The sequence below is a fragment of the Argiope bruennichi genome, chromosome 2 (genome assembly GCF_947563725.1).
Source record: "Argiope bruennichi chromosome 2, qqArgBrue1.1, whole genome shotgun sequence".
In the NCBI taxonomy this organism is placed as follows: domain Eukaryota; kingdom Metazoa; phylum Arthropoda; class Arachnida; order Araneae; family Araneidae; genus Argiope; species Argiope bruennichi.
The window spans coordinates 120,545,176-120,606,123 of record NC_079152.1 but is presented as its reverse complement, the minus strand read 5'-3'; the positions used below and the strand labels follow the sequence as shown (position 1 = coordinate 120,606,123).

The following is a 60,948-nucleotide window of genomic DNA, read 5'->3' as shown; positions in this document are numbered from 1 at the left end:
TACGAAAAGGTGAGTGTTGGCTACCTCCCATCGATGATGGGATGTACTTCCCAACGGAAGGGTTGTACCTTGACCGGTGATGGCCCTTACGATTCAACCACAGTTCCCACCAATGTTGCTGTTGCGGCGATCCGGTAATTCAGATTTTCCCGTTGCCAGTTTAAGGTTTGCTTTCTTTCTTTGGTACATTTAGTACACAAAATTAAATTTTGCCACATAAAGCTGTTGGAATTAATTATTTACTAACTGTTCTAATTAGGGTAGAAAGTTTTAAAATATCTAAAAAATAGATATTAAATAAAATAAATGACTTATAAAATAAATAACTTTTAAAATACTTAAAGTATCTGAGTTGAAGATAAAAATTCAAGAAATGTGCGACATAAAATTATATGCATTTTGTTTTTTGCAGTAAAGTTATATATGCAGAACATATACGTATATATACGTTATATGTACGTATGCATACAGAAAAAATAAAGGCAGGCAAAGCCACCAGTCTGTACTCGTGGCTCTATCCGTTTGTACTCGTTGACATGAACTAGTTTTTACAAAATATCGTTTTCAGTTCCTAGCAATTGGTGAACTGCATTGATCTAGTTCTGACTCCCATATTTTCAATAAAAAATTATTTTTACTATTAATACATTAAAAAAAATAGTGCTAAAAAGGACTTTAGTAATTTCCATTTTTTAGTCTTTAATTCCTTTTATTTTTTATTATAAACACAATAGAACCTTTTAATGACGGTTTTCTTTTAAGTTTATCGTTTTATTGATACTTTTTTATCGTTTTATTGATATTTTTTAATCGTTTTATTGATAGTAAATTCTGGAAATTTTAAAATATTTTACTATTATCGGCCGCATATAAATTTAGAAGATATTCAGAAACTGTAGTACATCTTATCGGCTGGTGAGAAACAACTTGGGAGATTTGAGATAAATTCTCTTGTGGAACTGCAACAAATATCTCCATTTCTCATCATCAACTACATATTTAACATTTAAAAATTTAGATATAATTAGCATTTATTTAAAATTTGCAATTACATAAGTCATTTTTTTTATCCTACCCTTTTTATGCGGTTATAATCTGTGACGTTCACTCTCCAATTCCAGTTCACATGCACTGATGCGATGGCTAACCTGTTGTGTTCTCTGTCCCTCGTTGGCATGAATTCTATGGCTCTCATAATGCCGTTCTTGTCTTTTTCATCTCATATTCCTATTTCATCATATTCTTCTATTTCTTCGCATTTTCTGGCATTCAGTAAGCGAAGACTGATGACGATCAACAGAACATCACATGTTTTACTCGTCATGGTGTCTGAATCATTTAAAATATTTCTGTTAGAGAGGAAAGGTAATTATTATTCATAACTAATTTAAATAATAACACTTGAAAACTTCATGTGATATATATATATATATATATATATATATATATATATATATATATATATATATATATCATTAAATAGACTGGCAATTTCCAAACAGGCATAATAGTAAAACGTTTAAGGTTAAAAAGCATTTCTTGCAGTAAATTCATGTGACAGGGAATAAAATTTCCTCCTACAGCTTTTGATTTTAGTTTTAAAAGATGGCGCGATAGATGGCGCTGCAAGTCCATTTCAATGCATGCGAATTATCAAAATGCACAGGACTCACGTGTGAATATGCCAAAATTTAATTAAAAATAAAACAGTTTAATGTAGCAATGAAGTAGAAACATACATTTTGCAGCTTTAACATTTGTAATCATTAAGGATACAGAAGTAAGTAACGCAAAATTTGACAATATCTTTTTTATTATTATACTTTGTAATTAATAATTTTTCCAATTGTAATGCTTATATATGTATTTAAAATCATCCTTTGTAATATTATATAGATTGAAACAGAAAGATTATCAAGCAATATAAGGGAAAATGACAGTAACGTAATTTTGGAAACTTCTGGAATTCCATTCCAGACACATTAAACTGTTTGAAGAAGCTGGCTCGTGCTATTTTAGCCATATTTTCATCTACTTATGCCTGAGATTCATTGTTTTCAGAGATGAATAACATTAAAGACTCGCTTAGAAACCGTTTGGCAGATGACTCCCGATTCAGCATGCATTCTGCTAAAAATAACTGTAGAAAACTGACTGGTTACGAGATTATTTCTAAAAAGTTTATTGTATCATTCTTGTATCTGGCAACTTCTGTTAGGCGGGCTTCTGTTCTAATGTTTATGTTTTGATGTAACGTTTTGTGTGTGTCGTAGTTTTAGATGTCCGTAAATGTAATTAGATGTAGTTAAAGTAGATTAAATGCTTTAGTAAGTGTTTGAAGAGTTATTGAGTTTTATATACTACATCACATGAGTATTGAGAACTAGGAATATTGATCCATAATAGAGTTTTTGGAGATCGATATCCGACATCTGGCGTCCGCGACAGGACGTCTGCTACGATTCGTGTAAGTCATAACTTTTGAGCTTGTTATATTTTCGTAATGGAGAAACTAAAAAATTCTCGAAAACAGTATCGGAGACTCTTTACGATTGCTCATAGTGATTTTTTGAACTGTGAAAATGATTTGACTATCGAAGATAAAATTTTGAAATTAAAAATTGTAGAAGAGAAAGCGAAACTAATGGTAGCGAGTGAGTACGAATTTCGAGAACTATTGTTTGCTTCTGAAGAGACTGAAGAAAATATCAATAATGAAATCGACATTTCAGAGAGCTATATTGATAAGTGGCGAATTTTAGAAAATAAATTACATGATCTTTTGGATGAGAAAAAAGAACATTCTTCGGTTTCTACTGTTTCCGGAGCGGTGAGTACTACACCGAGCAATTTATTGCATTATCCTAAAATCAATTTACCCACTTTTGATGGAAATATAAGGAACTGGTTGTGGTTTTGGGGACAATTTCAAAAAATTGATAACGATTCCAATCTCGATAACCATGATAAATATGCTTATTTAGCACACGCTATGGAGAAAGGTTCACCCGCTGACGAGTTGATTAAAAGTTTTTCCCCTGGTGGTGAAAATTATGAAAAAGCGGTTAAACAGTTGAAGCTACGCTATGGCAGAGAAGAGTTGCTCGTCGAGGTTTACGTGAGAGATCTGTTATCTATTGTACTATTAAAACAAAAGTTGCAAAAAATCCCCATACGTAAACTGTATGATCAATTAGAAACAAAACTAAGAGCTTTAGAGACTTTGGGAGTGACCAAGGATAAATATGCTGCAATGTTGTTCCCTCTAGTTGAATCTTCTCTCCCTGACGAGACTTTAAAGGCCTGGGAGCGATTCCGAACTACACATAGACGAGTGAGTGAGGAGGTGACGTATAGTTTAACAACCGAGGAAAAAGATACCTCTTCATGTGGGAAAATGCCAAGTAATGATCTAGATCGGCTTTTAGACTTTCTTCAGGATGAAGTGGAGGGAGAAGAGAGAATTGTGTTAGCCTCCCAAAGTTTTGATCAACCTAAAAAATCAAGCTTTTCCAACAGTCGTCGAGAATCTAACGAGAAGAAGTTTCAAACAAGAGTATCATCAGCAACTGATCTTTTGGCCTCTAATCTGAATAAGAAGAAGCTTTGCATTTTTTGTACTGAGGAACATAATTCATGGAACTGTAAAAAAGCTTCTAAACTGACTTTGCATGAAAAACAAAGTGCTGTAGAGAAGGCCCGTTGTTGCTTCTTGTGTTTGAGAGAGGGACATGGAGTGAAGACGTGCCGTTCCAAGTTCAACTGTCAATTATGTGGGAAGAAGCATCATTTATTTTTGTGTAGAGCATTGTCACCAGAACCCAATTCTTCCTCTGTCCCTACAGATATTAAAGTTCGAGAATCAATGATACAACACGACGAAGCTCTGGCCAACTTGTCTAAATGTTCCAATGTTTTCCTACAAACTTTAACCATTCTTGTGAGAGGAGAAACCACTAAACGTAAAGCTCGAGCCATCATTGATTCTGGATCTCAGCGGTCGTATATTCTGAAAGCAACAGCTGAAGAAATGAATTACAAGGCCAAAAGGAGAGAGTATTTACAACACTCACTGTTCGGTGGTTCCAATACCTCAACCTGCCAACATGATGTATATATGATATATTTGTCAAGCGTTTCCGAGGAGTATAGCTGCCATTTTGAAGTGCTCGGACAGGAAGTGATTTGTGACTCAATATTGTCTAGAAAACGAGGGTCACATTTTAAAGAACTTAGAGATTACAACATTCATTTGGTAGAAGATTTGGATGGTCCGATTGAAATTCTCATAGGAGCTGATGTTGCAGGAAAGCTGATTACCGGAAACCATCTCCAACTGAAAAATGGAATCACTGCCATTGAAACAAAGCTAGATTGGACGGTTATAGGACGTGCCAATAGTGAGAATACAAGCTTATTAATCACTTCAATGCTCACGACAAGTGCTTGCATAACAGATTTGTGGACTCTTGACTCTCTTGGTATCACAGACCCATCTGAAAAGAAGACGGCGATTGAATTACAAGAAGCAGCGAGGCAGCATTTCTTAGACACAGTTAAAATAGAGAACAATAGGTATATTGTGAGTTTACCTTGGATTGAAGATCATCTTCCACTTCCTGACAATTTTGAACTTTCTGAGAAGAGATTACACAAAGTTGTAAAGAGACTTAAAACCGAAGGACTGTTCGAAGCCTATGGAGCAGTATTTAAAGAGTGGTTGGAAGAAGATATCATAGAAGAAGTGACTAAAGACGAGGTTAATCTCCCTGCACATTATTTACCACACCGTCCTGTTTTGAAGCAGAATAGTACCACCAAAATCAGACCTGTATTCGATGCTTCCGCCAGACAGAAAGGTGCCCCTTGCCTCAATGACTGTTTAGAAACTGGAGTTAATTTGATTGAATTGATACCAAATATCTTATATCGTTTTCGGTTGGAAAAAATTGGAGTTATTGCTGATATTCGCAAGGCCTTTTTGCAAGTTTGTCTGTCACCTTCAGATAAAGATTTTTTGCGTTCTCTGTGGATTGGAGAAGATGGCAAATTGAAGTACTTTAGACATTGTCGTGTAGTTTTTAGTGTGTCATGCAGTCCCTTTTTGCTTGGAATTGTTATTATGCACCACTTGCAAGAGGTTTTAAACCATCAGGATAAGAAATATCCAGAGAGGATGGTAAAATTATTAATGCAGAGTTTTTATGTGGATAATTGTGTGACAAGTGTGCCAAACGAGAAAGAGCTTGAACTCTTCATTGAGGTTGCGACCAATGTCATGGCTGAGAGAAGTTTTCAACTAAGAGGCTGGGAAAGCACATGTTTAAAGGATAGAAGCGCTCCTGTCACGAATGTTTTAGGATTACAGTGGGACAAAGGTCTGGATACTTTGGGTATAAATATGAACAGCCTGAAGGAACTTTGTGTAGAGAATGTGACGAAGAAAACTATTCTATCTGCAGCTCATCGTATCTTCGATCCTATTGGTGCAACTTGTCCTGTTGCATTGTTTCCAAAACTTCTGTACAGAAAACTTGGGAGCGAAAATTGAATTGGGAGGAAGAAGTGGACTCCAATACTAGAGAAGAGTTTCTGAAGTGGATGAGAGACATATTTCATCTCGAAAAGGTGCAAATTCCTCGACATTTAAAAACTGGTGATGCGAATGAGAAATGTTCCTTGCATTTTTTCAGTGATGCGAGCATGTATGCTTATGCAGCAGTAGCTTTTCTTCGAGTTGAGACGAGTGAGTATGTCAAAGTTCAGTTGTTAAGTGCTAAAGCCAGAGTTTCCCCAACGGGAAAGAAGAAGACCACTATTGCAAGACTAGAGTTATTGGCTGCTACAATCACTGCACGCCTTGCCTCATCTATCACAAAAGAGATCCCACATGAAAAAATCTATTTGTGGTCCGATTCAACGACAGTGATAACTTGGATAAAAAGAGAAGATGCTTGGAGTACCTTCGTACAAAACCGTGTTGCTGAAATCAGAACTTTGTCTTCCAAAGAAAATTGGAGACATGTGCCTGGTTGATTTAATCCTGCCGATCTTCCAAGTAGAGGTTGTTCTGCCAAGAAACTAGTGCAGTCCAAATGGTGGGAGGGCCCTGATTGGCTATATTTACCTGCTGATCAATGGCCATTCTCAGATGTAGTTGTCAATGAAGATGAAGTGCTGAAGGAACGAAAGAAAACTCTTGTGTCTACCCCGACTGCCTGTTTGAGTGCTCACGCCATCGAAAACGTGAACACGGAAGAGCCTGATTGGTACTATAGTTACTTTTCCCAATATGAGAAAATTGTGCGTATGATCGGCTGGATATTGAGATTTTTTAGAAACTGCAAAAAACCAAAAGAATTGAGAAAATGTGATATTCTGGATGCAGAGGACTTTGAAGAAGCGGAGAAAATAGTAATAAAGATCATTCAAAGTGAAGCATTCATTAACGAAAAAGACGAGAAATTGAAAACTTTAAGAGTTTACAAAGATGAGGATGGCATCATCAGATTGAGAACAAAAATTGAGTATCGTGAAGACAGCCATTCTTTTCGAAGACCTGTAGTCCTTCCTTCTCAACACCATGTTGTGAAACTTTTAATAGTTTCTTTTCACAATAGACATGGTCATGTGGGGACTCAAATGCTACTTAACCTGCTGAGTGAACATTTTTGGATCTTAAATGGCCGAAAAACTGTGCGATCGATCATCTCAAAATGTGTTATCTGCAAGAGGCATTCTGGAAAAAATTTAGATGCAGAGCCAGCCCCAATTACCAAAGATCGAATCAGAGACACTGCTGTATTCGAAATTGTAGGAGTGGACTTAGCTGGCCCATTGTACTTGAAAGATGAGAAAAAGACTTGGGTTTGTCTTTTCACATGCGCGGTGTACAGAGCTGTACATCTTGAGCTTCTATCAGACATTTCCACTGACACATTTTTGTTGGCCCTGCGCAGATTTGTGGCAAGAAGAGGTAGATGTTCAGTTATCTACTGTGACAATGGAACAAACTTTATTGGTGCTAGTAATTTGCTCCGTTCTTTAGACTGGAACCGGATCGTTGAGAACGGAGCAATACATCGCATTAAATGGAAATTTAACCCCCCTACTGCATCCTGGTGGGGAGGTTGGTGGGAGAGGTTGATTCGAGTTATGAAAAATGTACTAAAGAGGGTGTTAGGTCATGCCTTTTTGTCATATGAGGAGATGATCACGGTTCTCTGCGACTGTGAATCGATAATCAACTCGAGACCTCTCACCTATATTTCAGAAAGAGATACAGATTTTGTTCCACTGTCGCCATCATTATTCCTACAAGACATTAGAGAAGTTGGAGTGCCCGACTGTGATGCAGCAGATCACAAAAGCCTAAATAAAAGGATAAAATATCGTCTTGCTTTGCAAAAGGACCTTAGGAAAAGATTCAGGTCTGAGTATTTAGGCTCGTTAATTCAAAGGTCAAAGCTTCAAAATAAGTCGATTATTTCTGTTGGTGATGTTGTTCTTGTAGGAAACGATAATCAGAAGCGTATCAACTGGCCCTTGGGACGTGTGACAGAAATCATCCCCGGAAAAGAGGGAATTACCAGACTCGTGAGACTTAAAACAGCCCGTGGAGAAATACTAAGACCGATTCAACGACTGTTTCCATTGGAGATAACTTATGATGTGGCTAAGGATGTCAGAGCTAAAGTGCAACAAGAGCAAGTTACTCCTAAAGTGCAACAACAGCAAGTTACTCCTAAAGTGCAACAACAGCAAGTTACTCCTAAAGTGCAACAAGAGCAAGCTGCTCATGAAGTGTCGCAGACACGAGTATTAGATCCTGAAGGTCCCATTTCAGAAACTGTCAAAACTCGATCTGGAAGAATCGTACATGGACCAAAAAGACTCGATTTGTGACTTTGAGATTTGTTGAGTTGCGAACTCTCCCAACTCAAGGTGGGAGGATGTAGAAAACTGACTGGTTACGAGATTATTTTTAAAAACTTTATTGTATCATTCTTGTATCTGGCAACTTCTGTTAGGCAGGCTTCTGTTCTAATGTTTATGTTTTGATGTAACGTTTTGTGTGTGTCGTAGTTTTAGATGTCCGTAAATGTAATTAGATGTAGTTAAAGTAGATTAAATGCTTTAGTAAGTGTTTGAAGAGTTATTGAGTTTTATATACTACATCACATGAGTATTGAGAACTAGGAATATTGATCCATAATAGAGTTTTTGGAGATCGATATCCGACAATAACACTTTACACTCCTATATAAGATATTTGTCATCTAATCTGCAACAACAGAAGTCAGACTAATATTGCTTTAATTTGAATTACACACAGGGCCGCCGTGTGGGGGTGGCAAAATTGTTCACCGTACAAGGGCGCCTGGGCTAAGGGGGCGCCAAAATTTATAGTATAGTTTTTTAATTTAATGTTACTTAAATAAAAGTTGTTAATTATAAGGTTACAATTTTGCATGTTTTATATTTCCTAAGCAATAAAATGAGATTTAATTTTAATTCCGATTATGCGGGTTGTTTTCATTTGTGTAAAACAAAATTTGATTGCCGATACGAACAATAAAAACACATTCCGTGTGGAGTTTGCGCTGCCACACGGAACGTGTAAAAAATCTAAGAATTTGTAACATGTAACTACAGGAATTAGGAATGTTTTGTATCGGCATATATTTATTCTTTATGTGCTATGAAGCTTTGCGGCTCAACGTCGTTGTTTAGTTTTTTTTTTTTTTTTTGGAATGATCTTAGCGGCGCCACCGTGCGTGTGTGCCCTTGAATTAATAGGGAAAACCCTTATTTTTAATCATATACGTAGTCGCTGCTCATAAAGTGCGTACATTCTGTGAATTGCTTCGCAAGCAAAGTACTGTGATTAATAGTTTTTTTTATAATTGCTCCAAAAAGTAGGATTATTATTTGGAAGTAAGTGAACAATCTAAATATATTATTAGTATTATTTTCATAGCAGTAAAGATTCATAAAGAAAACAATTCATTAAGAAAAACTTTTATCTTTCAAATTAACAAAATAATTCAAAAAGCAACTTTTAATTTATCTTTATAAAACACAGATAATTCTTACCCTTAATTGGGCAGAATTTGATTCATCTACTTCTAATATACAATTACAATTTTCAAATAATAGAAAAAAAATTACTAATGATTATAGTTCTTTTTCATTAAAAGTTTATAATTATGTACCTGAGATGTTTTCAATATTCCATTTGCTTATAACAAATGCTTTTTAGTAATTTGTATTAATATTGGTTTAATTTACTTAAATATTTTGAATCAGCAGAAAGAAGAAAAAATCTCACGCTAAATTCTCAGAAATAAATTTTTCGCAAAAAAAAACAAAAAAAAAACGTTTTTAAATTTTTAGTCAAATTAATTTCTTTATCTGAATATTTATTTAGTAGCAAAGGACATAAATGGGCTTTCGACTTTCAAATAGTATATTGAGAGAAAATCATATGATGCATTTTGTATATGAAAGGAAAATTAAATTTTTTTATTTAGTGCAATAAATATTTTTTTAGAAGCATGCTCTCAAAAAAAGACAAAAAGTCTGGAGCACAAAATAGGAAAAGGAAATTGCAACGAGAGGAAGCTAATCAGAAACTGGCGGAATCTCAAAATAAATATCTCAGAAACACATTAGGATTAGACGGACCAGCAATTGAACCAGGATCATCAACATCAACATCTGGTTTGGAATTTTATAATGAAAATTTATATGAAAATGTAAATTCATCAGAATATAAACAAGAAGAAACCACGATTGTACCAATAGAAAACTTAGATGTTGTCGTAGGAAATTCGCCTGGTAAAAACGTAATATCTCAAAACGGAGATTTTGACTTTGAATTAAACGATCCAGCTACCTGGCCTGATACAATTTCTATAAAAATTAGAGATTATTGAATTGAAAATGGCCCTCCTCGCCTGATAACCAAACATTTTCCGAGAGATAATTCTGGCAGAAAGTTTTCAGAATCGTTCAATTGTGACTGAATGGAGAAAAAGAATTTAGAAATTATTTAGTATATTCAAATTCTCGAAACGCAGTTTCTTGTTTCTCATGTAAACTATTCAGTGAGAAGCATTCACAGCTTAATAAGGATGGATGTAATGATTGGGCACATTTAACCGACATTTTGAAAATACATGAAAGCAGTGCATCTCATCTTAAACATAGTTCAAAATGCAGTGAACTCAAAATGTCTTTGCGCAATTTATGTACCCTGTATGCAGCTCAACAAAGACTTTATGATGCAGAAAAGGTTTACTGGCAATCGGTTACTGAACGGCTTATTTATTTAATTCAATATTTAGCCCGGCAATGCCTTGCATTTAGAGGCTCTTCGAAAGAGTTGTATCATAGTGATAATGGAAATATTTTGAAGTTGGTTGAAACCATAGCAAAATTTGATCCAATAATCGCTGAACATCTCCACAAAATTGATCCACCTATTGATGTTTTAAATTATATTTATGAAAACAATCTTACCGATACATTTCCAAATATTGCAATAGCTTTACGGATTTCTTTAACCCTGCCAGTTTCGGTGGCTACTGGAGAACAAAGTTTTTAAAAACTTAAAATTTTAAAAAACTACATGCGATCTACCATGGCGCAGGGGAGATTGTCGGATTTGTCAATTATATCCATAGAGAGCGAAATTTTGGATAAATTAAACATAAAGGAATTGATACGAGCGTTTGTAGCTGCTAAAGCTGGGAGAATCAGTATTTGAATATATTTTCTAATTTTTATATTTTACTTAAAAAGTATTTTATCATTGTTTTGTTTTTAAAATTTATGAAATAATAAAAAACAGTAAGCCAAACGTGTTTTAGTATTATAATTTTAAAGCTTTTCAGTTCTAAAGTCAAATTTTGAATACTTTAAAAGAGTATGTCACATATAATTTGCAGCACTTTATAAGAGTGCATCAGAACCTCATAAATTTCAATTTGAACAAGGGCGCCTAATACCCACGCGACGGCCCTGATTACACATAACTAAAAAATTTATTACTATACAGTGCAAAATGTATTTTTTGTAGTGTAGGAAAGAAAGAATTTTGAGTTGTTAGTATTTAATTTTATTATTTTCCAATAATCACAAGTCAAAATTGTTTGATGGCACGTCTATATCTCATTGAGCATTTCTTTAGAAAAAATGGCACGTTAATCCATAAAGGTTCACCACCCCTGCTCTAATATATACTCTACATAATTTGAGAGTTCTTTTTCATGTAAATTAGAATAACCTTAGTTAATTTAATTTATTACATTTCGTGAACATACACAAAGATAAAGTAATAAAAAAATTGTCAAAAAATGTAAACTCCATTTCGGAGCTTTCTGAGACCCCAAAATTTTGGAATTACGCCAATCTGTCTAGGAGCCAAATAAATCAAAAACGCTTCGAGTTATACAGATGAAATTTTGTGTATAGACTATAATATCATTTTTTCTATTTCTTTCAAATTTTATATATGTGTTCTTTCAAATATGTATTTATTTGTGGAAAAATAAGAACATTTTCTCCTGATTCACATGATTTACTTTCCCATATATAAAATATGAAAAGAGAAAATATTGTAATTACCAAGAAAATCGAATATGAGATTTTGAACAAATCTCTTCTTGCTGAGTCTCAACGAATCTCTTCCTTCCTTTTTTGCAACTACGCTTGTAAATAATAAGTAAAAGCGGTAAATTGTATGTATTCACGAGCGTGTAAACGCGATAGCTCAAACAATTGCAGTATGCTAAATATATGAAATTTGGTATGCAATTTTGTGAACACAATTTCAGTTCTCAGACAAATTTTGGTACCAATCGGTCGGACAAAAACCGTCCAAAAAGCACTGTGTTCTGGTGCTTGTGTATTAAACGCATCCCACCGATTTGCTCCAAACAAAATTGGCAAATTTTGCCCTCTAATATGCTCTTTCGTAGTTATCGCTTGTCAGTGGTATAGGTTAATAATATACAAGTACATTTATTACAGAGGATAAAAGGAAGTTCCGTGTATACCACTGTAACTAGTGTTTGCAAATTCATTTCTTGAGTTAAGAAATGCTTTTAGTAAGCTTTAATTTTAATTTCTTTTGTAGTATGTAGGTTTTTCAATGTAAAAAAAATGTGTTGGATTTTTCCTTCGAGTGAAAATATTCATTGTAGCTTTTTTTCTTGAAAGAAGGGAAAAAAACCCAGACAAATGGATTGTTTTCGACAATTTTTTTTCTTTGCAATTTTATTTTGAACACCATAATTTTATCAAAGGAAACTTTTCTACATCTGAGACCACTTCTCAAAAGAAACTCTCTACATCATAAAGAATCTTTTTTATTATTATTATTATTACTTTGTTTTATTTCATAATTCAATCATGATAATTCATTCATGATAAACATTGTAGAATCATACTTAAAATTTTTTCTCTAATTAGCCATCAGATGGTGTCTGTTTTACGAATAAAATTTTTTGATTAATACTTTACTAAATAATAAATATGGAAAATAGTTAAAATATTGCAAATGGGAATTTAAAACTTAACGAAACTTCAGAACTGCAATAAGGCAGCGAATTAACTAAAATTTAAATTATGTTTTTAAAAATACAACGGAAATCAAATTAGCTAAAACCGAGAAAAAATCGGACATTTTGGTTTATAATAAGAAAACCAGCTGAAATAAGGCAACCAAAAGTTAGCTGGCTTTTTTACTTAGTTATTTTAAACAATTGGGAAAAAAATGAATTAATTCAAATAAAAAATGGATACATGTTTCTAGTAAAAATCATAAATGTTTGATTTTAGATATAGCGATATATTAAAAAGAAATTAAAATGAATAAATAATGATACGAAAGACAACTAAACTACAATAGTTTGAGATCATCTGAATTTATTAAATGAATGGCCAAAAAATATCATTTGTTGATCGATATTTTTGCTTTAAGGTATTATTGATATCAACTAATTAATTTTAGAATATACTGTTTTTTTTATTATTTTATTATTATTATACAAAAGAAATTCGGTAAAATAATAAGTCTTTTCTGAAAATATTATTGCTAATGTAAATAAACATTTGTCATATTTCATTAAGAATTTAATTATTAGAACAAATCAATTGCTAAAATATTTGACATAACTTGGATAAAATTTAAGTACATCGGAATAATTAAATCGTACTTGAAATTTCTAACGCAATTCCATTTTTATTTAGAAACATTAAAAAATTTAAATTTTACTATGGAATAGATTTTACTTCCAGAATTTTTTTCCAAGTCGTACTCTAAAATATTGCACACCATACACTACGTTTCACTTGAGAGATACTTTCGAATCACATGCAAGTTTTAAATAAATCGTTTGCATCTGAATTGTCCTTTTTTTATAATAGTTTCTAACAAAAACGCTTTATACTTTTCACAAGTTTGTTTCCTGATATCCAACCAGAAATATTTCAATACCTTTGTAAAAATCTCAAAAATTTTCAAATATATATATATATATATATATATATATATATAACCAATCTTAAGTAAGAAAAAGTTTGAAAACGAAACTAAAATGAAAACGAAACAAAAACAGTTTCGAAATCGCAACTAAAATTTATAACCTATTTAAACTAAAACCAAAAAATGGCCTTTTCGTTTTTAATTTTTAATTTTAGTGCTATTGTTTGTTTTTATTGTTATTTTTGTTATTGTATTTTTACTTTGTTGTGGTTAATTTCTTCTTATTTGTTGTTTTATATTTCCTTTCTGTTAAAATGGTATATCTCTTGAGCATAATTTCAGGGGATTTTCGGGTCACGAGGAATCATTTTTAGACAATGTCTGTTTTTCCTCACAGAAAAAATCCCTTTCTTTGAATCTCTGCCTGAGGGTGACCCTTGAAAAAGTCTTCAGGCCGGATTCTTTTTTTATAATTTTTTTGGTTTAATTTTTTTTTGATTTTTTGTTTTTTCTATTAACTTAATTCTAATACTTTTGTATATATATATATATATATTAATGCGACTAAAGTGTAGAAATCAATTAATCTGCAAGTTAGCTAACTATTCAGTACATTAACTAGGTGATCTGCTAAAATGCGGAAAAATGTTTCATTTCTTAAATTACCTAGGTAATCTGCGAATTACCTAGATAATCTGAACATTACCTTTTAGACACTCGTTATTATGCACATTATTTACTAGGCACTCGTTAAAGTGAAAGTAAGATCTTTGCTGGAACAACAACAACGCTTTTTTACGTTTAAATTATATGTTGATTATTTATTCCTTCTTATCAAAGAATACAAACAATCAAACGGTTTAAAATATTATTGCAATAAGTAAATTGTCATAATGTTATTTATTTATTTTTCGAAATCTGAAGAATAGCAATACAATCAAGCAAACAGCAAATTAATTGATAGAATCAATCATCAATCAATTAAAAAATTATAATATGAAGAATCAAACGTTTTAACTTATTATTAAAATAAAGGAAATGAATTTGCGAAACGCAGGATAAAATAATTGTTACGAATCTGTGATGCTGCTTCCCAGCATAATTGGTTCCATAGGAGGTCCCGGAGGTCTTGGCGACAAACTTGGCGACCATTTGGCGACTTGGCGATGGATTTGGCGACTTTGACGATAAAATAGATTATACCCGAAACGTCCATTAGGAACCGAGTTACGCCTCGAACGTTCCTTATTGGTTGAGAGGCTTCTAGCCCCGCCTCCTGAGACCTATAAAAGGAGCAGCCTGCAGCTGCCGGGTCGTCGTGAACCAGATCAGAGAGTAGTCGGAAGCGACAGAGAAGAGTAGTCGGGATCGACGGTGAAGAGTGGTCGGAATCGACATTAGAGAACTGGCCTCCCAGAGATAAGCGGATTCAAGGTAGTGCTGAACTGGGCTGTGCGCTACTGTCTGTAGTAGAGTCTTGTTGTATGCCGCACTTCTCGGCTGAAGATAATCGTCTTCTATGCTGTATATAGTTGTCGTCTTTGTGCTGTCCTGTGTGTCTTCGTGTAAATAAACATCACTGTTTTATTTTCTACTGCTGATTGAGCTTTCTATACCATATAACTTCCGCTATCCAAACGAATCCGGAAATTTCGTAACAGTATGCTTACTTATTAGTGCAGTCTAAAGACTGGTGACACTTTGAATTGCATAGCAATTGGTTTTTGAAACAGCCACACCTATTGTGGTTTATACAAGAACGCCTAATCTATAAAGCACATTTAGATTTGCAGTCACATTATTCAATTAGGGAAAGGAAATGAGAGAAACAAACTTTAATGATACGGAAGTTGCATATAACCAAGCTAAATGCGGAAAACTCATTATTTCACTATTTAATGGAGCAAATCAGTTAATCTTAACATTAACGGAAACATATAAACTGCTTAAAGAAAAGTAGGACAGATGCATCTTGTAAATTATGCTTTGTATTTTGATCCTATTGATGTAAATTTCTTTTTACGTTGTTTGCCTGTTTTTTCTTTTATTTCAAAGGAGTAAATTTTATCAACTAAAAAATTAAGAAAAAATAGTACTTAATGATTTTTAGTGCGGGAAAACAGTAGACGGACACATGCTAAAATAATGGTTATGGAATATATAGCGAACCTTAAAAGTGCTTCATTCTTTTTATCTCTTTTTGTTAAGAAAAAAACATTCTATTTTATCGACAGCAGTCATTTTCATCATTTTTAGATTTCCAGAAAGAATTCTTTAAGTGAGTTTCAAAGAGGACAAATTGTTGCCTACAAAATAATGGCAAAAGTGTGAAAGATATTGTAATAGGCTGCACATCAGTGTAAATATTGTTTCCATGAAGTCTGAGTGATTAAGGAACCAAAAAGAAGACTGGCAGAACTCAAAAACTGATACAGCAAGAATTAAAGAAAATATTTTGGGAAGTACAAAAAATTAAACGGATGAAAGTGTTGCAAATCTTTAAATAATAAAGATTAAAAGAAAAAGTCTTAAACTTTAAGTTAAAATTAAAATAATTTAGGAATGGAATTAAAATTTCAATTTACTCAGGATATATTCAGTAGCGAAGCATGATTTTACTATTTTGTTCTAATACCCACTTTTATTTAGAAAATTACTTTTTATTCTTAAGAACGTTAATAAAAATGTTGTTTTAAGTTTTTCATCTGTATAATTATGAATTCATTTGTTCAACAAATTAAATTTAAAAATTTGAATAACATCAGAATGTAACAAAAAAAGAATGATTCAGTTCCAAATTTATATAGAATAAAACCATATTGACTTTAAAAAAAACTAATTCTGAAATTAAAATTTAATGAATTAAAATTTTGTGACAGTTGAAAACGGATTATAAAAAAGCTTTTCGATTTTTTGATTAGATTTTAAAATGATTTTTTTTTGTGTGTGTTTGTATGAACAACGCTATAAAAAACTCAATTAAGATGAAGTGACTGATTAGTCTTGAAAATAATTTGTTCAAACAAGTGCTGTTTTGAAGCTCGAAAGGTCTTTGTTTTGTGTTTCACAAAAAAAGTGTCTGCATTTAACAATTAAATGCGTAACCTTATATCTAGTGTTATGCAGGATTTCTTTTTATTACTTGTTATCAATTAAATAAAGAGAAGAATGTTCAGAATTTTTTTATTTGGTTTCTTCGTGGCGCACGACTTGAAAATATAAAAATAAACAATTATCAAATTTTGAAAGAATTAAGTATAGAATACTCAATAATCTCGAATAAATAAACATTGCCAGGTAAAATTAAAAATAATGCATGTTGCACTGTTTGCCCTTCATGTGTCAGCCAATTATCTTTTGAACAGAATTAAACTGGATATCCTAACACCTATATATCCTATGTAAAACTATTGTTGTGGGTTGTAGTTGTGCCAGTATCTGAGGTATAAATATCTGTTACATCTTTATCTGTTGCCTCAGTTGTAACAGGAACTGTGGTGGCGCTGTCATCATCTGTGGATTCTTCATATCCAGGACACGACATCGGATCATCACTTCTCCATCCAATGTGTTCATTCACATTCTTTTTCTTCAACCATTTTATTAGAGGATCGAAATATTCCAACATTGCAGAAGCATCTATTTTTCTGTATGCTCCTCGTGAGAATGAATGTAACAATATTTTCCAATTTCTTGACCTTCCTTTACTCAGAAAATTCCTGGAAGAGATGAGAGTTAATTCGTAGCAAAGAAAAAATATTGAGAACTTGCATGAAATTTTAAAATACACCGCTAAAATACCATATTATTTAAGTTACAGTACACTCCCTAGTATTCGATTCGTGACTATCCAGTCTGGTTTTCCTTTACATAATTAAGTGAGAAAGGCAAGACGTTGCAAAAATATGATATCATGATAATCGAAATCCTGATAGATATTCTCAATAGCTATCTTGATGTTCAAATAGAAAAATAATTTCTGGTTTTAAATGCACCTTATTGACGGAATCATGATCATCACGTTTTGAATAACCAAAAAAGGAGCCATTGTCGTAACATCCGGAATAACTGAATTATAAATGTTACGACACCAGTGAGGCGCGAATTATGATTGAATTCTCATCATGTTCCATCAACAGCCACATTGCAAACCCTCTCGTAGGAGAGTATGGGAGTGACTTGACTCCACACCTTTCTCTATATACCAGGAAAGCAAAAATTAACTACAGTAGACTCCCGAGTATCTAGTTCACGACTATCAGGCTTACGTACTATCCGGCCTAGTTTTTATTTCATCGTAATTAAGTGAGGAGGGCATCGACAACATTGTCTATGTTTCTCGCATTTAAGTATAGCATTATAGAATTTATGTTAAAATGTGAGCAGTTTATATCCTTTAGCTTACTTTCTTTATAATAACTTCTTGAAACGTGCAGTTCAGTATATAAACTACCAGTACAGAGCTTTCTATTTTAGTTCAACACCGGGAACTGCTTTTGTGATTTATCGACCTTCGTTCACATTATACGTGGCTTGAGATAAAAGGAGGGTTTAGTCCTGAATAAGAAATAAAAAATATGTATTTTAACTGTGGTATCAAAACTTTGTCTTCTGAAAATCGTGGGTGAAGAAATGAACTCATAGAGCTCCGGCCTATCTGGCTATTTTATTATCCGGCCTGCTCTTCCGCCGTATTAGGCCGGATACTTGGGTGTCTACTGTACTATACTGGAAGCTCTTCATTCTCATATTTGATTATGAGAAGTCTCAATCATAGTGATTGGAACTTGGGTGGTTACCTCTGGTGGTTTTAAGCATGGTGGTTGTGGGACAGGTAGAAGATTTCCCTCCGTGGGAGCAAGTTATAATTGAAATAATTTGATCAAATTATATTGATTGATCATTTAATTCGATTTGAAGCATTTAATTGACTTTTTTTTTATTTAAACTAAAATTTTCGGTGAGCAAGTCCATTGTCAAATGCAGTTAGTTACAAATATAAACTTTAACATTTGAGCATTGAACAAAGTATAGAAATTCAGGCACATGCAAAGCAGGAAAGTAAGAAATATTTATATTTACGCTAAAGCTAGTCCAGCTTTTTTACTTCTGTAAAGGTTGCATTGATGCAGAGGTCCCTTGTGACCTGCTTCCACGCAGAGAATTTTGTACATTTGAAATTGGAATATGTTTGCAACGTAGTATCTGAAAAATGAATAATTTGAAAAAGCAAAATAATAAGAAGAAGAGGAGGAAACCGAATTAATAAAGTTATTTTTAAGACGCATCTTTAGAAGTAATAGCGTTTACTCATAAAGGTACAGCAACCTCAATTAACACTTTCATATCCAATCACACCAACCTGATGCCATTGGCAAAGCCATCAATATTTGTTGGTGACATCATCGTATGTAAATTGCAAGGAGATCGTGGTAAGCAGGATATTAATTGCCAGTAACAACAATATCATGTTATTTTTTTTATGCCATCAGCAGATGACACACTTATTATTTGCATTAAACGTAAAAAAATACTCATAAATTTTATTTGTGAGTTGTAAAGTTACTTTGCATGGGGGAGGGGATTGCTTTGTTACCTGTTGTCAAAGAAATTTGGAAAGACGAAATTTGTTAGATTGAAATTATTTTATCTTTATGAGAAATTCAATAAAGAAGTATATTATATTTGCATACATCATTCCATAAAAGCAGTATTATCTTACAGTGAATTTTGTGCTTTATATTTGTACATTGAACTACTTTACCAAAAGTTCCAGCATCAGAGAGGAAAATTTTTGTGAGCAACGTGGAAATTAAGTTATAATAAACATTTAATGTCACATTATTATTATAGATATATGTGTTACCGTTAAAGTGTATAATGCAGTTATTTCATAGAATACCCAGTTATTCCATGAAATAACTGATCGTGTCCGTTAAAGTGTGTAATATGTTATTAATTTGACACTTTAACTAGTTATTCTATGAAATAACTAGGTATTCTATAAATTAACTAATGAGAGACAGTTAAAGTGTAAAATAAACAATTTATCTAAAATGAAATTAAACTAATGATAGACAATTAAAATGAAAAAGAAGCAATTTATCTAATTTATGCAGCGTATAAATGGTATTTATGGAAACGTACCATAAAATCATTTGTTACAACAAGGATTACTAAAATGACACTTGGAATTACAAAGAACATTATTTCTAAAACAAAAACATTTTTTGTTGACACACTGGGTTTTACACAAACATTTTTTAAATCCCTGACCAGTACCTAAATTTTGAGCTGTAGCAACCGACCGGGGCGATATTTCTACATCCGGTACTTCTTCGATTTTAATTAATTTTTGTTCGCAGACACTGAGCTGGGATCGGAAATATAATTGTTTTATGCAGCAGTTTCTTGTGTCCAATTGGAAAAATACTTCTTCAGTTATTTTTATGAGGATAGCTAAAATAGATTTGGCATCACCTTTTCCTCTGTCAACTTCAGGCACTGGGATGCGGACGGTAAATCCCACAGAGGCTTCAGAATGAGATTTATCCGACATTAATTTCATCTTTTTCGGCCTGGAATAGTTCATAAATGCAGTAGGGGTGGAAGGTAAATGTATTTGTGGTGCGAGAAATATGATATAGATTATTTTACACTTTAACGGGCTGCAGATCGTTATTCTATGAAATACCTAGTTAAAGCATGAAATACAAGAGAGTTTTACACTTTAACGGACACGATCAGTTATTTCATGGAATAACTAGGTATTCTATAAAATAACGGATTTCATACTTTAACGGTAACATATGCACTAAAACACTGTTAACAATTCAAACACTTTTCGAAAATCAATTAATTATGCACTTCTGTTTTGCATCACTTACTTCATGTTTGTAAAGATGGAATTTCGAAATCTATTTTCTTGTCGCGTACTGATGTGCTTCGACAGTGTTTTGATGCACACATCAAAATCTGTGATGAAAGTGTTTTGAAATTTTGTAAACTTAATTAAGCTTGGCTATAATGCTCTATTTTAATATTCCCAGAACTTCAGTTCTCAATTAATTAATTGTTTTAATTAAACTCGATTAATTGATATTCGACGAGAGTGGCATCATCTAGAGTTGAATTTGAGAAAATAGCAATTTCAAGAATCTGTATGAAACATTTACTGAGATTAATCGGCTATTATTAATCATAACTGCGGTTACTATTAACCATAATTGCGATTAATATAACCATAATTGATGACCGATAATAATTAATAATAATGATCAATGCGATAATTTGTTTCTCACTTCTACAGATTGTCATTAATAATAATCGATTAATTGCATTAAAAATGACATATATAATAAATAACCTATTAAAAAAAACAAAGCAATATTTTTGAAACCCTACTATAAAATAAATCTTTTTTTTATCATCAAAAGTAACATTGTGTTTAGAGTGAGCTAAAGCTGCTAAATCTAAAACACGAATGAAATTAACCAAATTAGAGAAATATAAATTTTAAATTATAAAAAATAGAAGTAAAAAATGAATCTGGTCTCAAGACTTTATCAAGAGTCAACATCAAGCAGAGATTGAAATCGGGGATTTTTTTCTGTGAGGGCTCTGACTTTCGTCCAAGTATTTATCTCTCGTGACCTAATATAATAATTAATTATAATTTTAAAAAATTAGAAGATATAAATGCATGGAAGATGGAGATCAAAAATGCATAATTGCCTGGCTATATCGAAGAAAACACCAAATAAATAGATTCTAAATAAATGTATTCGTTTTTATGTAATAAAATACTTGCTCGAATGATTTTGAACGATATAGTATTTATTTTTTTCTGCCATTTTAATAATCTATAATCTAGGTTTTATTTCATCAAAATTATTTATCCGTTTTTGTTTTGCTATGTCTTAAATTTTTATATGGTTGTTTCCTTAAAATAAAAATCTTCAGCAATTGTATTCGATGTTTGGTTTGCTTTAACTCTGAACTATACTTTAACTCAACATTAACTGTACTAAATGATCAATTATAAATATGAATGTTTATTATGACTCTATGAATTAATGTACAATACTAATAATGCACATGTAAAATCCTACCTGAAATACTCCACGCCTCCTGCAATATGCCATTTTGCTCCAATATCGAAATTCTTCTCTGTTCTTTTTGAAGGTGGACATACACCCTGAAATCGCAGTCTGAAAGAAATTTATTTCAAATTATCTAAAATAATTTGTGAAGTATTTCATGGTAAAATGAAATTATGAATTTCAGAAATTTGGAAAGTGATGAGCAGCTGTTATAGGTTACCATTTTAATAACTGAAATAATTCAATTTTAGGGAAATTGTTTTTACTTTCAAAAATAATAGGGATGTTTTTTGATGGATGGATATTTTCATGGACAGATTATTCATTCTGTAACATTGTTGAATTCTTAATTAAAAGTTTAATTCCTTGAAATAAAGTCAATATTAATAAAATTACTCTTAAAAAATTTGCAATATTAACAATTATTTCTTGTGGACCGAATTTATTTGTACAATTTAACAGAAAAAATTAATTTAGAATAACAGAAATAATTAATTACAAAAATTAACTTTTTTCTCTTTGACAATTCTTCGAAAACAAATTTTTGGTTGAATATTAATAAAAAATAAATAAAATCTCATCTTAAATGATAAGTTGGTCCTGTAGTATTTGCTTCGCTTGGTAGCCAAGCATTTTTTTTTTAATAATTATTCACAATTCTGTTTATCTTTACAATGATTCATTATTACGATGGTCCATTAGTTTTGTGAGATTCTGCTTTTTATCAAAATGATAGATATGTAAATAATTGAAAAACTTTATGCATTGGTTTTTCTTATGAGTTTCTTCTCTAAGTGATAAACAAAGGAATCAGAAATGCATTCGGTAAATAAAAATAATTCATTAAAAAGAGCAAGATTATGTCTATTTGCATATTTTTTCTCGCATTCAAAACGTATTAAGATTCTATGAGTGCTTTTTCTGATAAAATATTTAAAAGTTTTATCTTGCATCTTGCCAATAATTTCCCACTCATTGCCATAACATATTCGGTTTTGGAATAGTAAGCAAATCCCGGCTATTATATCGAAATGTTCACCAAATTCACAGCAAAATATGAACATTCAAAGTAAAATTTGGAAGCCACTTACTATTATTACTAGTCAAGAATATAAATCTCAGCGATGTGAGTCTCATCGCTGAAAAAAGGGATTTCTATATATTCTTAACGGGTGTTGAGTGGATACTACGTCAATGACTTTCAACCTTGGCGACTATTTGACGGTTTGGTGATTTTGACATAAAATATTCTTAAAAAAGCAGGAATTGTGGTGATTTCTTTATTAAGACTCCAGATTTGTCGATTCTTTAGGAAATTCTTTGCCTTTTTAGAAAACTTATACGACGTGAGATAGGTAATACAAGTCAGCCTAGTGGGTTCTCTCTTCAGAATTTGATCGCAAAGCGAGCTTCTTAGCTTCACTCTCAATGACCTCTTGCCTTGGCCATATATATCGTTGATTTCCGCGAGCGCTGTCTTTGAACACGATTTAGCTGTGTTTTATCACCTATACTTCTTGTTTTCTTCTGTAATAACGGCCGTTATTCGTTATCAAGTTTTTAAAATTTCTCATTCTATATGCACCGGACTAATTTCCATAAAAATATGGTAGTTTGTCACAAATCACAACATCGTCATACTCAACAGGGTGAGAACAGATATGGCTATCAATAAAAAAATTTTGCATCAATGAAATATTTATCAAATGATTTAATTGAGTCAATTGAATCAAATCAATATTTTTAATTTGATAATAATTAACTATAAGATTTTCTGTCTTCTATACTTTCCTTAAAATATTGACATTAGTATCTCTAAAAGAAACAGATCAATAAATGCAAATGCTCCTTTATCAATATATACATAATATTACAACATATACATAATATGCATAAAAATATATATTTATCGGTTTGAAACGAAAGAAATAAATGCACAATCTACATGAATCGTGTACGCAAACCTAGTTCTCTATTTCTCTCTGTAAACCAAAAATAATTTTATTGTGTTCTGCCGAGAAGCTATTTTTTTAAATGTTTGGAATGTTTAAAATGTTTGGCTTTTTTACAAATCAATGAGCAGGCTATTTATCGTATTTCTTTCATTTATCGTTTATTAAGATGCATAATTTGAAAAAGCGCAGAAAACAAGTGCTAGTGAAAAAGAAACATCGTCACTCAAGATAACGCATATAATAATAAGAAACGAATGTAATTAAAAATAAATGAAAAGCCTTTCCGTAAGAAAAAAAAATTAATGCATATCTTCGCAAGAAATATATTTCAGATATGGAAGTGAAAAATATCATGAATACACAAGAAATACAGGTCGCACACTTCTCTCAACTTTAGTTTTTCTTCAAAAACAGGTAAAATTATCATGAGTTGTATGTTACTTGGTTAAATTTTATTCTTTCTGTTCAACAAATCATAAAAGAAAAAGAATTAATTCTCAGTAATTTTCTCAATTGGATTTTAAACTTTTTTTTTCTAAAAATAATTATATTTAAAAAAAATAGGAAATAAATAAATATTTTGTCATTCTCAGTAAAGAGATTAATTTACTTTCAAGGGGAAATAATACACACGACAGTCGAGTTTCAAAGCAAGATTAAAATGTATTTGACTCACCTATAATCCCAATATTTTCCGTTTAATTCAGTATCTTTAATAATCCCTTCGTATACTTTATTTCTCCAGTGATCTATAATGTAGTCATAAGGGACCGATACAGCGTACTTCAAAGCCATATCTAGTAGATAGTTAATTGTAAATGCTGAAAAAGAATTCATTGTTATAGTCAATAAAATAGAGTACTTCAGATTAATTCTATAGCGTTAATCAACGTTTCTTGCAACTTATAATTAATAGTCACTGATTTTAAAATGAAAAGGAAGTAAATGGTTATGAGTAAATTATTATATATTTAAATCCAAGAAAAATTAAACGTAATAAAGAAAAGTTATATAACTCATTTTTGTAATCGAATTTAAATAATTTTGCTAATTTATTATAGTTAAACTTCATTATCTAGTTATATTTGATTTTCCTTTCCAAAAATATTAACTATTCAGATTATTCATAGAATAAAAAATAGGCGGGGTGGGTTTTTTTTATTAGTGTACTAGACAGCAAAATTCTTTATTTTAAAAATTTTCACCTTTCTTCATCAGTATTCATTATAAATAATACAAAATTTAAAAATTTGTTTTTCACAAATTCCTAAGCTGGTGGCACTTTTTTACAGAATAAAAATCTGATAAACTTAATCTATTAACTTATGATTATGTTCTTAAAATATGAAAAGATTCCATTGCTAAACATAAGTGTACAAAATTTAAAAACTCGGCGGCCAGAAGGTCAGTAAAAAATAGATTACAAAATTTTGTCTTTACGAAAATGAAACTACTGAAATATTAGACCAAAAAAAAACCGCCAATAACTACTTACGGGCCTATTTGTTCACTTTGTGACGACAAATTTGGTATCTTTAAATTCTTGAATCTTTCACCATTGTTAGAAAATCAAAAAAAAAAAAAAAAAAAAAAAAAACATTTGCTTGATACATTGTGTTCATTCATGTCAAATTATCTATCATTCCAAAGTGACATTTATTCCAAAAAATACAAATAAATCATAAGTTATTCTTTGACGTATAATTATTTACTTGTTAGATCGCTAGTAGGTTTCTAATTTGCGAATGGCCTAATGAATAATTGCAAGTGAATGTATGCCTGCAATTGATCAACATAGGATATAACCAAATATTTATACAAATTATTTTCCAGCATTGTGAGGTCTTACATTTTGAAGTTGAATGAAGCCTTGACCACAACGAATTTTGCTATCGGAACTTAATATTGAAAACATATCCATTCTAGGCACAGACTAAGAATTAATACCATCGATTCCTATTACGGGAAATGCAATAAAGAGCCACATAAACTAGTACAGGAGTGCATATGCAAATAAAAGAGCTGTGCAACTAATCAGCGTAACATGATGCGGTCGGCATCGCTTATTTACGACAACAGGTGTCTGGCCAAAGTTGTTAGATAAATTCTAATACAATGGCGGGTTATCAATATTTATGTGATTTTCAACATGGCGTTAATGTTGACACACTAGAAATGGGACATAGAATTTTCGAGATAATAAGGAAATTTGGATTCCCAAATGCGTCAATTTCACAAGAATAGCTTGAATATCAAACGCCCAGTAAAACATCATATCACCAACATCAGTGCGGAGTGAAAAAGGTCTTGAAAGAATGGACCATCGACGACTGATGAGAAACTTTAAACGAGATAGATATACAATACTTTCTAAAATAGCCACATATTTCAATTCTGGGGCTTCAACAAGGACAGCGCTGGAAGTTTTCAATGGACCATTATTGATGCGGCTTTTGGAGTCGTAAGCCCACTCGTATTCTATTTTAACTGCACAATACAAAGCCTTACATTTTGCCTGTGACCGCCTACACCGCTATTGGATTGTGCATAATTATAGAGAATTGACGTGTATTAATATGGATAAAACCTCCTGAATCTTTGGACTTTATAAGTCAAGAAGGAACTGCAAGCATTTGTCTTAATATGGAGCCCCTAATATGTCAAGAGATTAACAACTGACAGGCACTTAAGCATCTTTACCCCATCTACATCCATTCATTTTTACTGTGCATTTCAGCGGATTTTGACAATTCCAAAAGGAAAATGTGACATCCCACATGTTGAGATTAGCTTCGGAAATGCTCCAAGAACAAACTTCTAACTTCAGACACTTCCAGTGATAATCTAAAACTCCAGATGTAAACAATATTGAATATATCTGTGATGCCTTAGAATGTGTTATTCAGAAGAGATCTCTACCACATCACACTCCTATAGATTTATGGACTGACCTGGGAAATTTAGCGTGTGAATTGCTTCCATTATCCCTTCAGATGCTATCGAACCCATGCCACTTCATTTTCCAACCCTTCTTGGGGCTAGTTTATGCTCTAAACGATATTAGCCAAGTACACTAGTTTTTCGGTTTCTTCATGCATGTCAGTATACACATCAAAATGTTATAATGGCATTAGCCTCATTTACAATTGCACAATTTTATTTCATTTCAAGTCAAAATATTTTATCGGTCAAAGGCAATTTTACCTGGATCTTCCTTTAATCATCTTAAATAAAATCGCTATTTTGCTTAAATCTATGCCCTGAGAAATAAAAAGAAAAAAAAAACACGAAATAAAATTCTTACTAAAAATTGTGAAGGTCCCCAAACGTTTCAGCCTTTATACTGATCAAATAAGCAATTTTTTTTTAAACTTTTTTTAAGCGAAGAAATGCTAAGCTAAATCAGAATTGTCTTCCTGAATCATTACTGTTATATATCTATCTGTGTTTATATTTATCTGTGTGTGTATTATTAAATTATATATATATATATATATATATATATATATATATATATATATATATATATATATATATATATATATATATATATATATATATATATATATATATATATATATATATATATATATATAAGTGTGAGTAGTAGTGTTGAAAGTATTTTTAGTTTAAATATTTCGTGTATATGAAAAATCATACCATAGTCTTTTCTCAAAGGCTTTCTTTTCAGAAGACCAACTTGCCTCAAGTAACTAGGAGTAAAGAAAGACAGTACTATGGCATCGCCAATAGCTTCATGAAAACCTATGAAAAGAAATAAATATAGAATATATTTTTGTTAAATAAGTAAAGTTCTTACACATCTATACTGTGTATGATTTGTTATTCTTATTTCCGTTGTGGCTGTTTCTCTGTCAATTCTATATTTTTCTGAAGATAAAGAAATATAGCAATCCAAAGACGCTACTTTGAATGATATATACAGGGTGTCACAAAACTGAAGGTACATACATGAGGAGGTAATAGAATATAACTAGAAAAGCACAAATCATTATACAATCCATAGTCGCAGGACGGAAAGCGCTAAAGCACAAAACATGCTGTGTCACGAAATAATGAAAAACAAGACAAAAAGAGATGGAACGAAAAGAAACCGATAAAATAAAGAGAACATTTTATTCAACAAAATGAAATTGAACACTAAATCCCCCATAACAGCAACTGCTCAAAATTGAGGTAGTCACTTTAACAAAAGCATCACACTGACGACGGTGTGATCACCGTATATTGGCAAAAACACCAGGCATTTCTCTTATGGTGCCAGCAGCTACGGATATCCTGGCAACAAGGTCTTCAGTAGAAAGTATGTCACCATCTTCGTAGATGAGTCTCTTCATATGACCACATAAGAAAAAGTCCAGACATGATACATCGAGTGAATGGGCCGACCAGTTGATTAGACCTTCACGACCTATCCATTACCCCGGACAAATAATATCTAAGGAGTTACACATATCCACACTATAATGGGCTGGTTCCCCGGAGTGTTGGAACTACCTGAGTCGTGTCATGTATGGTGGAACACGGCTAAATAGTTCTTGCAAAATCACAAGGTATGCAGCCAAGGTATCCAAGCGTCTTGGCAGTAGGTAAAGCCCATTCTGATGATCGTTCACGATTCGGGCTTAAACATTTAGCGCGAAACGTCGCTAGAACGAGATTGGATGTATTGCGTATGGGTTTTCAGTTGCCAACACATGATAACAATAGATATTCGAAATAACTTAGTGTGTGAATGTGCAATCATTACTGAACAACACATGTGCACAAAAATACGAGGTCGCAGCAATCTTGCAGAAACCACGTGGTAAAATGATACGTGACTGGTAAACTGTTGGCTCCAGGCACTGAATTCTCTGCACGTGGTAGGATGTATTCTTTCATTTCACAGTTCTCGCCACATCGTATTAAGGGAAACGTGTATGGCTTGGAACAGTGCCCGCGTGCTAGATTCAGGACGATGGCTGATACGATGCACAATGTCGTCCGTTACAGAAAGTGCCCTTACATTCCCTCCACGTCCAGTATCCTACATACAACTTGAAAAGGAACCCCTTTTGCAGAGTTGTTGGTGCAGTCGTTAAAATGTCCTCGCATCTGGGACGCGTCTTCTTGGTAGAATCTTTGAACTTCCCCTTGTATTACCATCTGTAATTCCGTTCATGTAATGTATCTCGGTCAGGGCCGCCGTGTGGATATTAGGCGCCCTTGTTCAAATTGAAATTTGGCGTCCCTTTATGAGGTTCTGTTGCACTCTTATAAAGTGCTGCAAATTATATGTGACATACTCTTTTAAAGTATTCAAAATTTGACTTTCGAACTGAAAAGCTTTAAAATTATAATACTAAAACACGTTTGTCTTACTGTTTTTTATTATTTCATAAATTTTAAAAACAAAACAATGATAAAATACTTTTTAAGTAAAATATAAAAATTAGAAAATATATTCAAATACTGATTCTCCTAGCTTTAACAGCTACAAACGCTCGTATCAATTCTTTTATGTTTAATTTATCCAAAATTTCGCTCTCTATGGATATAATTAACAAGTCCGACAATCTCTCCTGCGCCATGGTAGATCGCATGTAGTTTTTTTTAAATTTTAAGTTTTTAAAAACTTCGTTCTCTAGTAGCCACCGAAACTGGCAGGGTTAAAGAAATCCGTAAAGCTATTGCAATATTCGGAAATGTATCTATAAGATTTTTTTCCTAAATATAATTTAAAACATCAATAGGTGACATGTCCTCTTTGGTAAAACATCGCAAAGATTTTATTTCTTCGAACAAATTTAATCCATCAATGTCCTTTTCATTAACATTTTTAATATCCGTTAATTCTTGTTCTAATTCTTTACAATGTTTTAAAATTGCATTGTCACTCCAGTTTTTTTAAAATTCGGTATATAGTGTACTACCTCGAAGTAATTGTAGTGATCTTTTAATTGACTGAATCTTTCAGTAACTGAAGAAATAGCAGTGTCTAATATTATACTGTAAAATTCCACCTTAAATTTTTGTCTTGGGTTGTTGATTGGTTCGTCGGTTTGTTCATCTAGAAATAGTTTCTTTTTAAACCTGTTTCGACTTTGTGCAAAATCAGTACCCACCCCCAAATCATCAGCAACGATACTTGCATTCCTCGTATCAATTCCTTTATGTTTAATTTATCCAAAATTTCGCTCTCTATGGATATAATTAACAAGTCCGACAATCTCTCCTGCGCCATGGTAGATCGCATGTAGTTTTTACAATTTTAAGTTTTTAAAAACTTCTTTCTCTTCTTACGCTTCATCTGATCAACGATTATTTAGTTCTGATATAAGATTTTATAAATTGTCAGTCACGATTTGAAAATCACATCTAGAATTTTGCATTATTTTATTTACCCCATTTACTAAATTTAAAATATCGTGCCAGATGTTAATGGAACAAATGAATTTAAACAAGGAAACCTTCTGAATCAAATTTTTTGCTTGAGTTCTTAATTCCATGTTTCTTGTTTGATCTTCTTCAATATTTATTAACGCTCTCAAAATTCCCTTCAAATCGTTTTTCAATGGTCTTAAAGCTTGAATTCTACTTTCCCATCTGGTGTTGGAGAGTGGCTTTAAAGTTAGATTTTCAACATACTGTTGCAAAATAGACCAACGTTTAACGGATGAAGAAAAGTAGTTGTAAAGCCCCTGCACTACTCAGAAGAAATTAACAGTTTCGAAGGAAATTTTAGCTGCATCATTTACAACTAAATTTAGAGAATGAGCAGAGCAGGGGATATAGAGTACCTTCGAATTATTTTCAATAATTTTTGTTGCAATCCTTTGTGCATTCCTCTCATATTAGCACCATTATCGTAAGTTTGGCTTCGTAAATCTGATAAATTTAGTTCTAACGATTTTAAATGTACATTTATGAATTCAAACAGACCCTGTCCAGTAGTCTCGTCGACAGATTGAAATCCTAAAAAATGTTCTTCGATTTGGGTTTTATTGGTTTCCTCGTTCTTATAAACAAATCGAATTACAACAGTCAACTGTTCGGTATTACTGACATCAGGTGTAGTATCCAAATTTAGTGAGTAATATTTTGATGATTTAATCATATGTAATAAATGCTTTTTAATTCCTTCCGAAATAATGCTTATAATTTCATTCTGAATTTGATCCCCTAAGTAATGAGCAATGTTCTTCTTTTCAGATGTTCGAATTTTGTGGAGATGTTCAGCGACTATTGGATCAAATTTTGCTATTGTTTCAACCAACTTTAAAATATTTCCGTTATCACTATGATACAACTCTTTTGAAGAACCTCTAAATGCAAGGCACTGCCGGGCTAAATATTGAATTAAATAAATACGCCGTTCAGTAACCGATTGCCAGTAAACCTTTTCTGCATCATAAAGTCTTTGTTGAGCTGCATCCAGGGTACATAAATTACGCAAAGACATTTTGAGTTCACTGCATTTTGAACTATGTTTAAGATGAGATGCACTGCTTTCATGTGTTTTCAAAATGTGGGTTAAATGTGCCCAATCATTACATCCATCCGTAATAAGCTGTGAATGCTTCTCATAGTTTACATGGGAAGCAAAAAACTGCGTTTCGAGAATTTGAATATACTAAATAATTTCTAAATACTTTTTCTCCATTCAGTTAAGTTCTATAATTGAACGATTCTGAAAACTTTCTGCCAGAATTATCTCTCGGAAAATGTTTGTTATCAAGCGGGGAGGGCCATTTTCAATTAAATAATCTCTAATTTTTATAGAAATTGTATCAGGCCAGGTAGCTGGATTGTTTAATTCAAAGTCAAAATCTCCGTTTTGAGATATTACGTTATTAACGAATTTTCTACGTCAACATCTTGTTTGTTTGTTTGTTTCTTATGGCACTTGCCACTGACAAGCCCGCTGTTACGAAGACAGCGATTTAAGCCTGAAGGGGACGTCTCTTATTTTTTATAGCAGCGCCAACTAGGGCCAAGAGTACGACTTTGCCACTCACGCATCATTCATTCGCTTGCACAACCCCTTTTTACAGGAGGGCACATTCACACATCTCACAGATAGAACAACAGAAGAACAACCATGCCCAAACCGGGACTCGAACCCGGGACGCCCAGATCACGGGGAAGACGCGCTACCCCTATACCAGGACGCCGGCACGTCAACATCTAAGTTTTCTATTGGTACAATCGTGGTTTCTTCTTGGTCATATTCTCATGAATTTACATTTTCTGATAAATTTTCATTATGAAATTCCAAACCAGATGTTGATGTTGATGATCCTGGTTCAATTGCTGGTCCGTCTAATCCTATTGTGTTTCTGAGATATTTATTTAGAGATTCCGCCAGTTTCTAAATTAGCTTCCTCTGGTTGCAATTTCCTTTTTCTATTTTGTGCTCCAGACTTTTTGTCTTTTTTTGAGAGCATGTTTCTAAAAAATTATTTATTGCACTAAATAAAAAAATTTAATTTTCATTCCATATACAAAATGCATCATATGATTTTCTCTCAATATACTATTTGAAAGTCGAAAGCCCATTTATGTCCTTTGCTACTAAATAAATATTCAGATAAAAAAATTAATTTGACTAAAAATTTAAAAACGTTTTTTTTTTTTTTTTTCGGAAAATTTATTTCTGAGAATTTAGCGTGAAATTTTTTCTTCTTTCTGCTGATTCAAAATATTTAAGTAAATTAAACCAATATTAATATAAATTACTGAAAAGCATTTGTTATAAGCAAATGAAATATTGAAAACATCTCAGGTACATAATAATTATAAACTTTTAATGAAAAATAGCTATAATCATCAGTAATTTTTTTAGAATTTTTTTTTTCGATTATTTGAAAATTGTAATTGTATATCAGAAATAGATAAATCAAATTCTGCCCAATTAAGGGTAAGATTTATCTGTGTTTTATAAAGATAAATAAAAAGTTGCTTTTTGAATTATTTTGTTAATTGGTAAGATAAAAGTTTTTCTTAATGAATTGTTTTCTTTATGAATCTTTACTGCTATGAAAATAATACTAATAAAATATTTAGATTTTTCACTTACTTCTAAATAATAATCCTACTTTTTGGAGCAATTATAAACAAAAAAAGATTTGAAAACTATTAACACAGTACTTTGCTTGCGAAGCAATTCACAGAATGTACGCACTTTATGAGCAGCGACTACGTATATGATTAAAAATAAGGGTGTTCCCTATTAATTCAAGGGCACACACGCACGGTGGCGCCGCTACAATCAAATTTTGTTTTACACAAACGAAAACAACCCGCAGAATCGAAATTAAATTAAAATTAAAATTAAATCTCATTTTATTGCTTAGGAAATATAAAACATGCAAAATTGTAAGCTTATAATTAACAACTTTTATTTAAGTAACATTAAATTAAAAAACTAAAAGTACTATAAATTTTGGCGCCCCCTTGGCCCAGGTGCCCTTGTGTGGTGAACAATTTTGCCACCCCCACGCGGCGGCCCTGATCTCGGTATCCCCCTGATTCGAGTATGCATCCATCTCATCGGTGATACACAGAACGAATGAAAACAGATACTGGAATGAGTTGGTTTGTTGGGGCGCCTAGCCCCAGCAGGGGCTTATCCACGGTAGTGAAAAACTGCAAATCCTGTCGATACTGCTACGTTCAGTGGTGGCGGGGTGGTCGACTGTATGCAAGAAGAAGAAGCCTTCAGTACCTTGCCGTGGCCATCTCCGACAAGAGCTAGGGCGGAAACGATTCCTTCAAGATTTTGTCTTCCCTCTTGTCCATAAGGCAGGTAGAAGGTGAGATGGGGAATGTCAGGACTTATTGCTGTTGGTTGTTAGAGGGTGTAGGGTGCAGGGTTATGCTACCGTTGGACTTAGAAATTTTTTTTGGTTCTAAGTTAATTTAGATCATATTAATTAATAAGTGATAAATATTTGATTAAAAGTGAATAAAGGAGAGTATTACGTTCGTTGGGAGGCGCCCTCTAACGGTTTATTGCTTCAGTTCCGATCATGGATTGTATGGTGGTTTGTGTTTGCCTAGTTGTGTTCTATCGTTGACAGAATGTCTTTTTTCTAAATACATTAATTTTCATTCCATTCAATCAATAAAGCTGCATACAAAAAAAGTTCATATAATAAAATCGTTATAGTTTTAAGAATTAGGGGTATTAAAACTCTTAATATGTCTTCATTATATAATAGAAATGAAATATATATAACAAGATTTTATGCAAATCAAAACGCACTAATTGTTGCTAATTGTCCCAGTTTAACTTTTAAAAATTCTATTTTACATGCTGGCAGGGATATAAATATATAAAATATTCATGGATGTATTGTAAATATATGATGATGTTATACATAAAAATGAATACTGTTGACTTAAAAAAGACTACACGTTTTAAATTACTTATAAATTAATAATCATAAACATATTTCATAGCTTCATAAATTAAATTATTTAATAAGTTATCTATCATCGGAATTATTGCATTAATTCGTTTGAATTCCCATGTAATTAAATATGTGTGCTGTTCGAATTTTTATGAATGAATGTTTAGGACAAAGAGGAAACACTGAATTTCCCTCACGCTCGCCATATCATATTACCATAAACTAATTTTTGTGGAACTACCCTAGTTGAAGAGCACTCATAATTGGAGAGAGGAGAGCAGTAATTAAAAGAATTTATTTGCCGCAAAATAAAGAATTTTTTTGTGGCTTAAGTGAGCATCGATGGACACTATTCTGAGAAGGATTTTTTATATATCTCTCACGCCTTTATAAGGGGCAAAATTGTGCTTTTTTTATCCATCAACTGAGCCTCGATATTTCAGTTTTTGTCAAAATTAATTTTAAAGTAATGAATATTCAAAAGATATTACTTGGAACAAGCTTAATTATTTGCCATAGAACAAAGGGTTGTATCTCTTAGGATTATGCCAGAAGCATTCCATAAAATTAAAGTCAATTATTGAAAAATTACGACTTGTTTACGAAAATATTTGTTTATTTTGATTATTATTTTGAAATGAACATGATAGTTCCTTTTAATTAATCTAACTAATTAAATAAGTAGAAGTTTCCAAGACATATTTCTTTAATAATTAGCTTTTTAAGTCATAGCAAAGTAATCATAATGAAAATATACATATTGTGACCTAAATTTGTGTAGATTACGAATGCGCCTTTTTTTTTCTTCCACAGTAGGTGGGGTAAAACCTTGAATTCTGTGACAAATGCAATTTATCTTGCAATAAACAATACTTGTCTTTCTTCTGCAAGAGTAGTGGATTAGCGTTAATGATATTTTAAAATTTCAATTATTAGTGAAGATAATTACCTGGATTTGGAGCAGCGCGAAACAGAAATGGAAGATGATTATAATGCATGTAATATTCGATGTGACCCATTTCATGGTGGATAACTTGCAGATCCTGGACATCCACTTTAGGACACATTTTGATCCTAAAAAATATTTAATGAGCACGATTTGGTTAGAAAATATAAGATGTCCATTATACTGATGTTAACATTTTTTTAAAATGTATATATTGGAAAAAAAACACATAACAAATTTCATTCTTATAACGATTTCTATTTATGAGTTAATAGGCTCGCAGATAGATGGATGCAATTGAAATAAATTTTTTCATACTCCAACTTGGCCGAAATGTAAAAATTCCCGCAAACATAGTGGTACATTTATTTGAAGATTGCAGCTACTTTACCTGATTAATTCGTATACGGACAAGTAAAAAAAACTCTCGATTTCCATAATGGAAAAATTTTGAGATACTAGTTAACTCGGTTAATAATTTTGTTTATAAGAAAAAACCTTTCCTTTAAAACATTTCTATCGACACTAATTCTGTGAAGATGCGATAATAAATAACGAAGTTACAGAGGTGTTCTTCCATTTTTTTTATTTTGTTGTTGTTAACGATAGTTGAAAAATTTTACACACATTCAATTTCATCTCCATCAGCTTTTCACCGGTTCATTCTAAAAGAATAGTAAAAAATTACTTTGATTACTGGGTTGTTTAATATTATAATAGAATAAAAGGAGTTTTAAAACTATACTTTTATTGATGAAACGAAAAGCAGAATTTTTTTATACGAATTATTCTTTACTTTTTAATTTTAAATGCATTATTATTTATAAGATGAACACTTATTACTTCTTATGCTTACTATATATAATCCAGGAGTAATAAAACAAAATGCAATTAATTATGTGATTTAATTACTTATTTGATAAATTGATAATTATATTTGGACATTTTAAAATAGTCTATTGTTATAATAAATACACAAGTGTCCAAAATTTAAGAACTCTGGCATATCAGAAAGTGATAGTAAAGCTCATCTTCATGAATATGAAACATATCAAGTGAGATTAAAATTCCTGAAAACACTCTATATGATTACGCTTTTCGGAGAATCCGACCTAATATCACGCAGGAGAATGAAAATTATTTTCAGAGAATTAATGAGAAAGATTTTCCAATATATATTCGTTTAATAATGATAAATGCCTCATTTACTTTGAAAATGACTAATATAATAACTCAATATAAACATATTAAAAGATAATTTTAGTATTTATGGAAAGCAGACTGGTTGCCAAAGGCAGCTAGTTTGCTGTAAAAGAATAAATTTTCTTTGTTTTAATTTCAGAATGTAATTTCTTTTTATTTTGAAAAGTCTTAGCAAAAAAGCTTTAATGAAAGAAAGAAAAGAAGAATGAAGAAAAGAAAGAAAAGAATTAAGAAAGAAAGAAAGAAGAATTAAGAAAAATGAAGCTTTAATTTTAGTTCCTTCATTTTTTTAAAGTATCAATGCATTAGAACAAACTCGCTTATTGGAATTGTTGAGGATTACACCTACCTGAAATCTTTTCCGTCATTGAAGTTATGGGCTGAAGCATGGCAATCAATGACTCGATCCTCTGGCTTTTTCATCAGAGAGTAGTGCCAAAATTGGGGAGTCATTTTCTTCATCCCGAGTGAGGTAAAAAATTTCTCCGCCATCATAAACATATCAATCTGCTCCATTTTCTGTATAAGAAGTATATATATTGAAACTAAAAACCTCGTATTTCTAATGAATAAAAAGGATAAATATTCAAACTAAAATCCACATATTTCTAATGAGGATTGCTTCAAGAGATTTTAAAACAATTTATGTTAATTTTTCTTGAAATTATTGTTATTTAGATTTTAAAAAGCTTTATAATATTACTAATTTTTATAATGCACTTTTGAATGTCATTTATTCCTAAAAATTAAATTTTGAATTCTAATAATTTTTGGATTGTCATGAAGCAGACTTTTGGCTTTTTCCTGCCTCAAAAGCTTACCAACATCAGATCTAGAGACTAACATTTTATCCAATGATCCCATTCTTAAATATTATCCCTGACATTAATTTTCTAGTCTTGAAAATGCTGATAATGATTGCTTTTGTCATAATCTAAGTAACAACTAAGACACATGCGCTTTAGAAAGATAAATTAATTTAAAATGCTTTACTGATCTACAGATTCAGATAAGGCAATATTTATGGGCAGATAGATGTCCTCCCAGTCGGTGGATTCATGAGACACTAAGAATTTTTAGTATCCATACTGTTTGTGTCATAAAGTTATTCTTTTTAGAAGTTGGTTTTTAGAATAAAATTAAATCCCTTGTTAAAAACAAGTTATAGTTAAAAGGTATAACAGGAACAACGACAGGAAAGAAATCTAACATTAAAATGAATGCCATTTTGAAATAAATAGTGCATCATACGAATGGATTTAAACAAAGAAGACAGTAAGTATATGAAAAAATTTTTAATTTCCATTTATAATTAGAGAGACAAATTTGTTAGTTTTTAGTGATTTCGTTTCGCGAATCTTTCATAGTGCAATTCCGAAGTATTGTGTATTTGTTTTTTTAGTCATTTGTAAGCTTCGGGAATATATTTAGCACAAAGATTGTTCAATAAACCATGGACCACTGCCATGATATTCTGAAATATCAGAAAGTGCTAAGGAAATGTCAAAAATTCTACTAACGAATTCACACATAAATGGGTTCACGCATAAATAAATGAGTCTTATTGCGTAAGCAAAAATAAATTAAATCATTAAAGAAAACGGTTGGGATTCTTTTTTTTTTAATTACATATTGTTTTCCAGCTGGTATGGAGCAATATTTAGTGTTGTGAGTTAAGAAGACTGAAAGAAAAGAAGTAATGGCTATAAATGATTTAATTGCGAAGGGCAATTGGATGTTTAGTTAAAAAAAATTTTAGACTGCAGTTTTACGTTTGTCCCATACTATTTGTGAATAAAGTGCATTTATTGTTGCTTATGCAGAGGAACCTCGCTGAACAAGTATAATTCGTTCCTGAATCTCACTTGTAAGCGAAACAATTTTTTCAGATAAATCCATATAAAATGGAAAAATGCTTTCCATTAAAAAAAAAAATGACACTCAAACAAATTTACTATAATGTAATTTATTATTGCATAGGAATTTTTGTTTGTTTGTTTATTTCTATTTATTTATTTGCAAAAAAAAAAAAAAAAATGGCTGCACTTAGAAAGGCAAAAATGAGAAACAGCATCACCGCAAAATGAACTTGTAGTGTGCATAAGCTACTAACTTATCAGGATGATAAGAAAGTAGCTCTCCACATACGATACAATAATTCCCCATGCTTTCAGCATCTTTCAGATTTCCCTGGAAGAGTATTAATCTTTCAGGGCTTTTATTCCATTCTTTCCTCGCAAACTCTGTGAGCCGTGGTGGCCTGGTGGTAAGGTCTCGGCTCGTGATAAGTAGGATTTCAGGTTCGAAAACCGATTTTACCGAAAAACCGTTGTATAAAGGCTCTGTTCAACTCTAAATTTGTAGAGGCTGAATGTCCTCCCGCTGATATGGTGGGGAGACAGGGGTGCCAGCTGAAGTGTCGTCCTAGTCATCTGACAGCGGTTCTAAATTACAAGGCCTATCCTAAAATAACCTTAGTGCTGCTTTACAATGGGACGTTAATATAACTAAACTAAAACATGTTAACCAATCATTCTGCCGGCAATTTATGATATGACAAAGAACGCGTCTCCATCAACTCTCCAGTCGTTCTGGCTACATTTTTCCGGTAGCTCTTCAATGTCGGTATTCGGTAGTTTTTGCTATATTCTTCCATTATCTTATCTATGTCATTGCTATTCTTCTCTAATCTAGTAATCTTGGCCAGAAACACAATCTCGTCTTTAAGAATCTAAAGGCATTTCTTCAAGCCCCTTGGCGTCGGGTTCGACAATGTTATTCATACCAAAATTTCTTCCATGTAGATATAAGAGTTCTCTTCAAACAAGCCCTTGCTGATTTCACATGTGACGTCGCGTTGCAACCTCGCCACTCATTTTGCGAAACATCGCTCGTTAATCGAGTTTTTTACGTTTCGTTTTGCTCATTATTTGAATTACTCGTTATGAGGTTTTCGTTAAGCAAGGTTTGACTAGAAAAGACTAGATTTGACTGCATTAAATTAAAATATTTCCTTACTTCCGGAATATTTAGCGTTCGCAGACGCTATTTTTTTCCTACATTCACAATCAATTCAGGTATAATATTTGTAATCCCGAATATTCCGAACTTTTCGCTTCATTATTCCTCAGTGTCTGTTGAATTGTCAAAAGCTTTGAGAGATTTTCATTCGAAACTAATGTGAAGGGAGTATTCGAAAATGTATCTTAAAAACAACCCGCCTTCATAGTTTTAGGCTGGCGAGTTGTTTCTGAATATTATTTTAGGTATTATTAACTTGTTATTGGAGAATTATGGAATTTTCAAATTGTTATTATCAATTATTCATTTAATTGTTTTAGGGGAGCCCTATAATCAAATTGTGATGAATTTAACAATTATTACGCATAAAGCATTTCAGTTACACTCTAACTTTATTAACTTCAATTACATTCTGTCTTTAATTCCTACCTGCGGGTTCCTATTTCGCAAGATTCACTTCATATTTTACAAAAAGCGATCAAATAAGGCTAGAGACATTTCTTGGTATAGTGAGGAAATGAAGAAACCTGATTCCTGATTGAAGTTAGTGTCCCTTCAAAAATTGTGCTCACGCTAGAATAATAGAAAGAAGTTCGAAGAATCAGATTTATTATTTCTTTTTAGATAGAAACCTCAAATGAAACATCAAAAACATAAAGAATGAAAATGTTTATCCCAAAGTTCATCTTAGATGAATATGCCAGGACAACAAATGCAAATTTACGATTTACTATAACAGGGAAAAAGATGAAAATTTTCATTTATAAAGTTTTCCACTGGTATAAAGATTTAAATCCAAGTCTATTGAGAATTTTTCATACAGTTCCTTTTTATAAATCAAACATAGTTTAATTACCTTTTTTCGCATAGCTCTGGTTACATTCGGAAGACCACTGCTTTTCGGATACGGCTTCACAATACGAAAGATATGACTCCACTTTTGAGCATACATATCACCTACATAGAACATATAAAGATGTAATATTTTGTAATGTGAATTAGTTTAATTTTCTGAATATGTATATACCAGAATAATATTAAGATTATATTATATAATGTTCTATTGAATTATAATGTTAAAATATTTTATCTGATGAATTATTAAACCAATATAAATTTGCTGTAGTAAGGCAAACTTAATTCGTACTGAAATCAGAACTATTTCCATGAAAGGTGTAAAAAGAAAGATTATCTTATGAAATGCATAGAATATCATCTCCAAATTTCTAACCTCACCAACAGGAGAATAGTTTATTCAGATGGTTCAAACGCTTATCGTGTCGATGTATATCCTTAATTTTTAGTAATTCTTGATTCCTCTTATCTCACAACCAATGTCTTGGCACCAAACTACCAATGTTTGTATTCCTTAATAGCGATGGGGAAAATATAGATTTTGCTCGCTTATGTGTTTTGAACTCGGCATCTGCCAATCCCGGAGTTGCTACATAAAATATTAAAGCAAATAATTGATCAAAATTCTACTATCTGATAGTTGTGAAGAATTACTTACTGTGTATCAATATTCCCAAATTTGTGTTAAAAATTTTAATCAAACACATTAATTGTATTTTATTACTGACTTGCATTTGCTATTTGCTGATTTTAATGAATTTAAAGCATTTCTTTATTATATTTTCATTCTAATTTTTATCATTTACATCTTTTTGGATAATTTTTTTTTACGTTTCCTCCTATGAATAGCTAATAGACGAATTTAGGCATTTTGTTATGTTAGACAAAGAGAATTATTAGATCCTATATTTAAATAAAAATTATAAAAGTTAATTTAACATTTCAACTCATTCTTAGCTTAATGAACTTGTTAATAACGAATTTTATATTAATTTTTATTCAATTATTTTTTTTCTATAAAATGTGCATTTTTATTTGTTTTTTATACCTCACAGCTACGAGACCTCCATATTTCTTTAAAATATTAGTTAAACATATAAATAATGTATGATTCAGTAAATGTAGTTAGAAAATAAAAGAGCCTGGACACTTAAATTTGTTAGAACATTTATATTTATATTCTAATATTTTATAATTCAGAGAATTTGTTTTTTATGAATTTATTTATTTGGAAACTATTTAATGACATCTTTTTAGTCGATAGCCTATCATCCCCCACTTAGTTTGGCTTTAGGCAGATACCCAGTTTGTCTAGTCAGAAATTCGCACTGCGCATGCGTGAATTTTCAACGCCAGTTGGGGTAACGCAAATGCGTGAATTTTCTACGCCAGTTGGGGTAACGCAATGCAGATTACAAATCTTTATTTCCTTTAATCTGTTTTATTTTAATTTAAAAGTACTTCAGAACGAATCCGAAATATCGATTCATTAACAATGTTTAATTTTAAATGCATAAAACATTAAGAAAATAAACAGAATCCAATGAAATAATCGGTCGAAAATATATTAAGCCTAACCTCATTAGTGTGGGGGGAAAAAACTGAAGCCTTACTCATTTTTGGCGGGATTTGGCCTCAGATTTTTGGCGGGAGAGTTAGTTTTTAATTAATAAAAAACTAACCACTCCTTTAACCAGAATAAATAGTAGTCTATGTCTTATTCTAGACTATAATCTATCTATGTGCTAAATTTCATCCAATTCCTTTCAACCGTTCTGGCGTGATTGACTAAGAAACATCCATCCATCCAAACTTTCACATTTATAATACTAGTATAGATAATAATCTTGCACACACGTCCAAACTTTCACATATGCATGCAGAACGATAAGAATAGCAGCAAACATTTTATGATTGAATCAGAAATCAAATCCTTCTAATAGGTCAAATCTTAATTTTTCATTAGCAGATGCCGTATTTCGAAATGCATAAAAAATAGCAATAAAGGATTCATATATCAGGTTTATTTAAACAAACAAATGAAATCATACCTAGCAGATGAGCAGGAATAGGTCCATCCCACTGGATATTTTCATTTTTGTAATATTTCCTCAATTTCTTTCTTATATATGCGTGTATTTGTTTATAGAATGGTAGAATCTTCCTCATTTCCAGGGCCATATTTCTAAGAAAATTTTTATCTTCATATCGAGCTATGTTAAGTCTTGCCCTTGTTGGGAAACCTATAATGAAAAAGAGTGGTATTTTTAGTGCTTTAATCTAAAATCAGTTGTATAACATAACAGAAAGCCACCAAGTGGCTACTGAGTATCATAAACAGATACGCTTTCAGTAACAGAAATTTAAACGAAAACCACCAAATGGTCATTGTATTGAATGTCAAAATCAGATAATTTTTGAGTTACTGTATCTATATGATTACATTTTTTTTACTCACGGAATTTCTGATAAAATTTTAAATTAAATTTTAATTTAAACAAAATTTAATTCCTACCAAAACGGGCAGCTGCTTTATTGTCTTTCTTTATAGCTTCCAAGAAAAGGTCTCTGTATTTTTCCCCGGTGGCTTTTCTGAATTCCAACCAGTAATGTTTCAATTCTTTAGGATCTCTAGTATCTGCGAAAACCTTTGAAACGTCTGAAATATATATAGAAGCTATTAGAAATACATTTACGACACACACTTTTTAGAAATCTTAAATTTGTTCGAATTACTATAAGTTCTGTGGTGAATAAAATGATAGATGTGGAAAACTGCAATTTGAAAATGTTTATAAAATTTTCAAAAAAATGTGGTTATTTTTATCTAATTTTTTTATAGAATATCTGAAATAAAAACATCAACATATATTGCATCAGCTTCGTTTTACTATTAAAAAAATTATACATGAATTTGTTGTTCTTCTACCACTCGAATCAATGGTATAATTTCGATTAGACAGTTCCCTAACACCGTTACGCTCAGAGAAACTATCAAGAGTACGTTATATAAGCCTATATACTAGTTCCCAAGTATATGAACTTATATAACGTACAAATTCTATGAATTACAATATATGTTTATATTGAATAATTGAAATAATTTTTAAATAAATTAAATAACATGCAATTATTTATTTTACAATATATATATATATATATATATATATATATATATATATATATATATATATATATATATATATATATATATATATATATATATATTAATTTTAAATGCATCAAACACTAAAAAAATAAAACGAATCGTTTAAAATAATCGGTTGAAAACAGGTTAAAAAAAACTAAAAAAACGATGTACTTAAAACTATAAGCGTATACAAAAAATAGATAACTAACATAAATGCAATTTAATTACAAAAACATGCAACTAACCTAAAAATAATTTAAATCACCCGTTGATAATGGTTGTCATGGCAACAATCAGAACACAATGCGCATGCATGAATTTTCAACACCAGTTACGGTAACGCAAATGCGTGAGTTTTTCTACGCCAGTTGGGGTAACGCTATGCAGATTAGAAATTTTTAATTTCCTTTATTCTGTTTTATTTTAATTCAAAAGTACTTCAGAATGAATCTGAAAGATCGATTCATTAACAATGTTTAATTTTAAATGCATCAAACATTAAGAAAATAAATAGAATCGTTTTAAATAATCAGCCGAAAAATATTAAGCCTAGCCTCATGACTGTTGGGAAAAAAAAAACTGAAGCCGTACTCATTTGGCGGTGGGGAAAATGAAAATATTTTTTGGCGGGAAAGTTAGTTTTTAATTAATAATGAAAATTCTAATTAAAAATTCAAAAAAAGGCCTATCCTATCTTTTAAGTTAGATCAAACTGCTACACGGTGTGCAAATTTGATTAAAATCGGTTAAGTAGTTTAGGAGTCCATCGCGGACAAACAACGTGACACGTAATTTATATATATTAAGATATATATATATATAATGACTCCATACCCCTACTTTATTTATAATATATATATTCTGTATATTCTATACAAGAATCTTTCTGATGGTTACCCAGTCTCATAACATCATAATACTTTTAAAAACGTAAACGCTCGGTTCATCTATCTTCCAAATTTCGTGATATTCTTTCACTTTTTTATTTGTCTTGTAAATCACACACAGGTATTAAACAGAATCCTATTTCTTCAGTTTTTAGCTGCGAAAGAAAATCACTCTATTAGATATTGGATTAAACTATGAAATAGTTTGAATTTCAGAACAACAATCCACCCTATTGTACGAAATTAGACGAAATTTTTTTTAAAAAAATTGCCAAATTTCAGGAGCAATTTGCGGGTTTACCAATTTAGTATCATTATAGAGACAATTTTTAAAATTTAGCAAAGGATGTGAAATTTATTTCTGGGCAATAATATTTTTGGAAGTTTCTGTCGAAAAATACCAAAATTCAGTTTAATTTCTATTTAATCAAAATTCTGATCAATATTTCATAAAATTCGCTCTTAAGTACACATTTCTGCTTTCCCAAATATATATATGCCAAATTTGGTAGCTGTCGGTCAAATGATCTGGTCTAGAAAGCACCAACACACACATACAGGCAAATACTCGCACACCTATTTATTTTTATTTTCAGAAAAATAGGTAGAAATATATTCATTTCTGGCTTTAATATATTTGACCATATGCTTATATGATCGTCATAAATATATTGGTAAATGGAGCTCAAATTTTTTTTCTAAAAAGGTACCAAGTACTTTTGTACCAGAACTTCGAGATGAAATGCTCTCACACAAAAATCTTCCCCTCAAACTTTCTTCTTGAGGACATAATTTCCCTCAAACAAGAATTCCAACCTACAAACAAGACGGATATTTTTACAGATGGGTCCAAAATCGAGGGAAAAACCAGCTTTGCCTACTGCGTATTCCAAAACGAACAAATTACTATCAGTGGCTCGGCAAACTGAACGAAAATAATTCTGTCTTTCAGGCAGAGCTGCTGGCTATTAAGGAAGCATGTAAATGGGCTAGCAAATACTATCATAACGCTAAAATATGGAGTGATAGCGAGTCCAGCTTAAAAGCGATCAGTTCATTCTCCACCTCAAGCCCAATTGTTCAGGAAATTCAAGCCATTCTGCTTCCCCAACCTCCTATTAAGTTAGGATGGGTTAAAGCACATGTAGGCCACAACGGAAACGAGGTTGCAGATTCCCTAGCCAAACAGGCCATTTCTGCAGGTACGCCAGTTCAATACCCAGCTCCTAGAAGCCATCTGAAAAGTATTCTAAATGAATTGAGCCTACAGCGATGGCAAGAAGAATGGGATAATGACTCAACTGGCAGAAACATCCATCAAATCATCTCGAAAGTGTCCTTTAACCCATCATCTTGGAATAGGCTTGACATTATCTTTGCAACTGGCCATGGCCCTTTCCCTTCATATTTCAAGAGATTCCATATTAAAGGATCTGATCAATGTGGCTGCGGCGAAGTAGGCGATCCCCTTCATTATGCCACTAGTTGCCCTCTCACCACATCTTTTCATCTCAAAAAACCCACCCACGACCTAGAAAATATCTGGTGGACCAACGTTATGAGAAACAAGATGTCCAAGGTTAAAATTAGAAATCTTGTGCGATTCCTACAAGAGAACGAGGAATTGATTTCTCCAGACCCAAGCCCAGTATAAATTTTCGTTTCATTTCTCAACCAAGCTCTTCTCCAGAATATATTACCTTCAATAGATTTCATCTACTCATACTCCCCACCGAGCACCTCCCTCATCATTATAATATTGCATATAGTTACTTTTTATGTGTATTGATGATATTTTGTGTCTTTTTATGTGTATATTGATATTTTATGTCTTTTTTTTGTGTATATTGATTTTTTTTGTCTTTTTATGTGTATTTCTTTTATCTTAATAAATACTCCCACGTATATCCTTTCAACCGACAGGGAATCCTAGAGATTCCAAGTTCGGGGATATTCTGTGGCGAAAGAAAGAAGTACTTTTGTACCTGGAAGCTATGGAAACAAGTACCTGGATTTGAAGTTAACACTTAACATGCAGTATGCTTATAAGCTTAAGTCAAGAAAAAAACATACGAACTGATTTTTCTCAAAAATCATTTGTCACAGAAACATAGTTTTCCTCTTTTAGAAGAAATTTTTAGCAATTCCTAATGTGGAATTTTGCCACGGAAATTTATGTTTGTTGAACATTTTCTATCAATAATTGACAAAGTTAATGCAAGCGCAGAAACTCATCGGTTCTAAGACTACGTAAAATTACATTTTTTCAAATGCAATACATCATATATTAATTAAAATTTCATCTATGAAATTTCTTCGTAACTTTTCCCTTACACATATTACTGTTTCATCGCACACAAATGTAAAATTATAAAGCATACCATTAACGGCTATGTCGCATTTTCCTGAAAGAGAGCAAATTTTGGCCTTGCTGAAAATTTCCGCCATTTTCGAATATGGACTTGCTTTGCTTGAGGCCTGAAAAATGTTTTTCATGATCTTTATTTTAAAATATTCATAAAACTGAGCTAACATGCATCAAAATCCTCAGAAGAATTTTAATTTTTAAAAATTTATTTTACAACCAAATAAGCAAATAAACTTAAAACTTTGTTCAGAGACACTCCAACTTCAGTTATAGATATTTCTTTTGTAGTTGAAGATATTTACAAAGTATAGAATAATAACATCTACACTATTTGGGAAATTACAATAATAAATGCTTTGTAATTATTGTCAGGTCTTTTATATATATATATATATATATATATATATATATATATATATATATATATATATATATATATATATATATATATATATATATATATATATATATATATATATATATATATATATATATATATATATATATATATATATATATATATATATATATATATATATATATATATATATATATATATATATATATATATATATATATTAATTTTCAACTGCAACAGAGAAATTCGTATTAAAAAGAAATTAGATTTCGTAAATTTATATTCATGAAATCGGAAGTTTGTAACTTCATTATACTTTTTCGTATGTTTTCAAAACAGAATCATATCTTTTAAATCTAAAAATACCCAATATATAAGGATAACGTTTCATTTAAAAAACTTCAATAGAATGGAAAACTCTAGGCCAAAAAAATCCAGACAGATTTTGGAACATTAAAATAGGTTTTGGATTTTTATATATTGAAACGTAGAGATGGAGTTGTAAACTCTATTCAGGATCAGGATGTTTAAACATCTCAGTAATTATGTAAATACAGGAAACATGGCGCTATAAACTGTATTCAGGATCAGAATGCTTGAGCAACTCAACAAGTATTTAAGTCTTAGAGGAGAGAAGAAGAGCTGTAAACGGTTTTCAGGATCAGGATGTTTAAACATCTCAGTAATTACGTAAATACAGGAAACATGGCGCTATAAACTGTATTCAGGATCAGAATGCTTGAGCAACTCAACAAGTATTTAAGTCTTAGAGGAGAGAAGAAGAGCTGTAAACGGTTTTCAGGATCAGTATGTTTAAACATCTCAGTAATTACGTAAATACAGGAAACATGGCGCTATAAACTGTATTCAGGATCAGAATGCTTGAGCAACTCAACAAGTATTTAAGTCTTAGAGGAGAGAAGAAGAGCTGTAAACGGTTTTCAGGATCAGTATGTTTAAACATCTCAGTAATTACGTAAATACAGGAAACATGGCGCTATAAACTGTATTCAGGATCAGAATGCTTGAGTAACTCAACAAGTATTTAAGTCTTAGAGGAGAGAAGAAGAGCTGTAAACGGTTTTCAGGATCAGTATGTTTAAACATCTCAGTAATTACGTAAATACAGGAAACATGGCGCTATAAACTGTATTCAGGATCAGAATGCTTGAGTAACTCAACAAGTATTTAAGTCTTAGAGGAGAGAAGAAGAGCTGTAAACGGTTTTCAGGATCAGTATGTTTAAACATCTCAGTAATTACGTAAATACAGGAAACATGGCGCTATAAACTGTATTCAGGATCAGAATGCTTGAGTAACTCAACAAGTATTTAAGTCTTAGAGGAGAGAAGAAGAGCTGTAAACGGTTTTCAGGATCAGTATGTTTAAACATCTCAGTAATTACGTAAATACAGGAAACATGGCGCTATAAACTGTATTCAGGATCAGAATGCTTGAGTAACTCAACAAGTATTTAAGTCTTAGAGGAGAGAAGAAGAGCTGTAAACGGTTTTCAGGATCAGGATGTTTAAACATCTCAGTAATTACGTAAATACAGGAAACATGGCGCTATAAACTGTATTCAGGATCAGAATGCTTGAGTAACTCAACAAGTATTTAAGTCTTAGAGGAGAGAAGAAGAGCTGTAAACGGTTTTCAGGATCAGTATGTTTAAACATCTCAGTAATTACGTAAATACAGGAAACATGGCGCTATAAACTGTATTCAGGATCAGAATGCTTGAGTAACTCAACAAGTATTTAAGTCTTAGACGAGAGAAGAAGAGCTGTAAACGGTTTTCAGGATCAGTATGTTTAAACATCTCAGTAATTACGTAAATACAGGAAACATGGCGCTATAAACTGTATTCAGGATCAGAATGCTTGAGTAACTCAACAAGTATTTAAGTCTTAGAGGAGAGAAGAAGAGCTGTAAACGGTTTTCAGGATCAGTATGTTTAAACATCTCAGTAATTACGTAAATACAGGAAACATGGCGCTATAAACTGTATTCAGGATCAGAATGCTTGAGTAACTCAACAAGTATTTAAGTCTTAGAGGAGAGAAGAAGAGCTGTAAACGGTTTTCAGGATCAGTATGTTTAAACATCTCAGTAATTACGTAAATACAGGAAACATGGCGCTATAAACTGTATTCAGGATCAGAATGCTTGAGTAACTCAACAAGTATTTAAGTCTTAGAGGAGAGAAGAAGAGCTGTAAACGGTTTTCAGGATCAGTATGTTTAAACATCTCAGTAATTACGTAAATACAGGAAACATGGCGCTATAAACTGTATTCAGGATCAGAATGCTTGAGTAACTCAACAAGTATTTAAGTCTTAGAGGAGAGAAGAAGAGCTGTAAACGGTTTTCAGGATCAGTATGTTTAAACATCTCAGTAATTACGTAAATACAGGAAACATGGCGCTATAAACTGTATTCAGGATCAGAATGCTTGAGTAACTCAACAAGTATTTAAGTCTTAGAGGAGAGAAGAAGAGCTGTAAACGGTTTTCAGGATCAGTATGTTTAAACATCTCAGTAATTACGTAAATACAGGAAACATGGCGCTATAAACTGTATTCAGGATCAGAATGCTTGAGTAACTCAACAAGTATTTAAGTCTTAGAGGAGAGAAGAAGAGCTGTAAACGGTTTTCAGGATCAGTATGTTTAAACATCTCAGTAATTACGTAAATACAGGAAACATGGCGCTATAAACTGTATTCAGGATCAGAATGCTTGAGTAACTCAACAAGTATTTAAGTCTTAGAGGAGAGAAGAAGAGCTGTAAACGGTTTTCAGGATCAGGATGTTTAAACATCTCAGTAATTACGTAAATACAGGAAACATGGCGCTATAAACTGTATTCAGGATCAGAATGCTTGAGTAACTCAACAAGTATTTAAGTCTTAGACGAGAGAAGAAGAGCTGTAAACGGTTTTCAGGATCAGTATGTTTAAACATCTCAGTAATTACGTAAATACAGGAAACATGGCGCTATAAACTGTATTCAGGATCAGAATGCTTGAGTAACTCAACAAGTATTTAAGTCTTAGAGGAGAGAAGAAGAGCTGTAAACGGTTTTCAGGATCAGTATGTTTAAACATCTCAGTAATTACGTAAATACAGGAAACATGGCGCTATAAACTGTATTCAGGATCAGAATGCTTGAGTAACTCAACAAGTATTTAAGTCTTAGACGAGAGAAGAAGAGCTGTAAACGGTTTTCAGGATCAGTATGTTTAAACATCTCAGTAATTACGTAAATACAGGAAACATGGCGCTATAAACTGTATTCAGGATCAGAATGCTTGAGTAACTCAACAAGTATTTAAGTCTTAGAGGAGAGAAGAAGAGCTGTAAACGGTTTTCAGGATCAGTATGTTTAAACATCTCAGTAATTACGTAAATACAGGAAACATGGCGCTATAAACTGTATTCAGGATCAGAATGCTTGAGTAACTCAACAAGTATTTAAGTCTTAGACGAGAGAAGAAGAGCTGTAAACGGTTTTCAGGATCAGTATGTTTAAACATCTCAGTAATTACGTAAATACAGGAAACATGGCGCTATAAACTGTATTCAGGATCAGAATGCTTGAGTAACTCAACAAGTATTTAAGTCTTAGAGGAGAGAAGAAGAGCTGTAAACGGTTTTCAGGATCAGTATGTTTAAACATCTCAGTAATTACGTAAATACAGGAAACATGGCGCTATAAACTGTATTCAGGATCAGAATGCTTGAGTAACTCAACAAGTATTTAAGTCTTAGACGAGAGAAGAAGAGCTGTAAACGGTTTTCAGGATCAGTATGTTTAAACATCTCAGTAATTACGTAAATACAGGAAACATGGCGCTATAAACTGTATTCAGGATCAGAATGCTTGAGTAACTCAACAAGTATTTAAGTCTTAGAGGAGAGAAGAAGAGCTGTAAACGGTTTTCAGGATCAGTATGTTTAAACATCTCAGTAATTACGTAAATACAGGAAACATGGCGCTATAAACTGTATTCAGGATCAGAATGCTTGAGTAACTCAACAAGTATTTAAGTCTTAGACGAGAGAAGAAGAGCTGTAAACGGTTTTCAGGATCAGTATGTTTAAACATCTCAGTAATTACGTAAATACAGGAAACATGGCGCTATAAACTGTATTCAGGATCAGAATGCTTGAGTAACTCAACAAGTATTTAAGTCTTAGAGGAGAGAAGAAGAGCTGTAAACGGTTTTCAGGATCAGTATGTTTAAACATCTCAGTAATTACGTAAATACAGGAAACATGGCGCTATAAACTGTATTCAGGATCAGAATGCTTGAGTAACTCAACAAGTATTTAAGTCTTAGACGAGAGAAGAAGAGCTGTAAACGGTTTTCAGGATCAGTATGTTTAAACATCTCAGTAATTACGTAAATACAGGAAACATGGCGCTATAAACTGTATTCAGGATCAGAATGCTTGAGTAACTCAACAAGTATTTAAGTCTTAGAGGAGAGAAGAAGAGCTGTAAACGGTTTTCAGGATCAGAATGATTCAACATCTTTAAATAAAGTGCTTATCGGTATAGTTGCAAATAAAGGCATGAAGTCCAAGAATATGAAACCCGAAGAGGATCATTAACAAAATCAATTACAATCCCTTGTTTTGAAGAAAATGGAAAAATTTCATTTATAGGTGTGCTATCAGATTAAACTAGAACTTCATCTATAAACCCTGTTATTATAATAATTCAGGTAACTGTTCTGTTTTTTTAAATATTGGAATTTATAAATAAGAGTTGGAAATAACACATTTTTCGTGTCAAATAGCATTATTAATGTGTGCTGTACAAAACCGTTTCCCAAAATTTGCATTATTATCCACTATATCTATATGTTCAGCAATTTCAGCCTATGGAACTTGGCCAAAAAGACCATTCGTTGTTAGAAATTCTAACACAAATGAAGAATCATGATGCTTGTCTAAAAAAAATATGATTATATCAGAAATCATATCAGATACATTGTTGTTCTCTGCATTATTCCACCACGGTGGAACTTTCTCTTATTTTATCAATGAAATCTGGAAAAAGATTTTGGCGTAGTGATCCAACTCATCAGAGTGTAGATCGTCGTAACTGGTAATGTTTGATTCTTTTTCTGGGGTCATATAAAAGCAAAAGTGTATACGATTACTTTTTAGTTAGGCGTAATTCTGTAACTCCTTTTTTCATCAGGGTGCTAGATCGCCTTAACTAGTAATCTTTGATTCTTTTGCTTGGGCCATATGTAAGCAAAAGTGTATAAGACTACTGGCTATGTGGCCAGAGCGGACAGTGGCTACAGCGGACACGTGAGAGGAGCTGGGTGAACAGAGCGGACATTTTTGCACCTATTGTGTTGTTTCCCTAATCAGTCATATGTCATCTATTGTGTAGTTTCGAGCTTTGCACCTGTTGTAGAGATAAGCCGATATTTTTGAGAGAGGAGGCCTTTCTCCAAATATGCCCATTAAAGTATGGAATGTATATGGACAGCGTCATAGGACAAATAATTCTGTTGAAGGGTGGAATTCCAAATTAAATGCAATCACTAGCAGAAACCAGCCTAATGTCCACTTATTAGTTAAAATACTAAAAGAAGAAACACACAAAGTGTCTTTTAATTTGAAATCCAGAGAGTTAGGCGACCCTGGAATAAAAAGGGAAAAAGCATATGTAAAATTGGATGAAAAAATTGAAAACATCCTAAAAGAATTCGAAACATCAAACAATTTAGAAAAATGTCTAAAATCTTTAAGTTTTGTAACTAGGTTGGACTAAATTCTATGGTAAATAATATTTATGCCTTTATAATAAAGGTTAGTTAATATTTATTTACTGGTGATTATTTTTCTTTTATTTACTTGTATCTGTTTCATATATTTTACTTCTAGTATTTATTTTTACTTACATTAATGAAACTAATTAATTTTATGGCAATTGCACCTATTCTAATATTTATTTGACTCTAAAATACAGTTTTCCACAAAATCTCTGAAATTCGTCCATAACCTTCATCATATTGTTACTTACTATTAATTTTTAAATATTTCTCAGAAAGTTTTTATTTTTATTATATTTCGCTATGTTTAAAATGCATATAATATAAATAATTAAATTTTATTGGCAAAAATATATTTATCCTTGTAATTCGATAATCAAGTGCAAAAACGAAAAACTTCAATAAAAAAAAAATAAAAAAAAAAAAAAAACGTTATCCCACGTGAAAGAGATTTGCCACTTAAAATACTGTTTTAAATCATATTTGTGATTTTTAAAAGTATTTATTTACTTATTTATCTGCACCCTTTATCTGTTCTAAGATGAGGGGAAAATGTGTCCGCTCTAACCACGATGAGTTTCGGAGTGTCCGCTCTGACCACGAAATCTTATGTGTCCGCTATAGCCACGTCCGTTGTAGCCACACCACCAGACTACTTCTGATTAGCTGCAAATTTGTAACTCCCTTTTCTGTGGCTATCAGGGAAATTCATATTATGGCCGGAATCTCCACAAATGATAGAGATTCGATACAATTCCGATATTCAGAGGAAAACCTCTGAGTAAGGAACTTCGAACATCTTCAGCGGTATTTTTACTATTTAATTTCTTTTCTGGTCTTTATTTATTGGGTCTTCTCTTTATTTTACTACGTTTCACGAACTGAAAAGCACATTGGTTATAATTTGAAGTCACTGAATTATGAACTCACGTATAAACCTGACATATCAAGGCCTCCCTGTCCCTTGGCTGCCAGCTGGAACCATCGGAACAAAGTAGCGTTTATTCCTTTGTAAGACTTCCAGGGAAAACCCATAGCAGCAAGATATGTCTTTCTGGAATATTTTGTGAATAATTTTGAAGCATTTGTCTGAGAAAGAAATAAAAAAAATAGTTTTTTTTATTGTTATGAACCAAATAATTTGTTTGTTTGTCTTATTACATTAATTTCACACTTTCGAAATGAAGAAATGAAGGAAACGACAGTCACTCGGTTTCAGATTAGTATCAAGATCAACCGGAAATATTACAGGTTTTAAGATTGCAGAATATTACAGAAATATTACAGAATCTAATTTCGCCGAATGTATACCATGTTAATGGCATGTGTTCGGCTTCCATTTATACTTATTAATGGATATGGAAACTGCTAAATGTTTCGTTGTCGAAGGTGTGCCAAAAAACTAGTATTCCATTTAAACAATGTTTTGTCTGATTTTGATGCCGGTGACTCCGTTACCCAAAAAAGAAAAAAAAACTTGATTGTTTTCCGATTTTTTTTTCTTTTGTCATAAAGTCGAAACTGAAAAATTAAGAAGAACAAGAAGACAGAATCGAACCAAATTTGTCACATACTCTTCTTAGGATCTAGAAGGAATAAGTGCGCTTTGAAAAAAAATTCTACAGCCTCATAAAGAGACGGATAAATTGCATTTGCGTTTTACCATCGCATCTTCAGAATATATCATTGCACAAAATTTATTTTTATACTAACGTAAAATTTTCAAAACATTAGATTTTGAGTAACATGAATTTTACTTCTGTACTATTAGTTCTCAAATTTTGATCAAGTTTTCAAAATTATTTTAAATACAATCCTTTATCAGCAATAATGCATTTTACCCTTTGAATAATAAATCCTACTTTACTCTTACATCATAAGTATCTTTTGCGCGCTTTTGTTCAAGTTACATTTCTTTTCTTTTGACACTTTCATTTTTTGATTTCATTCTTTAGAACATCTAATATACGAAAGCAATGATTTGCCTTTAGATACTATCGCTTAAATCTGTTAGAACTTCTTAATTAATTAATTAATTGCTATTCCAATTTGGGTAAGTTTTAAAAATATCTTAAGGAAATAAACATGAAAATTCAAGAAATGCAAGAAAGAAATAAAGTTATATGAATCATAATAATAATTGTTTTCTAATACACACACACACACACACACACACACACACATATATATATATATATATATATATATATATATATATATATATATATATATATATATATATATATATATATATATATATATATATATATATATATATATATATAGGGTGTTCATTAATTATTGTCGGGGTTTCCGTACCTCATAACTTTCAAATAAAAAATATTACACAAAAACCGATTACGTATTCGTAAATTACAACTCAAAGAATTTTACGTTGCAACAATGCGATCTTAGAGCATTTGCAGTCTGGGTAATTATGACGTCATAAATAAAAATGGAAAAATGGACGTCATAAATAAAAAAGAAAAAGCAATGTGTTTATTGTGGTTTTTCGAAACTAAATCAGTCATAACTACTCAACTTCGCTTCAGGACCACGTACAAGAAAGATCCTCCTTCGGATAATTCTATCAGACGCTGGGTAACACAATATCAGGAAACTGGTAGCGTTCTACACCGAAAGGGAGCGGGAAGACCGAGCACATACGACGATATGGAACGTTCTCCATAACCGCCTTCAACTGAATGCCTACAAAGTGCAAATTGTGCAAGCTTTACATTTTAATATCATTAATAAAATTCTTTGAGTTGTAATTTACGAATATGCAATCGGTTTTTGCGTAATATTTTTTATTCGAAAGTTATGAGGTACGGAAACCCCAACAATAATTAATGAACACCCTATATATATATATATATATATATATATATATAGAGAGAGAGAGAGAGAGAGAAAGGGGAAGAGAAAGAAAAAATAAACACTGGCAGAGTCACGGGTACGGCGCCCAATTTCTAGAAAATTCTGTTTTTAGCTACAGGGGAACTGGATTGATCTAGTTCTGACTTCCATATTTTGATTAAAAAATTATTTTCAACTGTTTCTCGATTTTAAAATCAATAATTAAAATGTCTTTATTAATTGGTGTTTTCTTATCTTTAATTTGTTTCATCATTTTTTATTATAAGTGCAATAGAAACTTGTAATGATTTTTTTTCTTTCTAATTCTGCACAGATGGTAATTTCTTCTAAAATAAAATTGCAATTTATCGTTTTATTGATAGTTAAGTCCGGAAATTTTTTAAATGTTTTACGATCATCTGCTGCATCTACATTTAGAAAATTTTCAGAACTGTAGTGTATCTTATCAGATCGTGAGAAAAAACTTGGAAGATTTGAGCTAAATTCTGTTGTGGCATTAATTAACAAGTAAAAATCTAATTATAACTAGTATTTACTTACTATTTACAATTATTTAAGCCATTCTATATTTTTTTATCCTACCTTTTTTATGCGGTTATAATCTGTGACGTTCACTTTCCAATTCCAGTTCGCATGCGCTGATGCAGTGGCCAACCTGTTGAGTTTTTTGTCCCTCGTTGTCATGAAATCTATGGCTCTATCAATACCCTTCGTTTCTGTATCATTACATTCTCCTATTACAACACAATTTCCTATGTCATCACACCATACGGCACAATTTCCTATGTCATCATATTCTTCTTTTACATCACATTGTCTTATGTCATCATATTCTTCTTTTTCATCACAATTTCCTATTTCATCATATTCTTCGATTTCTTCACTTTTTCTGGCATTCAGTAAGCGAAGATTTATGACGATCAACAGAAGAACACATATTTTACTCGTCATGGTGTCTGAATTGCTTAAAAAATTTCTGTCAGAGAGAACAAGTAATTATCATTCGTAACTAATTTAAATAATAACATTTGAAGTTTTGTTTTGTGTGTGTGTGTGTGTGTGTGTGTCTGTGTGTGTGTAATTTGATAATATGCTTGTCCTAGTTAGGTACTTCTATGAGTTTCTTGGTAATGCAATTTTAATTATACTTCTTCAGATTGTTATGATAGTGTTGATTATTTTGATAAATTTTAAACCTTTATTCTGCTACTTTAAATGTGCATATTGAGAACTTTTATAAATGATAAAAATTGTTAATATTCTTAGATAAATAAAGATTGATCTATGCTAATCTATATGTAAATTATCACCAAAAACAAAGAAATAAGTAAAACAAAACCTTCAGATAAATATAAATTCACATATTTATTGCATCTTACTAAGTTCTGAAACTTTTCAGCAAAGATGAATATAATAGCTGATCAGTAATAGTAAAATCGTATATAAAACTTCAAATACTTTGATTTCCAAAAAATTGAAAAAGATAAAAAAAAAATTAAAATTATAATAAATATTCAAAATTTTAATACATTAAACATATAAATTTTTTTCAAATCTTTTTCTTATCTTTTATCAGGTCTCATTTTATAGAGTAAAAATTTTAATAGAATTCTTTTAATGTGTCCGAAATAACTTCGAAGCATAATTTAACTAACTTTTGAGAATTTTTTTACATTAAAATACATGTCTTTAGACGCATTTTTTTTTTCTTAAAAATTATAAATATTTTGGAAATTAATCTCATTTAGAAAAAAATATATATTTTTCAGCAATTTTTTAAATTTTTTTCTATAGGAAAACACATTTTCTCGTTAAAAAACATACTAACATACGTTGTTATTTATATATAACAATATAATGTAATGGTGATAGAAAATAAAATAATTAATCTGTGTACGATAATAACGAAATGATTTACATTTTTAAACAAATTGTATATCATAATTTTTTTAATAGAGACTATACAGAACTATTTATAAAGTAATATTGTTTATTTTAACAGAATCAGGCAAAATACAATCTGGGTAAAATAGATACTAATTTTTTTAGGCGAGGTAAAAATAAGTTTTAGGAACAAAGATTGTTAATAAAATTGAAAATAACCTGTAACAAAAGCGTTCTATTAAAATTTACCCATAAGTATATAATTTAATTTTTAGTAACCATTTAAATTTAATTTTATAAGTATATATATTTAATTTTAATTATAAGCATTTATATTTCACTTTAATTATAAACATTTATATTTAATTTTAATTATAAGCATTTAAATTTAATTTTAATTATAAGCATTTATATTTCACTTTAATTATAAACATTTATATTTAATTTTAATTATAAGCATTTAAATTTAATTTTAATTATAAGAATTTAAATTTAATTTCTTAATTTATCCATGAATCATTTCTTACTAACTTTTTAGATTTGGAATCATGAAATTCTTTTAGTCATTGAGAAGAAGTCAAAAGAAATAAAATTAAGATTATTTATTTTGTTTAAATAATCCTTTTTTTTAATTTGTGAAAAAAAAATCTCAGTAGAACATTTTTTATTTATATCCTAGCAGGATTTTATCACTTGAGTTTATATATTTATATACTATGCACCCAGTTTAAACTACGTCTATCAGTTTATATAATATATATATATAATAACATAGTAATTTTAACGAGTAATAAAATCAATTTATTAATAAAATTTAAATGATCCAGCACACCGATTAGAGCTACTTTCAGCTAATTCCAAATTAAAATTCCTTAAAAGGTGACAGCAAGACAAATAAATAAATAATTAAATAACTGATAAAAAACATTTAAATTCACAAAACTAATATTATTGAGGACTTCACATTAAAAGATATTTTGATAAATACATAAATATTACTCTGTATTTGACATACACAGAAATAATTCAGTTATTATGTTCAACAAATTTTAAGTGGAAATTTGATTACAATTTATTGCAATTATATTTTATCTTCTTTAAATTTTAAGTAAGAATTGAATAAAAATAAACAATATTTCTTTTATAAGTTGTACTTACTTATGTCACACAGACCTTGTATATTCTTTCATATTTTTGAGATGTAACGTGCATTAAATGAACAACGCACCCAAACTTGCATCCGTCTTGTGTTTGCAATTCAACGAATTCATTCGAATTTCTATTGAATGTAATTATAAAAACAACTTTTGATAATATCCCTCATAGATCGTGTTACTTTTTGTAATTTTTGAATAATTATTTGATATTTATTTTAAAGTATTTTCATCATAATCTAATAAGAAAAAAAATCTGCGATTGTTTTTATTGTACTGAAAAAATAGGAAATCTAAAATGTAAAAATCCAGCAAAATTTCGAGGGACAAATTTTTGATGTTTAAAATATTTTTGTCATGAACTGAAAGCAAAATAAATACATTACTGGAACAACATTTTGTTGATCTGAACACCAACTCCTTTCATTAAATAAAATTCCACTTATTCATTAACAATTATCTCCTCAGATAGTTGCTTATTAGTGCGCATAGTGATGCAGTAGAATTGTAATCCTAATCTAATCCTAATATAATTCTTATCCTAAATCTAATCATATGAATAGTTTTGAGGGAAAAAAGGAAAGTGGGAAATTGATGGAGGATGGGCGGTCAGTGGCCTAAATGCTCCTGTTTCCAACTCAACGGGTCTATACTTTCGAAGCAATGTACCTTTACCTTGTGTTTCAACTAAAATAGACTATGTACATACATAATTCATTGTTCATATGCAGTTTTTATGTGAGAATCTATGCTTAACTTAACTAAGAATTATAACTTATAAGAATTATCTTATAATAACTTAATTTAAGAATTCTTTTTTTGTGTAAATTAGAGTAACCACAGCTAATGTATTTCATTGGTTCCTCGTGTACCTACACAAAAGAAAAGAATAAATATTTGATCAAAAAATTTGAGCTCCAGTTTGGACCTCTCTGATACCCAAAAACTCATTTCTGAAATTATGCCAATTTGCCTATGACCACAATGACTAAAAAACGCTTTGTGCTGGACAGATGAAATTTGGTATATAAACTTGACTTCGAAGTTTATGATTTTTATCAAATTATAAATGACACCCATTCAGAGAAATTCCAGCTGTCCGTATATAAGTTAGAATCATAATTACGCGAAGAAGTAAGCTGCATAGATAAAATTTAATGCACAGATTTAACATCTAAACTGTAAATGCCTGTAAAAATGCCTATTGGTCTGTACTTTCACATGTAAACGAAAAAACTCATATATTAAATATATGAAATTTGGTATGTAATTTTGTGAATACAATTGTAATTCTCAGTCAAATTTTACATTCAATCGGTTGGACAAAATAAGTTCATAATGCACATTTGGTGATCTGATGCTTCTTTATTAACGGCATCTCAAAGATTTATCGCCAAGAAATCGCCAAATTTTGCACTCTAATAAAATCTTTCGTAATTATCGCTTTTCAATAGCGTAGGTAAATAATACAAAGTATACGAGATATTTCTGGATGTATCATTTCAGCTGGTGTTCGTTAATATTAATTTCTTGAATTAAGAAATGCTGTTAGTAAATTGTAATTTTAATATCTTTTCTAGTATGTATATTTTCAATGTAAAAAAAATGTTTTTGATTTTTCCTTCTTTTGATAATATACATTGTGGATCGTTTTCTTGAAAGTATCGTTTTAGATTAGTCCTTTATTTATTTACTAGTCGTTTTTGGCGACCAGCTGATTCATTAGGAATAAATCGTTCTAAAATTTTCAATTAAACATTAATGTATTCTGATCGCTTAAGAGCTTCTTCAGCAAAATATTTTTAAGCTTATTGCGATAATCTCATAACCCATATTATTATAGAAGCCTTATGATAATTTGTTCATTGTGCAATATATTTCTTTAATTTGCTGTCAGCTGTCATAAAATTTAAATTTTAAATCGAAGAGATGAAACTTCAAAAAATACAAAAGCTTTTTTTTGCTGAAATCAAACAATTTTTTTTCAAAATGTCTATAGAAAATAAAATCCTTTAGCAATGTAATCTTACGTGTATTGCAGAATTTTTTTTTATAAATTATACAATATTTCAAAGAATTGTCCAATAAAAAATTCTGATTCATCATAAAATTATCTTAACAATCAAGCATTTCAATCTTCTGCAATCAAGACTGACCGAGTTATAAAGCTTTGAATTTCATTATTTTAAGAACAATCAAAAATTAACAATTTCATTATTTTATCAGTCTCGGGGAAAATACAAGCGCTCATTATCTATTTTCGATGGCTCATGGAGATATCTAAAATAGCGAATTATAAAATCGAAAATTATGGAAATAGAGCAGAGGCATTCAAATTTTTATAGCTCAAGCAGTTTTAATTGCAAAACAGTGGAACCTTCGTTATTTAAAATATTATTGTCTCCATAATATTTTATTAAACGTAATTCATAGAACAAGAGTTCTATATGAAAATTTAAAATTCGTAATTCATC

At 31.2% G+C, this 60,948-nt stretch overlaps 3 protein-coding genes across 3 annotated transcripts; 2 read left to right on the top strand and 1 right to left on the bottom strand.

The window, feature by feature from the left end:
- Positions 1-2,503: 2,503 nt before the first annotated feature.
- On the top strand, positions 2,504-5,551 carry LOC129962308 (uncharacterized). The gene has a single exon (XM_056076054.1). It carries the CDS (start codon positions 2,504-2,506, stop codon positions 5,549-5,551), a length of 3,048 nt encoding a protein of 1,015 aa, XP_055932029.1.
- Positions 5,552-5,703: 152 nt separating this feature from the next.
- On the top strand, positions 5,704-7,905 carry LOC129962307 (uncharacterized). Its single transcript, XM_056076053.1, has 2 exons — positions 5,704-6,031; positions 6,152-7,905. Exons 1-2 carry the CDS (start codon positions 5,704-5,706, stop codon positions 7,903-7,905), a joined length of 2,082 nt encoding a protein of 693 aa, XP_055932028.1.
- An 8,825-nt stretch (positions 7,906-16,730) lies between these two features.
- On the bottom strand, positions 16,731-56,140 carry LOC129961822 (angiotensin-converting enzyme-like). Its single transcript, XM_056075402.1, has 13 exons — positions 56,019-56,140; positions 53,487-53,645; positions 46,412-46,508; positions 42,508-42,651; positions 42,044-42,235; positions 39,994-40,094; positions 36,466-36,635; positions 34,917-35,041; positions 27,210-27,314; positions 24,226-24,370; positions 21,604-21,702; positions 18,575-18,697; positions 16,731-17,211 (listed from the first exon to the last, which is right to left on the bottom strand). The coding sequence occupies exons 1-13, from the start codon at positions 56,118-56,120 to the stop codon at positions 16,890-16,892; spliced, it is 1,884 nt and encodes a 627-aa protein (XP_055931377.1). The 5' UTR covers positions 56,121-56,140; the 3' UTR covers positions 16,731-16,889.
- Between the last annotated feature and the right edge of the window lie 4,808 nt (positions 56,141-60,948).

Excerpts from the sequence above, each read along its gene's own strand:
- LOC129962308 (XM_056076054.1), top strand. The coding sequence starts at position 2,504 with ATGGAGAAACTAAAAAATTCTCGAAAACAGTATCGGAGACTCTTTACG.
- LOC129962307 (XM_056076053.1), top strand. The coding sequence starts at position 5,704 with ATGTATGCTTATGCAGCAGTAGCTTTTCTTCGAGTTGAGACGAGTGAG. Across the intron at positions 6,032-6,151 it reads AAATTGGAGACATGTGCCTG|ATGTAGTTGTCAATGAAGAT; the intron begins GTTGATTTAATC and ends GGCCATTCTCAG.
- LOC129961822 (XM_056075402.1), bottom strand. The coding sequence starts at position 56,120 with ATGACAACGAGGGACAAAAAACTCAACAGGTTGGCCACTGCATCAGCG. Across the intron at positions 36,636-39,993 it reads CCAGAGCTATGCGAAAAAAG|AAAATGGAGCAGATTGATAT; the intron begins GTAATTAAACTA and ends CTTCTTATACAG. Across the intron at positions 21,703-24,225 it reads GGAAAATATTGGGATTATAG|ACTGCGATTTCAGGGTGTAT; the intron begins GTGAGTCAAATA and ends AATTTCTTTCAG.